A 72,089-nucleotide genomic window follows, 5' to 3' on the forward strand; every position below is an offset into this window, starting at 1 on the left:
TTTCTCCTTGAGGAATAGTCCTATACTGAGGGAATCTGTATTAATCTCTTGCCAGACTATACATTCATATTAGGCAATAGATAGATTGACCTTGCTAAGAAGGAGTCTATGCTTTTGGGCCCAAATATAGCATCTATATCTGCCACTGTGATTATTACATTTATGTGCCCATCGTTTCATTATGGCTAATAACAAAGGCTGGCAGATGGTAATTAGCCAAATCATTTTGTGTTCTTGTTTTTCTAGTATATATTCCATGGTAGATACTTTCTGGTGGGCATTAACATTAATTTATAATTGCTAGCACTTCTTGTCTAATCTCATAAGTCCATTTTAATGATTCTATTCCAGATCTCTAGTCATTCCTATTACAAAACCTGGCCAGAAGTCTATGCCATCAGCCACTGCCCAGAATTCTGTATATATTCTTACCTCAGCCCATTTCACCTTCCACAGAAGTGGATGATCAGTGCACTTCTTGAAACTTCACTTATTGAATGAACTCTTTGTTCGTTGCTAAGATTTTACCTCAGTGTCATCTCTCAAGGAAAATGCTGAATGTCCCTGTAATGTAGCTGGCATCCATTTTTCAGCTACATGCACCCACTGAGCTGACTTACTCATCAATATAGATCAAGATTTTTCTTTATCATTTAGCTAGTTAAATGAGAATATCCCCCATTCTTTGTAGTCATGTATGTCAGCTAAGGACCTTTTATATACCACGGAGTTTCTTGGAAGTCTGGGCTACTTGCTTGTATGGTTTATTCATGCCCTCTGGTCTTGTTTGGCCTTAGTTCTTAGTACTTAGTTCTTAATATGTGCCATCTCCATCTTATGGTGTGCTAATGCTGAGCTGGTCTATCTTTATGAATTGGTACATTCAATAGAAACTAGCTCATGATGAGCAGTTCCAAATGAATGGGTGCTTAGTAACCCAGAATCAAGCATTTGTCTCCGTAAGAGACCAGTAACATACTACAGGCTCTTGAAAGGTGAAATATTCTAGTATAGGTTACATATCTTTGTTCCAGAGCTCTAGTGGCTCATATTGTGATTCCGCCACTGGGTCTGGCCATACATTCAGTATTGGATCATTTCCCATCAATGTTGCCTCTAACTTAAGGTCTATCAATCCTGTAGCTTAAAGGGGTAAAGCTGTTTGCATTGTATCCTAATGTAGAGAAGAGCCCTTTCTTGTTTTTGACTGAACTGAAAACAAGCAGACTTCCATGCCACAAAGAATACGAGGCAGTTGCAGTATTCCTATTTGTAGCATATATTAACTCTAAGATACAAAGAGGTTTATCATGCACTGTGGTTCCTTTGCAGTAGGTGATGCAAAATGCAGCAGAGTGACGGGAGGGAATTTCTTCTATGTTCTGTCTGATGTACCCTTAAATATTTTACAAAAGGTCCAGATCCTTCAGTCTTCAGAAGGTTTATCTGGCACTGTATAGAGTGCATATAGCTTACAAAAGCCTCCAGTGGGCTATCTCATGTTTATATGGCTTGATCAACAAGATGTCATTGATATAGTGATTCAGTGTGATATTCTATGGGAGTTCCAGATGGTCTAGAGCACTTTGGACTGGGAAAAGGAGATTTAACGTAGGTTGCAATTGCCATCAAGATCTATCAGATTTTGGCATGAGATGTACTGGTGAATTGAACAGAATTACTTACATTGGGGCCACCAAGTTTTAATCCTTTAGAACCTCAAGGATCTCTCCATTCTTTACCTTTACTCACTTCCTTTTTTTATTTTTTATTTTTATTTATTTTTTGTCTTTTTGCTATTTCTTGGCCGCTCCCACGGCATATGGAGGTTCCCAGGCTAGGGGTCCAATCGGAGCCGTAGCCACCAGCCTATGCCAGAGCCATAGCAACGCAGGATCTGCGCCGCGTCTGCGACCTACACCATAGCTCACGGCAACGCCGGATTGTTAACCCACTGAGCAAGGGCAGAGATCGATCCCACAACGTCATGGTTCCTAGTCGGATTTGTTAACCACTGCGCTACGACGGGAACTCCTTTTACTCACTTTCTGTGCCCATTTCTTCATTAAATGCATTGTTATTTTGATTTACTCTCTTGCCTGAAAGTGAACAATTTCAGAGGTTTTCATTTAGTCTTTCCCTCTACTACAGCTCTACCTATAGATGAATTGTAACACTCAGGGGAAATAATTGCAAGTTTAGTTAATATTTCATTTATCACCTAGTCCTTACATACTCAAATATTGGGCCTTGATGGTACTTCAGGTTTCTAGGTATAAATATTAATTATAATGCTCTAAAAATAGCCTTCAAATGTGTGGGTGTTTACCTTTATATGATGTGCAGTCACATTGATACCGAGCCCAGGGTATCAGGCCAATAAATCTGAAGAAGAGTTGGGGCAAGAAATAACGTCTTTAATAGGAAAGCTAGCAGACCAAGAAGATGGCAGACTGGTGTCTCAAAAAACCTACTTGCCCCAGTTTGAATCTGGTCTCCTTTTATACAGAGGAAGAGGAGTGGGAGTGGCCAAGGTCATTCACCAAGAGTAGCTTGTTTGAGGGAAGGGCCCACTGGAATGCCAAAAAAATGGCTGAGTAAGACCACTAACAATCACTCACTAATGGTCACTGGCTTACAATCTGAGTAAATATCCATAGGCCTTTTGAGGGGAAAGAACTGGAGGAATCATTAAGGCATACATTGACTTAGTTCATGTCTGGGAACTAAGAAGGGTATTGTTAAGTTTTTATTAGGGAAACCACCTTCAGATTCCCGCTCTTCCATTTATGCTTTCTTATTGTTATAGATATTGAACAGTATCTTCATTCCCTGCTTGTTTTGCCCTAGCAGTGTTTTGCTCTATTAACTGACTTATCAACTCCTGTTGCAAGACATGTTATTATAATATTTTCTTAGCCTCTTTGCTGAAAACTCCATCTTATCCTTCCTTATTTTGTCCAGTCTTCCTGCTTGAGAAACAGTCACGGTATGGTAAATGATTTAAGTTTAGGAACAAAGACCTAAGGGCATGGGTTATTCGCAGTGTCAGCTGAGTGAGGACATAATACAATGGTCTAGGCGCACAGACCTGTGCACGCCATTTGCACAAGCATGATATGTCCTCTAAAGAATAAGAGAAAGCGGAACCTCACGGCCAAGTGGTTCATGAGTGGTCGTTAACAGAATATGCATTAGAAAAGAGAACCGAGGTGCAAATCTAGGCATATAGGGTTGCCGCAAATAGGCATTGGGAAGCACAGTGAGGATTCTCTGAAATGCTATGCATAGCTAGCTAACTCAAATGCTAATGATTCTTAAATGCCTAAAATTTAGAGTAAAAGTTTAACCATCTACCACCTAAGTGACTTTGTGACTTTTAAAATAATAAAAGAACTTATAGAAAAAAAAAACCCTATATCCTGCACCTACAACCCCCGTTTTGCTGGAAGTAATCCTCAAGAGCACAATAAAAGCAGTGTGGTTTCTTGAGGCCGGGCTCTTGGTCCCTGAGACCTTGAGTCCCCTGGTTCCCACCTTTACTTAAGATAAATGTCTCTGTGTCTTATTTTATGTTAACTTTTTTTCCTTAAGTTCCATAGCACCCGTTCTTCAGCCCCATCCTGCTGAGCTGGTCTTGGCAAACTCCCTCTTAGTAAACCATTCCTTTACCATTCTCTGACCTTGATGAATTTTTTCAGCAATTTGTGACTCTTTGATATCAGGTGGTTAAGCAACAACACCTGGCCTTTATTTCTCAAAGACCTGTTATTTCCTTTTTATTAACAAACACGCTCTGTGGTTACATCTTCTACTATCAGCTCCCTCTGTGGAGGAGAGCCTTCTCTTAGTGATGCTAGTGTCATTCTCATAACTGCAGTTATTAAGTCTTTGACTAAAAGTGAGTCCTCTGGGCCTTCTCATGGCACACGCTCTTTTGTGGCTCCTCTGGTCTTACATTACATAATACTTTTATGTGCATGCCCCTTTAGCCTTTTCATTCCTTTAACTATCATATGTCAAGATAACTCAGGCACTTCTACCTCACTAGGAGCCATCACTTTAAGGACCGCCCTAGCAGCTAGTTTGTATAAGCCCTAGGGTCCTTGTCAGGGAGTTAGGTCTTCTATTCCATAAATGTGCTCCTAAATCAATGAATTCATGCTTATTTAGTTTATATTCCAGGTCCCTTGAAAAACAGTAGTAGAGGCCAATGGTGCTACTTAACCACTGTAAAAATCAGCAAGGTCAGAGGAAAAGCCAAGAGGGCTTTACTGACAGAAAGTTGATGAGTTACTTAATAAAACATGGTTTTCTAGGGACAAAATCCAATATCAGGAGTACTCCCTTGGATCCTGTTGTTACATGCTAGCTAATTTTTGCAGCTCGTTTGGGTTGTAATCTCTTTCCTCCTATATCAAAGTTAGCATATTGCCAGCCTGGTTATGTTGAGATTTAACTATAATTATCAGCCTGGGGACAGTTCCTGAGGGGAATGCCTATTAGTCTGCAGTATCTCCTCAAGCAAGGGGAGTGCAAGTTTTTAATACATTAGATGGTCCACCTCTGTCAGTGCCAATGTTCAGAGAAGTCTGAGGAGCCCCAGTGATTAGGGGAACTCACCTTGATGTCTTCATTTCTTGTTTCCCTGTATTAGGTAAGAGATCTTCCTTGACTGGAAATTTAGTCATCTGTGGATCTCTACAGAGACAATTAAATATCTGAGTAAAATATCAGCATGGCTATCATAGTGGATTATATTATAATAAAAGGGGTTTTTGTTGGTTCAGGTGCATTAATGTTGAAGAAATATTATTTATAAGTTTATATCCCCACAAAAAATGATCCATGTTTCTAGGGTTTATGCAAAAAAATCAGAATTGGTAATCTTTGGTGAATTTAAATTTGCAAATTATTTGCTCCAATAGAATTTTTTTCCCTTTTCCACAGTGAAAGCCATGATTCCCCAAGGCATGTATTTAATCTATCTACTGAACTTTGATTAGACCAAAAATAGAATTTAGACTAAAAGTTTAATTCTTCAGAAAACCAGGTTAATAAATCAAGTGAAATAATACCTTCATGTTATAGTTTTATTTTTAAAGTAATAGTTTATTTTCATCTACCAGTGACATAAATTTATTTATTAGAAATGATTTAGGAGTTCCTGTCATGGCACAGTGGTTAATGAATCCAACTAGGAACCATTAGATTGCAGGTTCGATCCCTGGCCTTGCTCAGTGGGTTAAGGATCCGGTGTTGCTGTGAGCTGTGGTGTAGGTTGAAGACGTGGCTTGGATCCCGCGTTGCTGTGGCTCTGGCTAGTCCAGTGGCTACATCTCCGATTAGACCCCTAGCCTGGGAACCTCCATATGCTGTGGGTGTGGCCCTAAAAAAGGCAAAAAAAAAAAAAAAAAAAAAAAAAGAAATGGTTTATATGAACTAGTTAATTGGTAGAAATTCAGAGTATCTTGAGAATTGAAATGTGGAATGTTCATTGATATTTTGTATGGCAAACTTTCTGACAGATTAAAGTTTCTATAACATTCTTTCTTTGGAAGAAAATAAGCCCCCCCCCTTTTCTTTTAAAGCCACACCTGTGGCATATGGAAGTTCCCAGGCCAGGGTTTTGAATCAGAGTTGCAGCTAAGGCCCATGCCATAACTATGACAACACCAGATCAGAGCTGCATATGAAACCTAAGTCACAGCTGTGGCAAAGCCAGATCCTTAACCCAGTGAGCAAGGCCAGGAAACGAACCCATATCCTCACAGAGACATCAGGTCCTTAACCCATTGAGTCACAATTGCAGCAACACCAGATTCTTAGCATATTGCACTGGGCCAGTGATCAAACCCTCATGGCTGCAGGGGCCTGAGCCTCTGCATTCAGATTCCTAACCCACTGTGCCACAGTGGGAACTCCCTGAGATTTGTACTCTAACTAAGCTGCATTATGCCTTCTCTATTATAAATATAATTCAATTGTATAGATTCAAAAACTGAGTATTTCTTAGATAGGATGATGTAAAATAAAAAATGAGAAGCCGATTGAAAAAACAAATCAGAAAACCTTAATAAACTGGGATCCATTAATCCATCAATTTGATAGCTTTCTCTGAGAGCCTTGGATTTAATTCCCTTATTCTAGCACACTAGACATGGCTAATTAGATTTTAGTAGAGAAAACCTATACCATATTTATTATAAAATAAATATATATTCTATTATTTCTAAAAGAGTATTTATTAAAAAATGATCCTATATCTAGTACACAGTGTCATAGGGCATGGTAAAACCAGCATTTTTCAAATTAAACAATAACACTTTCGTCAAGTAATATGAAGTATAAGATAATTATCTTTTTATTCAATGACACATGAAATCAAACCTCCTCACCTCATCCCCATATAGTTAAGAACATTACTTTGTTTAAGATGGTTTTCTGTAATGTCAATCACATTCTGGCTAAAGTGAAAAGAACAAGGTTTAGATGGATGAAAAACAGGATTTTTATACATATTTATCTCTAGGATTGTTTTGTGTTAATGTATAATATTAATTTTTTCTTCTGCATTGAAATAGTTCTATAATTTAAGGTTAGGATAATAAGTTACAATCAAAATACAGATTGTGTTATATTTTTGAAATTTTAAGTTAATTTCCATGTTCTTAACACAGATGAAAACAGAATTTGGTTTGCCATTAGATTATTCACCTAATGCAATATCTGATCCATGCAAAAAAAAAAGATCCTGAGAAATAATAATTTTTGTCATAAAAATGGCAAATGCAGAATTCCCATTGTGACTCAGTGGGTTAAGGACCTGACATTGTCTCTGAGATGTGGGTTCAATCCCTGGCCTTGTTCAGTGGGTTAAGGATCCGGCATTGCCACAAACTGTGGGGTAGGTTGCAAATGCAGCTCGGATCCAGCATTGCTATGGCTGTGCAGTAGGCCGAATATGTAGCTCCAGTTGGACCCATGGTCTGGGAACTTCCATATGCTATAGGTATGGCCTTAAAAAGAAAAAGTAAATAAATAAATAAAAATGTCAAATGCATGTGGGAATACTTGACTTGTTTTTTTTTTTTTTTTTTGATCTTTTCTAGGGTCTCAGCCACAGCATATGGAGGCTCCCAGGCTAGGGGTCTAATCGGAGTTGTAGCCACTGGCCTACGTCACAGCCACAGCAACGCGGGGTCCGAGCCTCGTCTGCGACCTACACCACAGCTCACAGCAACGCCAGATCCTTAACCCACTGAACAAGGCCAGGGATCGAACCTGCAACCTCATGGTTCTTAGTCTGATTCCTTAACCACTGAGCCATGACGAGAACTCTGGGAATATTTGTCTTTTTAGAACCCTCTAAATTATTTGCAGAATCTCTCATTTACAGGCCATTTACATTTATATACATGTGTATATATATATATATTTTTTTTCTTCTGTTCAAGCAACAGTTTCAAGGTTGATGTGTTTCTTTAAAAGTGATAGAAAATTAAATGATAAACCAAAAATAGAAAATTATAGTTAAAGGAGAAAATAGCAGATGCACCAAACATGCATCTTAATGCCCTTTTCATGCATGAGCTTCATGTGTCTTAGTGTTTAACAGAAAACAAGGCACAAAAGGGAAACATAAGTAGTCATCTAGTTGTTATTGTAAAACGTGATCAATGTCAGTTCTTTAGGAGAATATCTATCACTAAAATTCTGAAAGATATCTCTCATCTGCAGCATTATCAAAAGGAAAAAATGCATAAGAATATTATATATCTTCAGTATCTCCAGAAAATTTAAGTCATTCTCACTTAGAATTTTTTGTCTTCTAGCAATATTCGGTCAAGGTGGTAGGGGATGACATAAATATGTAAATAAGTAAGGATATGCCTTCTATTAATCCTGATTAGTCTATTGTTGAAATTTAGGGAAACTCAAGGCCCATAAAACTTTTATTTCCATAAATATCAGTTACATAATTTTTATTGCATTAAGGACCAAGAATACTAGAACAAATTATTTATTTCAGGATACAAAGTCAGTGATGGACCATAGTGCCTGCTAGAAACATACACAGTGAGTTACACACCTTTCTTAAAATTGCAGACCTGTGGTTAACTTACTTAAGTCACTTTGAACATTTTTTAATTTGTCCTTAAATCACAAGTGCAGATATATGAAACGAGGTGATGGTTAATGAAGATACAGGTAAAGCATGAAGAATGAGAAGGATGGAAGGCATGGGGGATAAAAAAAAGGGAAAAAATAAAATAAAGGGAAAAAATAAAAAGGGAAAAAATAAAGGGTCAAAATAAGTGAGAGCCAAAAAAGGAGGAGATCTTAGTAGAAAAAGAGACAAACATGGTAAATTTTTTTTAGAGAACGGATTATGTGATACAGATTTTACTTATTACTGTTGCACTTACAGCATGTTGGGAAAACTGAGTAAATTTCATAACCTAAACCTTTCAAGGTATTTGATTCACTGAAACTGCAGAAAAAGATCCAAAATATCTTCAGCCATGACAATTATCTGAATTAAATATAAGTATGTTTAGTACATCTGATACATTAGAGATAAGATTAAAATTGTGAACTTGGGAGAAGAATATTCAAAATAAAAGCATAATGAAATAAAAATATAATAGTATAGTTCAAATTTCAGTTCAGTGATAGATTAGCTAGCAGAATAAACATAGCTAAAGAAATAAACTATGAAATAGATCAAATAAATTATATAGAATGCATTCTAGGTAGACAAATGGGAAATATGAAAGAAGTTTCAATAGTAAATATGAAGGATAATATGAAATAGTTGAACATATGTCTGATCAAGTTTAAACGCAAGTATAAAGAATGGGAAAGAAGAAATGCTTTAAAATGGTAATGGCTGAATTTTTTTTTTGGTTAAAAGACAATAATCCCAAAATCCAGAGGCAACCCACAGACCTACGGTATACCATTCTGGCATCTAATGACAAAAGAAAGTATATACATGCTCAGGACGGAAAGAGAGATTGATAATTTGCATAGTACTTTTCTGTTCCAGGTTCACTCCTTGTGAGATAACTCCTCTTTCCTGGACTCATCAGTATTTTCTATCATTGCTTCTTCTAATAAAAATTATTTACAGCTAATTATTAGTACATATTGTCTGGATGTATTCAGGGCCCATTATCTTCCAGTCTGTCCTCTTCTCATCTCCCTGGTTCTGCAAATACCAGATTCTTGGCTAAGTCCTCTGTGTGATCCTTGGCTAAACTATATATTCCACACATTCTTATTCAAGTTCTCTTCACTCTACTACACTGTTCTTTGAAGGTCAGCTCTATCTCCCAAATCTCAGCTATGTTTAATTATCCTCCCCAGAACCTCTGGATCCATTCATCCAACATAGGACTTGAGAAAAAGTGAAGTGACACAGTATCTGAACCAATCTCTGCCTACTTGTGCCCTGCTTCTGTTCTATAGTGACAAAATTATACATGTTTGTGTTGAAAGGCCAGTAAAAGAACAATCCCCCTCGTCCGGGCTCGGAAGAGGCGACACCCCAAATCACTCACGAGAAGCGGTCTTGATGCAAACAGCAAGAGGATTTTTATTCCAAGCGCGCTGGGGCCCACAGTCGTACGCCACGCAGGGGTAGAGGACTGCGGCCCCGAGTGCGGAATCGGGACAGCTTTTATGGGGTTCACAACAAAGCCTGTGCGTCACAAACCAATCATTTTAAAATATTGAGAGCCCGCGCTCCGTGGACCAATCATTTTAAAATATCGAGAGCCCGCACTCCGTGGACCAATCATTTTAAAATAGCTCCGGAGGTCCGCATCTGCGTGGGCTCCTGGGCAGAGTGACAGATTGCAGTTGAGATAGGTCACTAGGGCTGTCAGTGTGTAATCAATTCTTCTATGGTGCCAGTCAGTTTTACAGAATCCAGATAAGCGATTAGTCAGCTCATTTCCTGTTATCTTACTTAGGCCAGGATAGCAGGCCCTGGAACAATAGGAAGTGTGACCTTCTACCTATTTACTGGCAGCGAGCAGGGTCTGGAATTCGGGGGCATTTAGAGCTTTGTATTAACTTCCTGGGTTCTGGGAGGGTTAGGTTGCATTTTCATCCTTTCAGTGTGGGTTCCCAGAATTTCAACAGAAAATACAACCTGAGTCTGCTCTGCTTGGCCTTGCACTCATTCTACTTGGCTTCCATTTTCTCACACCTAGCCTTTCCCCATCTCTCAAGGTCTAGAGTGACAGAAAATCTTCAAACATGAGGTAGTGGGTTAAAGCTCTGTGATTTAGCCCTATTGTTAAAGGCTGCAAAGAGAAAACGAAGCTGAATTCCAAAAGAGGAAACATAAGAAGGAGTGTGACAAATAGTTTCCCTATGAAAAAAACAACTCTTAAGCATGCGCTTCTTTTTTTTAATTCTTATTTAAATGAATATTTTAAACAAAGCTTGCTTTTAATTGAAAGCCAATATAAGTAAATTCCAAATAATTAGTTTTAATAAACTGTATGTACAATAATTGTTTCCTTACAGCAATCATTAAACTATATAAATTAAGATGAATATTTTGAAAAGGAAAAAAGTAAAAGATACTTTATTCAAAAAATTTTACTGTGTAATCATTGTATTTGATTGGGTTCTTAGTAACTAAGCAGTGTTCATATATTTATGATGTTCTCACTAATTCATGAAATGGCATCTTATTTATTTGATATAAAATTTAATGATAATCCATTATTGATCTCAAAAAGGACAGGGCAGTAATATATTACGCTATCTCATGACTACAATATTTTAATAATAGATGCATAATTTACATATTATTAAATAAAATATGAAGTCTATTCATTACAAAGAATCAAGTTTCATTAAATTTTATTACATTATTTTTTCAGAAACCTAAGATATAATTAATAGAAAAACCTTGTTGACATAATGATTCAAAGATATTGGAAATTAACCCCTTGAAAACCTATGGGATTTATAATTATTTCAAATGCTATTAACCTTCTTCAGCAACAATTATTTTGTATATATTAAAATATCTTCACTTTTTAAACATGTTAAGGTCATTATTAGGCAAGAGACATTTTAATCCCAAATAAACTTGTCAATTGTATGAAAATTACCCATTTTTGTTATTAAAGCCATAATCCCAGAATCCGGACTTGGCTTTGAGGTAAATATGCATCATTTTCCCATTTAACATTTTATTTTATTTTATTTTATTTATTTTTTATTTTTTGGTCTTTTTGTCTTTTCTAGGACTGCTCCCACGGCATATGGAGGTTCTCAAACTAGGGGTCAAATCGGAGCTGTAGCCACTGGCCTACACCAGAGCCACAGCAATGCGGGATTCGAGCCACATCTGCAACCTACACCACAGCTCACGTCAGCGCTGGATCTTTAACCCACTGAGCAAGGCCAGGGATCGAACCCACAACCTCATGGTTCCTAGTAGGATTCGTTAACCACTGCGCCATGACGGGAACTCCTTAACATTTTACTTTAATGGAAAATCCCTGTGTTGTCTGAAATAGCATATACCACATTCCAAATAGTGTGAGGAGGATATAATACAAATCATAATATGTAACTTGTCACTGAAAACAATTAATAATATCTGATCAATTTCTTAGCAAATTTATGACAATGCTGGAGAGTCCTTTAATTTTAGATGTGAACCCCTTCCAACAACAGCAACAAATCTCGTTAATGTTTTATCAGTACTCAATAAATGGATATTTTATTTAAAAAAGCTTCTGCCTACTAAAAATTATGGTTAATTTTAATTGGGAATGGGGAATTATGAGTATGGATGTGGAAAGGGGAGAGGGGATTGGGTATAAGAATACAAAGGAGAAGAAAATACAGTTTTCTGGTGGATATTTATTTATATTAACACCCCTATAAATCAAATATATTGAATTTGTTTTCTTTATAGTAATGAGATGACAGACTGGAGTTCTATCAGAGTTTCAAAATAGTTTTGATTCAGTCTGAGGAGATTCTGTTTATAATATGGGAATGGTCTTTTTGTAATCTGAATAATTCCATTGGGTGTACTGTAAGACTAACATGTATATACAGTAGCCTCAGTTCTTCTCTATTCTTTTCACTCACCGAAACACTGAAAGCAAAGCATTCTACTTTAAAATAATTAAAAGTCAGTTTCTCAACATGTAAAACTAGAGGCCCATATCAATTACCTTGTAGATTTGAAAATTAGAAAAATTCAATGCATGATTTATGGCCATAAATTCTCACCAGAGTCTTTATGTGGTATTATTTAATACTTTGCTTATTTCTTTTTATTGAGATATAAAAATAGCCGTAATTACATATCTGCATTCTATTGGAAAATAGGCATAATTACATAACTATCTGCTATGGAAAATATTTAAATTTGACATCTGTGTAGCTATATTTTTAAATATGCAAACAAAAGAAATAGCTTGAAAATTAAAAGATTTTTTAGAAAAATTTTGTATTAAATCAAAAATGTAGGAGTTCCCGTCGTGGCGCAGTGGTTAAGGAATCTGACTAGGAACCATGAGGTTGCGGGTTCGATCCCTGCCCTTGCTCAGTGGGTTAACGATCCGGCGTTGCCGTGAGCTGTGGTGTAGGTCGCAGATGCGGCTCAGATCCCGCGTTGCTGTGGCTCTGGCATAGGCCAGTGGCTACAGCTCCAATTCGACCCCTAGCCTGGGAACCTCCGTATGCCGCAAGAGCGGCCCAAGAAATAGCAAAAAAAAAAAAAAAAAAAAAAGGCAAAAAAAAATGTAAACACTAAACAAAGAAATATTGCATGAAGACCCATGGGGGCAAAATGGTGATACTGAGGATGAAATGCCTATTTTCTCTAACACCATCATCTTTTCCCTTTCTGCTCACCTCTCCTTTCTCTCTCCCTGTGCAATTTGAGATTTATGTTAAACACATCTAATTTCCAATTTTTAGTTTAAAACATTATAAATCATTTCTATGTGTAGCCTCAAGGTGAAGTATATTTCATATGCAACTTGCTTGCGTTTGTGTGCATTTGGTGCTGAGATTTCCAATAGATAGGTAGATGATAGATAGGTTTGAGTGTATTACTCCGTGATTGGCGCTTTACATTCTCACAGTCTGGAAACTACAACTTAGAATTGAAACCTTGTTATCATTTGTGTTACATTTATGCAGTCATTGGTAGACTTCCCCTCCAGGAATATATCTGCTCTGACTGTATAACAGATACCTGAATCTAATATTTAATTCACAGTATTTAGATTCTTTCTACAGAAAATTCTGACTTAACAGATCTGAATTTCTATAAGTTTGTTTTTATTCTGTTCCTCAAGTCTAAGAAATTCTGAGAAAGGTTTTAGGTTTGGGAGCTCAAACAAATGTCAGCAAACCATAGTCATTGCTTCCTGCCCCTCTTCAAACTCTGTGAAACTAGTTCATCCTCACCTTGCTGACAAGAATAGACTATCAATAGATTACTTTGATTCTAAGAGTTCCCATCATGGCGCAGCGGAAGCGAATCCAACAAGGAACCGGAGGTTGTGGGTTCGATCCCTGGCCTTGCTCAGTAGGTTGAGGATCCGGTGTTGCCATGAGCTATGGTGTAGATCAAAGACGAGGCTTGGATTTGGTGTTGCTGTGGCTCTGGTGTAGGCCGGCAGCTATAGCTCCTATTAGACCCCTAGCCTGGGAATCTCCATATGCCGCAGGCACACCACTAAAAAGACCAAAAAAAAAAAAAAAAGATTACTTTGATTCTAAGCCACAAGACTGATTCTTGGTAAATGAATCAAAAATAACTATACCTTTTTTTACCTGACAAATATTGGCTGCAAATATGTGTGTGCTTTCTTCCTAGTTAGTTCTACACTAAGTAACTAGTCCTTTTTATTTCTTCAAATAACTAACTATAGGTAGATAAAGACATTGAGTCTGACATAACACACTGTCATATATAGGATAAAACTCCCATTTTGAAAAAACACCTTAATTTTAACCTACATAATTCATGTAGGTTAAATATCAATTTCATATTATTTCATAAGTATGATTTCATATGATTCTACTTATTTATTTTTTAATTGTTATTTCCCAAATACAATTTTTTTTCTACTGCACAGCATGGTGACCCAGTTACACATACATGCATATATTCTTTTTTCTCACATTATCATGCTCCATCATAAGGGACTAGACCTAGTCCCCAGTGCTACACAACAGAATCTCATTGATTCCAAAGGCAATAGTTTGCATCTAATAACCCCAAGCTCCCAATACACCTCATTCCCTCCCCCTCCCCCTTGGCAACCACAAGTTTATTCTCCAAATCCAGGATTTTTTTTTTTCTGTAGAAAGGTTCTTCTGTGCCATATATTAGATTCCATTTATAAGTGATATATGGTATTTGGCTTTCTCTTTCTGACTTACTTCACTCAGTATGAGAGTCTCTAGTTCCATCCATGTTGCTGCAAATCACATCATTTTGTTCTTTTTTATGGCTGAGTAGTATTCCCTTGTGTATATATACCACTTCTTCAAAATCCAATCATCTGTCAATGGACATTTGGGTTGTTTCCATGTCTTGGTTATTGTGAATAGTGCTGCAATGAACATGCATGTGCATGTGTCTTTTTTTAAGGAAAGTTGTGTCCAGATATATGCCCAAGAGTGGGGTTGCTGGATCATATGGTAATTCTATGTATAGATTTCTAAGATACCTCCATACTGTTCGCCATAGTGGCTATGCCAGCTTACATTCCCACCACCAGTGCAGGAGGGTTCCCTTTTCTCCACACCCTCTCCAGCATTTGTTATTTGTGGACTTATTAATGATGGCCTTTCTAACTGGTGTGAGGTGGTACCTCATTGTAGTTTTGATTTGCATTTCTCTAATAATCAAAGATGTTGAGCATTTTTTTATGTATTTGCTGGCCATCTGTATCTCTTCCTTGGAAAAATGTCTATTCAGGTCTAGCCAATTTGTCAATTGGGTTGTTGGCTTTGTTGGTGTCGAGCTGTATGAGTTGCTTGTATATTTTAGAGATTAAGCCCTTGTCAGTTGCATCATTTGAAACTATTTTCTCCCATTCTGTAAGTTGTCTTTTTGTTTTCTTTTTGGTTTCCTTTGCTGGGCAAAAGCTTGTCAGCTTGGTTACCTCCCATTGTTTATTTTTGCTTTTAGTTCTGTTGCTTTAGGAGACTGACCTGAGAAATTATTCATAAGGTTGATGTCAGAGAATGTTCTGCCTATGTTCTCTTCCAGGAGTTGGATGGTGTCTTACCTTATATTTAAGTCTTTCAGCCATTTTGAGTTTATTTTTGTGCATGGTGTGAGGGAGTGTTCTCGTTTCATTGATTTGCATGTGGCTGTCCAGGTTTCCCAGCAATTTTGCTGAATAGACTGTCTTTTTCCCTTTTTATGCTCCTGCCTCCTTTGTCCAAGATTAATTGACCATAGGTGTCAGGGTTTATTTCCGGATTCTCTATTCTGCTCCATTGGTCTGTCTGTCTGTTTTGGTACCAGCACCACACTGTCTTGATGACTGTGGCTTTGTAATATTGCTTGAAGTCTGGGAGAGTGATGCCTCCTGCTTGGTTTTTGTTCCTCAGAATTGCTTTGGCAATTCTGGTTTTTTTGTGGTTCCATATAAATTTTTGGATTGCTTGTTCTAGTTCTGTGAAAAATGTCCTGGGTAATTTGATAGGGATTGCATTGAATCTGTAGATTGCTTTGGGTAGTATGGCCATTTTTACAATATTGATTTTCCCAATCCAGGAACATGGAATATCTTTCCATGTCTTGACATCTTCTTTAATTTCCTTGATTAATGTTTTATAGTTCTTGGCATATAGGTCCTTTGCCTCCTTGGTCAGTTGTATTCCCAGGTATTTGCTTTTTGGGAGTGCAATTTTAAAAGGTATTGTGTTTTTTTGTATTCCTTTTCTAACACTTCATTGTTAGTATACAGAAATGCTACTGATTTCTGAATGTTAATCTTCTATCCTGCTACTTTGCTGAGTTTGTTGATCAGTTCAAGTAGTTTTGGGGTTGAGTCCTTAGGGTTTTCTATGTATAGTATCATGTCATCTGCATACAGTGACAGTTTTACCTGTTCTCTTCCTATTTGGATGCCTTTTATTTCTTTTGTTTGTCTTATTGCTGTGGCAAGGCCTTCCAGTACTATGTTGAATAACAGTGGTGAGAGTGGGCATCCTTGTCTCGTTCCAGACTTGAGTGAGAAGGCTTTCAGCTTTTCTCCATTGAGGATTATATTTGCTGTGGGTTTATCATAAATGGCTTTGATTATGTTCAGGTATGTTCCCTCTCTACCCACTTTGGTGAGAGTTTTGATCATGAATGGATGTTGTACTTTGTCAAAGGCTTTTTCTGCATCTATTGAAACTATAATTTGGTTTTTGACTTTTCTTTTGTTAATGTGGAGTATGACGTTGATTGATTTGCATATGTTGAACCATCCTTGTGCACCTGGGATGAATCCCACCTGGTTGTGGTGTATGATCATTTTGATATGTTTTTGGATTCGGCTGGCTAAAATTTTGCTGAGAATTTTTGCATCTATATTCATCAAAGATATTGGCCTCTAGTTTTCTTTTTTGGTGGTATCGTTGTCTGGTTTTGGAATAAGGTTTATGGTGCCATCATAAAATGTCTTTGGGAGTGTTCCTTCTTCTTCAACCTTTTGAAAAAGTTTAAGGAGAATGGGTGTTAGTTCTTCTTTGTATGTTTGGTAGAATTCTCTTGTGAAGCCATCTGGTACTGGACTTTTATTTGTAGGGAGTGTTTTTATTTCATATTCAATTTCATTTCTAGTGATTGTTCTGTTCAGTTATCTATTTCGTCTTAACTCAGTTTTGGGAGGGTGTAAGTGTGTAGAAAGTTGTCCATTTCTTCTACGTTGTCAAATTTGTTGGCATATATTTTCTCATAGTGTTCTCTTATGGTTTTCTGTATTCTGTAGTATCTATTGTGAATTCTCCTTTTTCATTTCTTATTTTGTTTATTTGGCTTTTTTCTCTCCTCTTCTTGGTGAGTCTAGCCAGAGGTTTGTCAATTTTGTTTACCTTTTCAAAGAACCAGCTGTTGCTTTTATTGATTTTTACTATTGTTTTTTAAATCTCTATTTTATTGATTTTCTCTTTGATCTTGATGATTTCCTTCCTTCTGCTGACTTTAGGTTTTGTTTGTTCTACTTTTTCTAATTCATTTAGGTGGTGGGTTAAGTTGTCAATTTGAAATTTGTCTTCTTTTTTTGAGGAAGGCCTATATTGCTATGAATTCCCTCTGAGCACTGCTTTTGCAGGATCCCTTAGATTTTGAGAGGTTGTGTCTTGATTATCATTTGTCTCGAGGTATTTTTTAATTTCCTTCTTGATCCCCCATTAACCCATGGGTTTTCTAGTAGCATGTTGTTTAGTCTCCATGCAGTAAGGTTTTTCTCATTTATTTTCCTGTGGTTGATTTCTAGTTTCATGGCATTGTGGTCAGAGAAGATACTTGAAATAATTTATATATATTTAAATTTGTTGAGGTTAGCTTTGTGCCCCAGTATGTGATCAATTCTTGAGAATGTTCCATGTGTACTTGAGAAGAATATATATTCTGATTTTGGGGGGTTTAAAGTCCTAAAAACATCAAGTCTAACTTCTCTATTGTGTCCTTTAAGATCTCTGTTGCATTATTAATTTTCTATCTAGAGGATCTGTCCATTGATGTGAGTAGAGTGTTAAAGTCTCCTACTATGATTGTATTCCCATCATTTTCTCCTTTTATGTCTCTTAGTATATGTTTTATGTATCTGGGTGCTACTATATTACGGACATATATATTGGTGATTGTAATATCCTCTTCTTAAATGGGTTCTTTAACCATTAAAACGTGTCCTTTGTCTTTCATTATGGACTTTGTTTTAAAGTCTATTTTGTCTGATATGAGTATTGCAACTCCTGCTTCCCTGTCTTGTCCATTGGCAAGGATTCTTTTCCCATCCCTCACTTTCAATCTATATGTGTCCTTTGCTCTAAGGTGAGTTTCTCGTAGGCGGCAGATTGAATGAAGGTTTTTGCTTTTTTACCCAATCTACCACTCAGTGTCTTTTGATTGGACCATTAAGTCCATTGACATTTAAGGTGATTATTGATAGATATGTATTTATTGCCATTTTAAACCTTGTTTTCCAGTTGATTCTTTCTTTCTCTTTTCTTCTTTTCTTTTTTTGGTTGGATGATTTCCATTTATTTTATGCTTGAGTACTTTTCTTTTTAGTTTTTGTGAATGTAACGTTTGGTTTTGACTTATGGTTGCCCTGTTTTTTAAGTATGTTAACACCTTCCTATATTTGCTTGCTTTTGCCTCATAGTCATATAGGCTCAAACACATCATTAAATAAAAAAGAATCTATATTTTCTTGCTTTCCTTCCCCACAATGTATGATTTTGCTGTCTTTTTTTTTTTTTTTTTTTAACATCTTCATGTTTAGATCTGTATGCTGGTTTATTTAAGTGAATGCTTTCCAATAGTGGTTTCTTCCATTTTAATTCTTCTTACTTTTTTTTTTTTTTAATTTAGAGAAGCCCTTTCAGTATTTGTTTTAGATTGGGTTTAGTATTGCTGTGCTCTCTTAGCTTTTGTTTGTTGGAGAAATTCTTATTTACCCTTCTGTTTTAAATGTTATTCTTCCTGGATAGAGTGTTCTAGGTTGCAACTATTTTTCCTTTCAGCACTTTAAATATATCTTGCCACTCCCTCTTCACCTGTAGTGTTTCTGTAGAGAAATCAGCTAATAGCCTTATGGGGGTACTCATAATTAATTAATGCTTTGCTTTTTCTCTTGCTGTGATCAGAATCCTTTATCTTTAACTTTTGCCATTTTTATTATAATATGTCTTGGTGTGGGCCTGTTTGGGTTCAACTTGTTTGGGGCCTTCTATGCTTCCTGTATCTTGATATCAGTATCCTTTAGAAAGTTTTCAGCCATAATTTCTTAAAATATATTTTCAATCCCCTTTTCTTTTTCTTCTCCTTCTGGAATTCCCATTGTGCATAGATTGGTCCACTTTATATTATCCCCAGGTCTCTTATATTGCTTTTTTTTAATTTGGTTTTCTGTCTGCTGTCCTGATTGGGTGATTTCCATTATTCTATCTTCCACATCACTAATTCATTCCTCTGCATTATTCATTCTGCTCTTTATTGCCTTTAGCTCAGTTTGTATCTCTGCAAATAAGTTTTCTAGTTTTTCTTGGCTCCTCCTTATAGTTTCTAGTTCCTTTTTAAAGGAATCTGCATTACTGTTCATATCCTCTCTTATTTCCTTCAGTATATCCACTATCTCCCTTTTGACCTCAATATCTGTCAGACTACAGAGGTGTGTTTCATTGTCGATCTGCTTTAGGTGAATTCTCCTGTTCCTTTAACTGCTAATGGTTTCTGAGCTTCTTCATCTTGCTTGTGTTGTTCTTTTTCTGTGAGTTGGGGAGGCCAAACTGTAGTATTGTAAGGCTACTTCTATGCAAGAATACCCCTTTGTATTTTTGGGGAGGTTACTATTTATTTTTTATGTGGGAGTTTGAACATTTGCTTTCTCTTTCTTCCATGTGAGAAGGCTGTTATTTCCAGTATGCTCACTGTGTTTACAGGGAGAAGGAGGCAATGGGTAAGGCCAGCAGTCAGTGCCTGGTCATTGGGCTCTCAGTAGCAGCAAGGACCTGCAGGAAGGTGACACAGGCTAGTCCTAGTTGCTGGGCCCTGGAAAGTGGTAATAAGCTCTAGGCAGATCTTCAAGGTGATCAGAGCATTTGGTAGAAGCAGCAGCGGGGTGCTTGAGTTCCCAGGGGAGTGAGAGCAACAACAGCTTGTGTTCGATTGAAATGCCCTCATCTGAGGTTACTAGAACCATGGGTGGTACCTGTTCAGGGACCCCTTTTGTGAGAAGGCCATATTCATCTCTAGAGTCAATGATTACTGTGGTGGTTTGCCCCCACCACCTGTAGACCATGCATGAAGCAACCCATCTCACTTAGCCCACAAAGGAGTGCTCTACAGGCTGCTCCGAGTTGCAGGATCCTGGGGAGTGACAGAGATAAGACATGTGGGTACTGCCGGGAACATTTGACAGTGGCAGCAGCAGGGTGGGTGTGTTCCCAGGGGTGTGAGAGAAACAACAGGTGGTATTCAGTCACAGTGCCCTCCTTTGTGGTGCCCTTGAGTTGAATGGGGCTGCAAGAGTTGTCTGTTCACAGACCCCTAGTGGTGGCAAGCCACTCCCACCTCTGGAGCCAGAGATAACTGCATTGGTTTGCCCCTGCTTCCTGTAGACCATGCAAGAAGCAACTTATCCTGCTTAGTCCCCACAGGAGGTGCTGCACAAGCTGCTCCTACTTGCAGGTTTCTAGAAATGGACAGTGGTCAAGCATCTGGGCACTGCTCAGAGTATTTGGCAGTTGCAGGAGCAGGGTGGGTGTGATCCCAGGGGAGCGAGAACAACTACAGGTGGTGTTCTGCCCCAATGTCCTTCTCTGTGGTGCCCTCTGACATGGTTGGGACTTCAAGTGATTTTTGTTCAGGTATCCCAGTGGCAGTGAGCCACGCCCACCTCTGGAATCAGGGATAACTGCAGTGGTTTGACTCTGCCACCTGTAGACCACTCAAGAAGCACACTGTCCCACTTAGCCCATATAGGAGGGGCTGTACCAGCTGTTCCCAGTTGTAGAGTCTTGGGAAAGGACAGTGACCAAGTGTCTGGGCGCTGCCCAGAGTGTTTTGCAGTGGTAGCTGCAGGGCAGGTGTGTTCCCAGGGGAGTGAAAGCAACAGTACATGGTGTTTTATACAGTGCCCTCTTTTTTTCTTTTTTGCCAACTCCTGAGGTGATTGGGGTTGCACGTGGAGCCCACTCACAGACCCCCATTGGTGGCAAACCATGCCTCCCTCTGGCCTCTGAGATGACTGCTGCAGTCTGTCCCTGCCACCTGTAGATGGTGTGAGAGGCACCGCATTGCACTTAGACCCCTGATGTCCTCAGCCCACACAAGAGGTGCCTGGCCACCTGTAGCCTGCATGAGAATTGCCCAATCTGCCCTAAACGAGCAAGAGGCTTCTTGCCTCTAGCAGCCTGCACCAGATCCACCCTGCCCTCTAAGTCTGTGGGCATGTGCCCTCTCTGGTGCAGGGAGTTTCCTATGGCGGTCCATCCCTCATCCTCTTGCCCTCCCCAACAATGGCTCCTTGCCTCTCCTGCGTGTCCAGACCTTTTCCCAGGTTCCCTCTGCCATGGCATTCCCCTCCCCCACCCATGGCACACTGCTCCTTAACCCCTCAGGCTTTCTCCACACTGCCAACCCCAGTCCTCTCCCCAGGACTGACCTCCAGCGCCTGAGTCTCAGTGCCCAGCCCCTGCCCGAGCATCTCAGGTGATGGTGTCCAGACTGGTGGTTCAGATGATCTGTGCGACTCTCACTCTGCTTTTCCGTTCTCACTCCAGCTGCTGTGCTTTTCTCAGTGACTGTGAAGTCCCTCTGCCTTGGCTGATCTTTCCAACAGTTAGGTGGCTTCCCGGGAGGTGGGTTCCTTTTCTCTTTCACAGCTCCCTCTTGGGAATGCTAATCATGTCCTGATTCCTTTTCTCTCTCTCTTTTTCTCTTGTTCTACCCAGTTATGTCAAGAATTTCTTGCCCTTTTTGGAGGTGTAAGTTCTTTGCCAGCATTCAGTTGATGTTCTGTGTGAGTCGTTTTACATGTAGATATGTTTTTTTGATGTGCTTGTGGGAGAAGGTTAGTGCAACCTCTTACTCCTCTGCCATCTTGCTCCGCCTCCCTATTCTACTTATTTATAACAAGAAATAATTCCTGGCAGTAGTGGTTTTCATTGATTTCAATGGCCAAAAGACAAATATGATCTACTGCTCTCTAAATTCCAGTTTGAAAATTTTAAAGGCACATGGGCACTAAAAAAACAAAAAGAAAAAAGAAAACAAAGAAATAAAAAAACTGGAAAAAATATGAGAATACAAGTAAATAATAATTAAAAAGGAAATTAGTAAGTATAATACTTAGGTCTCAAAGGATGTAAAATGTTTACTGGAATAATCTGTTTTTTCCCTATTTTAACTAATGCCTGTCATTTCCTTAATTCTTCTAAATTTTTAAGTCACAGTATCCTTCTTTATTGGCTCACCTTATTTTTTTTCTTCTCTTAGATTGTGGGAGTTCTAACATTAACCAATATGAAATCTCAAATGACTCTTCTTAATACTAGATTTAATAGATAATAATAGCTCATTAATAAGATTAATTTTGTTTTCTGTATTCAAATAAATTTTTTGAAGTCAAAATATTTTATTTAGAAAAATCTTATCACTTTTTATGAAGCTAATTTTAAGCAGATAAGTGAAATGTTTAAATGTATCGGAGAAAGTTGATGAAGATATGTTTGATTTTTTTCATAGAGCAATTTTTTTCCTTAATTAACTTAAAAGTATTCCTTTTGTTCCTTAGTTTAACATATCAAACCTTAAAATCTTTAAAATGTGCTTATATTTGAATTAATATATCTAGCTCCAAGACTTACAAAATTATTATTTTGGGTCTAATACATTTATTTCTTTTCTCTCACCCCATAAAATGTTGTTAATGGGCAAAGGTACTGTATTTATCTTTAACACATATTATAAAGGTTAGTTATTTGCTTCCTACCTGTTATATACGTATGTAACAATACAGAATGTGTGTCTATCAACAAATTTTGCTCTTTATATCCAACACTGCACATATCCTGGGGATGATTAGTATGCACTGACAAAGACTCAGTTTGTAATGAATGTACGTATTTCTAAATTTTCTTTTTTGCTTTTTTTTTTTTTTTCCTTTTTAGGGCTGCAGCTCTGGCATATGAAAGTTCTCAGGCCAAGGGCTGAATTGGAGCCATAGCTGCTGACCTACATCACAGACACAGCAACGCCAGATCCGAGATGCATCTGTGACCTATACTTTGGCTCGTTGCAACACCACATCCTTATCCCACTGAGAGAGGCCAAGGATCAAGTCCGCATCCTCATGGATACTAGCGAGGTTCATTAACTGCTGAGCCACAAAAGGAACTCCTAAATTAAATTTTCTGTTACACATGTAAGACTTTTTAAAAATCCTATCACACACATAACTGCATAAAAGTGGCTGTGTTATTATTCTATGTATTTAATTCTATTTCCTAGGCACAGATTAACTAGTAAGTTTAGAAAAAAAGTTTCCCTTTTCTCCCTGCCTACCTTGAGCTTAGTTATGGCCAAATGACTAAACTTTGGCCAGTGAATTATAAGAGCAGTGATGCATGCATCTTCCAAACCATTTCTAATAAATCTTGCCACATGACCTCAACCCTGTCTTTGTCATTCTCAATCCTTGCTGAATTGAGGGTTATTCTCAAGGAAACTTTAGTAGACAAATATAAAGGCATACTTTCTATCTCCTAAGTCACTGAATACCTAAAGGACTAAATACCTGAAGCACGGTGACCACTCTTTTACCACCAACTATCAGAATAGTGAAAAAGGAATTTATATTGCATTAAGCTGTTATTTTGGGGTTATCTTCTATAGAAACTTTTGTTACTATAACTAATATAAATTCTAAATTTTCATTAACATATTTGTATCTATAGTCCTTTGGTATCTTATTGTTTCAGTGAACATTATTTTATTAACTAATTAATCTAAAAATTATAGGAAGTTCTCGTTATGGCTCATAGATATGACTAGTATCTATGAGGATGCATATATATATGTAAAAATAGAGAAGCGACAAAGTTGACTGTGAATGTTATCATTGTTTAAGTGGTGGGTGTAGCACGATTTTTATTTTCCAGTACTTTGAAAAAATTGATTCTAATAGAGGAACATAAGAAAAACAAACCAATATTTACTGAAGACCTGCTATGTGGAACTACAGTGTGTCATTTGCTTTATTTGTTACTGTAAACTGATTACCTTATTTTTTCATAGGGGTCCACTTATGTATGATGAAGCTGAGGTTTAGAAACATAAAATAAATTTTAAATGGATGTGCTCAAAATAGAATTACATCAAAGTCCTAATTATATTATTTTTATAAATTCTAATAATATGAAAGTATTATAATACTGTTTTACTGTATTTTTTAAAATTTAAAATGGGTTGTGGTGCTTTTACTTTTAAAATTTTCTTTTCTTTTGTTTTCCTATTCCAGAACCACAAAGGAGTCATAGACATTTTCCTTTTTTATAGTATTTGTAAAGTACCTTTACTTTAAATATCTTGTTGCTTTCTGCAAAGCTTGACTGTTCTTAATTGCTGGCTGCCATCATTCAGCTGATAAACTGTTTCAGCATCATTTAGCTTGGTAAGCATTTTTTTTTCTTTTTGAGATTGCATAAAACATGGAATTTGTAAAGCTAATTTTGCAAAATGATATATTCATGGGAATTTTAATTTGCATTACTCGTATTTAATTTGCATCTAGCACAAGGACCTGGAAACATACATTTGATATATTCTATAGGTCAGGGGATACGTTTTCAGTGATCATTTTGTAAGTTTTAACTAATATGCACATAAATACAATATTCTATGCATGGAGTAATATATTAGGAGACATTAACTAAAAAGAATATTGATACTCAAGTTTCAATATCTGATTCCAGCTTAGCACTTAAATTTTAGTCAGCCACCTGTACCTGTAATTATTGTCTGCAAGTGAGAGAAAGGACACTAATAAATATTTATTTGACAGTAATTCTAAAATTCAGATAGGAGCCCTAAGGACATTCATATTTTAGTCTATCCTTATCTTCCTACTCCACCCTGTCCCCATTACCATTTAGAAATATTAGGTGATTCAATAAATAAGGTAAATGCTTAAAGGTTTGACACCAATCCATACTAATGACTTCAACTACATATTGGAATCCACTTGAATTGATGTTTCCTTAGTGTTGCCTTATCTCTAAGAAACTTACAGGCCTGGCTGCTGAATTTTCAAGTAGGTCATCTGCATCTGTTTTAGTTTCTCTGTCATAATTAGAAAACAAAGAGAGAAGAGCAGGCTCAGCAAATTGAATGAACTAATTAAAAAGCAAGTGTAGTGATGATCTTCCTCTGTACATGACCAAATTCCTTTAAGAAGTATGACTGTTTAAATGAAACCATGAAAATATCAGACAATAATAGACTGTTCAAAATTAACACATGATCATGAATTTTAGTTGTCTTTGAGTATGTTGGAGAAAGCTTTAAGACAATCTCATCCTCATGAAGTATTTGTTTCCTGTACATTTAGACATACCCAAAAGTTATTACAGTTTTCATAGACATAACAATTATCTAAGAATTTAGAAAAATTGATTCAAGACAACACACATCTTGAAAAAATGCTGTGCTTTAAAGTAAATCACTTGTCACAAATGTGGGCTCAGTCTATGAATAAATAGATAAGCAACTAAATTAGTAACTTTCATTCAATTAGATAATTCAAGAAATGTTTAATCAATAGAGAGTTTCATAGTGTATCTTTCAATATTTAGATATACATGTCATTTTATTTCAGGAAAGTTTTCTTTAGCTGAATACCTGATCTGAATTCTTGAGTTGGCTTTACTTTGCAAGGGTCCCAAAATATCCTTGCAAAGCATTGTCTTTAATTATGCTTTATCATTTCTTTTCAAATTATTTTTTATTTTAAATTTTAGTAACATGATATTCCTTTTATCTTCTTTAGTTTATTTACCATGATTTTGTGGTGTATATTTTGATCTTATTTTCCCTCTAATTTAACCTTCATTTCTAAAATAAGTTTTTTTTTAATACTTCCTGATTTTTGTCAGTTCTCAGATTTTTCAGTCTCTAATCTAGGTATCTCATTGGCAACAATTCCTGTTTCTTTTTAAAAGTCCTTGAGACCTATATAGTTTTACAAATTTATTTCATTTCAACCATTATTAGATAATGGTTTCATGTGATCTGTAGTCCCTATTTTCCTAATGATTTTATGTTGGGAAACAAAATTGGATTCAACTTTATTTTTTCTCAGAATAACCTTTTTGTTCCAGAGTTATTTTTTGTTCTTCGAAGAACCTTTTTTTTTTCTTTGAAGAACCTTTTTATTCTTCAAGGTTTCTTCAAATAACTTTTTTTGTCATTTAAAGTTATTTAAATAACTCTAGTTCTTTGTCAAGAGGGTAGTAAAGCCGGGGCACTTCCCAAGTTTCACAATTCAGTGTTTCCTCATCTGTTATCATCATGAAGCTCTCAAAATGTGACCTGTGTAGACACTTCAAGATCTATTAGCTTTACATCCATTTAGAATATTTTTGTTGATTTATATATGCTTTCTTACTTCCAAATCTTTCTCAGTTTCTATAGGTATCACCTTTCAAGTGCTTGCACATTTATAGGTTGTATTTTACTGTTACTGTACTTTCTGCTTTTAACTTTCTTTCTACCCTTTCTCCATCAGAGTATTTGATGGATATTTCTGAGATCCTTTACCTCCCTGACCACCACAACCCTATTTGATCACTTGCTGACTATACACACATTTTTTGTTTGTTTTTCCTTTACTTTGTTTTTCCTTTACTCGAGGACTATAACTTCTTTTCTTTGTACTTAAAATAATTCACATATTCTAATTCCTCAGGGAATTCCTCTCCTTATATATGAGTTACTTGTTGGAAAGTTCATTATTCTAAAGTCTTAACACTTGGTAGCATCTTTTCACCAGCTCCTGCACAAAGCTGCTGACGCTGCCCAGGTTCTGCTTTTGGGAAATGATAGTTTGAGCAAATACTGCTAAATATAGGTAGTATTTTTGCATTGAGTAATTGTATTTATTACAATTACTTGAGTTCTTGTCTCATAACCTCAACTGTCTCTGTAAATCAGAAAGCAATATAAGATAGATGGGAAGGGTTAGGAGTTTCAGACTGAAAGACAATATTCGATTTAGTCACTGTAGAAAGATTGATTAGAGAGATAATAAGACTGCCTAGTCTTTCTGATAGCCTCTTATTTACTGTTTGTTTTTCGCAAATTTATGCTAGAAATAATTTGTCTTTTGGTAGGATTTTTTTCTAGAATACTAGTTTGCTTAGGTGTCAATGTAGAGAATATCCAGAATTAAATTAATTCAATATTGAGGGTTTTTTCAACAGAATTTGAAAAAAAAAAATTAGGCCAGCAAAGAATCTTTGTGAATTAGCAATCTAATATGAATAAAGAAAATTAAAAATAAGAGGGTAATTTAAAAGTGTGAATAGAGTGGGAAACAGTAAAGAAACAGATTGCATATCTTGACAAGATTGAAAAGAGGTCATAGAAAAATGAGCAAGCTGAAAGTAGCCAATGATTGATTCAGAGTGGGATTACTGAATCAGTGATTTGGAATTAGATTGATTTAATTTGTTGACAGGGTTCCAGATGTGACAGTGGAATTGACTGATGGAAGTGTAATAAACTAGAGGGCAATAGTTATGAACAGGCTAAGGACTTCACCAAACAGAGAAATAAATGGAATATTCAGCTGCTCGTAGACATTGCACAGAAGCAGCAGGTCTTGGAATTTAAGGAGAAAAAGTCACATGCCAACATTTGATGAACTGTTTGTAGCAGGAGGGCAACCATAAGAATGTGAAAAGGAAAAGGCACGTGTCTTAGTCCATTTAGGCTGCTTTAACAAAATATCACAAACTGGTGACCTTATGTACAATAGAAATTTATTTCTCACAGTTTTGGAAGCTGGAAGCCTAAGAAAAGGGTAACAGCATGATTTGGTTCTGGTGAAGGCCCGCTTTTGGATTGTAGACTTCTAATTTTGTCCTCCACCTGGTGAAAATGGCTAGGCAGTGGTGTGGGTAAATTTTTATAAAAACATTAATCCCACTCATGAGGGATCCACCCTCATGACCTAATCCCCTCCTAAAGGCCCTATTAATACCTATCAATTTGGTGCTTAGGATTGCAACATGTGAATTTGGAAGAAACACAAACATTTAGACCATAGCAGCAATATTTCTTTAACAATTTAGAATTAGGAATAATTTCTGCATACTGTTCATAGAGATAATGGAGAACACTGACAACAAGACCTCAGAATCTGCAAAAATCAATCACTTATTACTGAAGAGCCAGCATTCAAGTGACATTCTCAATAGTGAGTTATTCAAAGAAAGAATGGAAGCACAGGGAATTGTGTCCAGTCTCTTGGGTTAAATATGATGGAAGATAGCATTAAAAAAATAAAGAATGTTATGTTTATGTATGGCTGGGTCACTGCTGTACAGCAGAAATTTAAGGAATATTGCAAATCAACTATAATATTTTGAAAAAAGAAAGCATGGAAGTGAGAACTTTTAGATAAGATATTAAAGTATTAGAGGATTTCTTAATTTGCATGCACAATTGGAGAGAGTTCAACAGAAAATTTTGGGATTCATGTAATGAGGAATTTCAGTACACAGAGTTATATAAGATAGATGGTCTGGGCCATGTATACTTTAATATTAACTGAAAAAGGCAGAGATAAATGGTGTGGGGGATTTAATTTCTTCTAGGAGAGTGAACCCTGGGCTATGTATCCAGACTTCTGCCCCAGTCTAGAGTGATGAGTAATGGTGGTGTCTGAAATATATACAACATTTTATTAATGCAGAGACTATGGGAATTTAGACAAATTACTTAAAAGATGAGTTTTAGTTTCCTCATTTAAAAAGGTTAGGTGACAGGAGTTCCCATTGGGGCTCAGCGGAAACGAATCCAACTAGTATCCATGAGGATGCAGGTTTTATCCCTGGCCTCACTTAGTGGGTCAGGTATTGGGTGTGGCTGTGAGCTGTGGTGTAGGTCGCAGATACAACTCAGATCCCACGTTGCTGTGGCTGTGGCTGTAGGCTAGCAGCTGTATAGCTCCAGTTCACTCCTAGCCTGGGAACTTCACATGCCACAGGTATGGCCCTAAAAAGACAAAAAAAAAAAAAAAAAAAAAAAAAAAAGCATGTTGACTATAATATAAATCATAAATTACATTAAATCTTCGTAATAAATATTTATAATATTATTCCCTGGCACTTAGTATATGCATAATATTTTATAATTATACCATTGGTTCTTTTTTATTTTATATCTATCATTTAAGACCTAACTCAAATTATGTGGAAATAGTTTTTTATGTGAAATGGCATGGTGTTTTATTTTTTATGCAGCTATTTATTTTCAAGATTGTACCCTTTAGGGACTATAAATCTTGTTAATTATGTATTTTAAAGGGGAAGTTTATATTATAGCCTGAAAGGCTGATCAAGGTGGCCTTTCTGGATCATGAACTTAAGATATTTATTAAAGTATATACTCAGAAATTGATAATTTCTCCTCAAGGTATTCAGCATATGTATTGTGAAAACATTTGTGAGAGTAACTTTTTAGGTCATGATAAAATCAAACAATTCAAGGAAATTGTACTGACTCTACTAATAAATATTAAACAGTATAATCATGAGACTGCATATAAAAAATAACAAATTTATTTTCTAACTCAGATTTATTAACCCCTTTGGCAGCCTAGTTAGGAATTTTCCAAGCAGAAATGCTAATATAAAATGTATTAGCTTTCATACAGAAAGCCACTCAGGGCCCTCTTGTAATGCCAGCATCAATTTTTAACAATATATTGGCAGAATTTTTCACTATTGTAGGATGTGAACAAATGATCACAAATATTCTTCCAACTTTAGCATACCTAGAGAAGTTTCAATGTAATAATTCAGAGATAATACTGATGCATATCTTACTTCACATTTCTTTGCACGATAACACCATTTATTCTGTTAAACCAATTACATAGCTTTGGGACAAAGGTACTATATGAGTGAAGGATACTGTGGGAATACTGTCAGTATGAGAAACTGACCTTAATTTTATAATAACTCATTTATTAGGGTGGAAGGGAGGGCCAGAACAAATAGTGCAGAAAATTCAGCAGAAAAAATTGTGTATGCTGTAGCACAAATTTTCTCTTTAAGATTACCAATTTTTCTCCCATGTTCACTGAGGCATTTTTCCCTCCAGAAAAAAATATAGTTATTTTATGCCTCAGTCATCAGCAGATTTTTAAAATTAAATTAATATCTAATTGTTTGAAATATAACTGTTGAGTTCCCAGTTTATTTTATATCTTTGATATGTTTTCTTCAGGAAATCTCCATTGCCTAAGCTTTGTATTTGCTGCCTTTAGGTTACAGGAATCTTTCCTGGTTTTTTTTTTGTTTTTTGTTTTTGTTTTTTGCCCACCATAAGTTTTATTTCTTTAGGGTTTTATCCCAACCAGTCATTTAAAAACCAAGTAACTCAGATCTGGGGAGTAGGGCTGGGGAACCGCACCTCCCTCTTACTCACCATGGACAGCAATAGAAAAGAGAGAGGGGTCAGGAAAGGGGGTCAAAGCAAGACAGCAGCAGCAGTATTGAGGGCAGCTACGCCACAAAGCCCAAAGCCAGCTTGCTCCTCTCCCAGTCCCTGGTAGAGCCTTGTGGCTTGGGGGGAACTTTCTATATTTCATTGGACCACACACACACACACACACACACACACACACACACACACACTCTTTTGAACTCTAAGTTCATATTTATGCAGAATGGTTAGGAGATTTTGTGCCTGTTTAGATGGAGCGTGATGGATAATAATGTGAAAAAAAGAATGTACACGTGTATGTGTGACTGGGTCACTTTGCTGTACAGTAGAAAATCGACAGAACACTGTAAACCAGCTATAATGGAAAAAATAAAAATCATTTAAAAATCTATTGACAGATGTTTAAAATAAACTAAATTGTCAACATTACATAGCACCTGAAAAGGCTAAGATCATACAACAGAGGCACGTAATGTTGTAAGAATTCTAGATGAGAAATCAGAACAGAGATATTGATCTTGTTTTGCCAATTAACTATGTGATCCTGAACTTTTGTTGTTTGTCTTGTTTTTTTGGGACCTCCATTTTCAAATAAACAAAACGAGAAAGTTGGAATAAATAATCTCCAAGACTGACTCAATCCCTGAAATATTTTAATCTTTATTGAGAAGTTGGCTTGGCATATTGCATAGACTCATTGCTTGTAATTATAACTTCCTCTGATTATAAAAGACTTGGACTACAAAATAAAAATCACTGTAAAATATAAATGCCTAAATATAAGCACATAGCATTATATACTTCTTCAGGGAGGGAATGTGTAGTGTACAGAAATAAGAGTTATTTAAAATGTAAGTTGTTATATGTTAAAATTTTTATTCCCAAGAGATCTTGAAAGAGCCCACATGGACTTAGTCTAATAAAATTCTTTTTAAATTCTAGCCTCTAATTCTATAACATTAGAGATTCAACATCTATTTCAAACTAAAATACTTAAATGGACAGAATAAGAAAGAAAGATCTGTACTCTTTACCACATAGAGGACTTATTTTTTAAGTGTTTGCTTTACCTTAAAAGAGTAAGAATCTTTTACCTGTTTATTTCTATCAATTTAGCCTATAAATGAATTATCAGAATGGCTTTTGAAGTGTCAGACTAGACATTTTAATACATCTGTAACTGCATCTATTATTTGTTTCTCTATATTTTGTTTTTCTTGTGTATTCCAGCTTTTGCCAGAGGCATAACATAAACATGAAGTTAAACATTATTTTAAATATATACAACATGACTTGGATGTTGTTTGAATGACCAGAAAACTGGCTTGATTCTAAGTTTATAGAGATTAACCCAGTGAATGAAAATCTTGGCAACGTTATCCATTAATTACTCTGTCTGCAGGGTTCAATTGCCTTAAGTATTGTGTAGTTCTCTTAAAAAAACGAAACAACCAAAACAAAGGATTCAGTTGTACAACAGAAAGAACTTTATATCTGTATAATGTGAAGAGTGAAAAGTATCTCTGGCTATTCTTTCTTCTAAACAACCCTAGCTAGGAAATTAATAACTTAACAAATATACAAAAGTACTAAAACCTTCTAGAAAAAAAAGATCAAAATTATTTGAAATTATTAGTTTATATCAGTGATAGAGGATCTGAAAGACAATCTACAAAACATACTTGAAAATTGTTATTTACTGGAGTTCAGTGTCCAGTTTTGCCTTTTCTTGATTATTCAGACTTTGAAGAACCTATACAGGATATGAAAGTAATGTCATATGCAAATGAGGAAATAAGACTCTTTGAGAAATGTATTTTTTATTAATTAATTTGTTTTATATAATATATGGGAAAAAAGCAAAGTTGGTTTAAAATATGGCTTACTTGTCTTTTTGGTGAATAATTAAATAGATTTCTCAAAAGTAAAAATTATAAGTCCTAATAGAAAAATCTCAGATTTGTATCATTCCATGAGTCCTACTCCTCTGCCCATCAAGATTTAAGAATAAGGGAAAGTCTTGGCTTTCTGAATTGAGTGTGAACAGCACCAGAGATCTCATAGCTCAACACGTATTCCATTACCATAGGTGTTTCATGCTTCAAATGAGGTGGTTATTATCTTTAACAAGTGAGAAAGCTACTGAGTCCAATTTCCCAAAATTTCTCAAAATACCCTTGGTATTCTTGATGGAATATGTTTGAGGGGTCTGATGGAGGCAGTCCTAAAAGTTATTGGGGACAGCAATAACAGTAGCAAAACAGGACCACGTAATTTAAGAATAGCTCATTTACCAAAAATAAGCTATGTATTATTTTCAGTTATGACGAGTAACATCCTTATATTGCTGCCATTTCGTTTGGGGTAGATTGGGGGACACCCTTACAGTGAGGCACTGGGATTATTGGAAAATGGAATTCTCTGCCTCCATCTATGCTATCTTTATACTGGAATAGCATAGCTATTTCACTTTTATGTTCAGATCTAATTAAGAATTTATTGATTATATACATTATATATATATATATATATATGTAGTTATACTATATAAATGTATATAACTACCTGCATTCTTCCATGGAGAATTCTCTGTCTTTTGGTTATTATACAGAATTTTAGTACCTGAAGTATGGACACATTTTAGTACATACCTAAAATATCTAGGATTTCTTTCTCAGTAATTCCATTATTGCAGTCATTGAATAAATCATAGAAAAAAATAAAATTCTGAAAGATTTTGAGCTTTAACACTGCTTGAATGTGGATGTGTTAAATATACCATTTCTATAAAATGCTCTCTCTGTGAAAGTGTTCTACAAAATATCTTTTGCAGTGGATGCAAATGAGATGAGTTTATAGAAATCCTTTGATTTAGATAGGGGAAAGATATCTTCTGGGGTTCATGTTTTAATTTCACATTTAATCATCTCTAATATGTATTAAAATTCAGTAATTCTAACTTTTAGAATATTTCTTATGAAAACTATTTTGGAATTCCTCAGTGATTAAGCTCATCATGTTGTTGATTTTAAGAGTGAGAAATGATAAACAAATTAAAATGTACAGCAATAATTACAGTTTAGATCTATCCATTAATGAAATACTATAAAACTATTAAGTGTTAAAAAGAAACTAGAAATACAATCTATTAAGTGATCTTATTTATTGACAAATAATATAATCTTATTGATACAAATATATCAATATGTATATATGATGGTTGAAAGTATGTGGTATACCTATTTTAGGATGGTTGTGGAAGATTAAATACAGCCAGAAATTCTTTATTTCTCCCATTAAAAGGTGGCATTTATTTCTTCTTGAATCTGGGCATACACTGGGCCAATTTTTTTTTTTTTTTTGTCTTTGTCTTTTGCCTTTTCTAGGGCCACTCCAGTCAGTGGCATATGGAGGTTTCCAGGCTAGAGGTTGAATCGGAGCTATAGCCACCAGCCTACACTACAGCCACAGCGACTCGGGATCTGAGCCATGTCTGCAACCTACACCACAGCTCATGGCCACGCCAGATCGTTAACCCACTGAGCAAGGCCAGGGATCCCAACCTCATGGTTCCTAGTCAGATTCATTAACCACTGAGCCAAGACGGGAACTCCCCACACTGGGACTACTTTGATCATAAAATATGTGATAACTGATTACATGCCAGTTACCCACCCCAAACTCTGTTACAGTTTTCACTTATTTTCCTTATGGTGCTTGAATGCTTTCTCTAGGGGAAGCCAGGTGCTTGACTTGTTAAGCAATGATAGGTAACGGCAGCAATGGTAGCCTGTTGTTATTGTCTTCTTTTTAAACCAGTTCTTTCTAAATTCCAACTAGTAAATTATGTTATTTACTTCTAATAAAATATCAGTTATTTAAAATATCCCTTTAGTTGATGATTGCAATATATTGCCTCATTTGGTTTAATGGCCAGGCAACCTGAATTTTGTTCCTACCAGTTCATTATTAGAAAAATAACTGTTATGTTGTCACTTAAATCTCCTAACCCAAGTCTCCACAATTATGCAAAAATGATATTTATATCATTTTCCAAAGAAAATGTATTGAATGCCCATCTTTACAAGTTTTAAAGAATAGATTTATGAAGATTATACAAAATAGTAAAAGCAAACATGTATACACTGCTAACTTAGAAGATAAAAGGTTGTACCTTGTAAATACACACAAAACTGCAGAAGAATGGTACTAGAAGACCTTCATTCCCAGAGGAGAAAGTTTCATGTAAATGTGTCTTTCAGTGACACTGGCCCAGTGGAAACACAGATCAGTATGTTGAGGATTCAGAGGGAAGTCTATAAAGGGAAAAGCAAAGAGTGAGAATGCTATGGATATTTTGTGAGAGTATATGGAAATAGTAAGTAGAACATAGGAAATGTTGATGGCTATGCCAGTATAACATAAATCTTCAAACTCGGTTTATTAAGCCCCTATTTTATGTATGAAATCTTCACCAAGCACAGCTAATTGGAGCCAACTAGTTTATTAATCCTGTAAAGAGTCCTGCTTGGAGGTCTCTCATCAAATGAGAAAGAAAAGCAATCACTGAGTGATTTTGTTCAGAACTCCAAGCAAGTGAGCATTCCACTAGCTATAAAAAACATTAACTTATTTTTAGGCATATAAACTTACTTGTCACTGTTATCTTTAAAAGAAGAAAAGTTTATCTGTACATATTAGAGTCAACATAAAAATAATTATTTGAAATCAAACTATAAGTTCTACAAAAAATATAAATGTTAAAGTTGCATCATATTTTCTCTCTTGCTTTATAAGATAAAAGGTACAAAAATTAATATCTATAATTTATTCTTAAGCAACTAATGTTCATCAGAATATATAGCTTTTCATAAATTATTCAATATTGACTAATATTTATTGGAACCCATCATAAGTGTATTGCAGTTATTAATGACTAAACATGCAAAGTACAAACCAGTCCAATGTGTTTAGAATTAAGTGGATATGTGATATAAATGTTATAAAGGATACTAAATGAGATCTCTGTTTACATATATGTGAAAGAAAGCCATCTATTTCTAATAAACCTTTACAATTACAAGGGAGAAGGAAGTATTATACATTAACTTCTAAATAGATTGGTAAATCAGGGAAGATGAGGATTTATAACTTTATGTTATCCATATCATATTTGATTATGTTCTGCCCAGGGAAGAAAAACCTTTAATATTAATATTCTGTGACTTTTGTTGTTGTTGTTTTGTCTTATTATTTATTATATTGCTTTATTCTGTCAGATAGAGAATATCATTGAAACACTGGGACTGATGTATTTTCATAACTACAAGGCATGGTTCATTATAGATAGGTTATTAAGATAACAGAAAACAAGAACCTTCTAAGAAGGAAAGTATAGTTAATTAGATTTTTAAAGCTGCATACAGTATTTCAGTGCAATAGAACAGCAAAAAACCAAATGGTGATTAGAAACAGTCACTTGGACCCCAGGAAGAGGAGAATTTTAAAGTACCCATAATACATGAAATAGTCTTTTCCGAAGTGTGAGAAGTACAATTTTTTATGCTTATAACTTTCACCACTGTTTGGTATGAAAACTTCATTCAAATATTGGGAATACTCCAAGGACAAAAGGGGGGAAGACAAAAGGTTTAGAACAAATTTGTGAAAATGGAGATTTGTAGAGTCAATAGCTGAAGACTTGAATTTGGGCACATCACAATCAGTAGAATTTGTTCTAAATTTCTAGTATGTAAATAGCTATGTAAACCCAACATATCTTACAAGGCATCATCCATGATTTTTGGGTTTCCTATCCTTTGTCAGCTGTTAGTTAGAAGAGGAAGGTTTCTGTGTGAACAACTTGAACAAAAAGAATCATATAATTTATCATTATTTCCTGGTATCACATATAACCCATTTTATGTTTATTACCTAGTAATTAATTGATGATGATAAATGATAAAGTTAATCACAAGAACTGCATTTGATTGATCACATATTGTTTGCAGGAATTTTGAAAGCACTATCTTTTTTAATTCTAAGAATACACCTCCAAGAAGATATTATAATTCTCTTTTTGTAGATGAGAACAGTGAGGCAAAGAGGAGATGAGTAGCACACCCAAAGTCAAGTAATCATTGTGTTAGAATTTCAAGAGTTAAAAAGAAATCTGTCTCTAAACTCAAGTTCCAGGAGTTCCCGTCGTGGCACAGTGGTTAATGAATCCGACTAGGAACCATGAGGTTGTGGGTTCAATCCCTGGCCTTGCTCAGTGGGTTAAGGATCCAGCACTGCCGTGAGCTGTGGTGTGGGTCGCAGACATGGCTCGGATCCCTCGTTGCTGTGGCTCTGGCGTAGGCCGGCAGCTACAGCTCCGATTCGACCCCTAGCCTGGGAACCTCCATATGCCCCGAGAGCGGCCCTAGAAAAAAGCAAAAAGACAAAAAAACAAAAACAAAAACAAAAAAACAAAACTCAAGTTCCATACTGTCCCAAATACCATAACTTGATTATTTTTAATGTGGATATGTGGATGAATGAATGCTATGAGTTCTGAAGATTTATCTAGCCTCACGTGTATGTGTGTGTGGGGGTGTGTGTATATTTACCTACACACACCCAAACAGAAACACACACACACACACACACATACTTTGTTACAGTTACCACTTAGTAAGTGCCCCATTATGAAGCATAGCAATGCACTTACACATTTAGTAGAGAGGTATTAGTCCTTTTCCAGATATTTTCATGCTGCAATATTTGGATGTGTTCATATTCACCTGATCACTTATGTCTGTTATACTCAATCCCCCCAAAACTCATTAGCTTATTCCACACAGATTCTCATTATCAGAGTATCGTCAGTCATTTTGGTAACTATTAAAGTTTGAGTTACTACATGACCTCTGACACATCTTGTCTCTTACAGTGTACATCTCTTCTGCCCTCATCTCGGAAGTGCAGTAGTTTATATTTTAGTTTGCTCATAGCTCTTGAAGGACATTTTAAAATAATGTTTGTTTTAATTTATTTTGTTTAATTTAATTTCCAGTTTTAAAGTTTTATTGAAGTGTAGTTTATTTACAATGTTGTAATAATTTCTGGTGTACAACAAAGTGATTCAGCTATAATATACAGACATGCATTCTTTTTCAGATTCTTTCCCCATAATACCATCACAGACTAGTTGGTAGCATTCCCTGTGCTATACAGCAGGTTCCCATTGGGCAGTCATTCCATATATTTCAGTTTTCATATGCAAGCCCCAAACCCTTAGTACATCCCTCCCCTCACCACTTATTCCCTTTGGTAACCATAAGTTTGTCTTCAAAGTCTGTGAGTCTGTTTCTGTTCTGCATATAAGTTCATTTGCTTCCTTTTTTTTTTTTAGGACCATACCCATGGCACATGAAAGTTCTCAGGCCAGGGGTCGCATCAGAGCTGGAGCTGCTGGCCTATGCTACAGCTGCAGCAGCACTAGGTCTGAACCATGTCTGTGACCTCACCATAGTTCATAGCAATGCTGGATCTTTAACCCACTGAGCAAGGCAAGGAATCAAACCCACATACTCATGGATACTAGTCAGGTTTGCTACTGCTGAGCTGCAGTGGAAACTCCTATATCCTTTTTCTTTACATTCCACAAATAAGTGATAACATATGATGTTTTTCTTTCACTGTCTGACTAACTTCACTTAGTATGACGTCTATAGATCCATCCACATTGGGGCAAATGGCATTATTTCATTCTTCTTTTATGGCTGAGTAGATTTCCATTGCATATATGTACCACATTGTCTTTATCCATTCCTCTGACAATGGACATTTACATTGCTTCCATATCTTGGGTATTGTAAATAGTGCTGCAGTGAACATTGGAGTGCGTGCATTTTAATGCAATTTTGTTTTAATTTTAACTAAAAAATAATACCACAATGAATCCTTTGCTATCCCAGACTATCTCACACATGTATCCTTTTATCCCTCATTTCATTTTAGAAATGTCATCACTCATACCATCTTGGAAATAATCCCTTCTATCAATCCTCCCCAAGATGATGGCTAGAAGATTAGTGCTACTCAAACTCAGCATTGTTGCGTTAGGTCAGAGCTGATCATTTTAGGACCAAATTCGCACCCCAACTGAATTGAGTGGAATCTCTTGTATAGAATGTGGAAGTGGATTCAGGGGTTATTGTTTCTCTTTGGCTAGCTACTTAAATATAGGACTGTAAGGCTTGGCCGTATTAGTAGATGTTTTATGATGCTAGGTGGAAGATTCAAAACATTTGAATAAATGTAGTACAAGTTTTGAAAAAAGCAGAGAAAAACAGGTGAAAGTGGGGAGAAAGAGAAATAGAGAATAGCATGGCATTCAAATCATTGGTTCCATTTCACTACTGCACTTTGTCTATTCTGGGCCCTTTTTTTTCCATTTTAGCCTCATAACTAGTCCTTTAACTAACTTAATTCAAATGTATTCTTATGCTTCCAACCAATAAATGACACTGAATATGAGAGAAAATACCTGGAACAGGAAATAGAGCATTATCTAGTTGTTAAAATTATATATTAAATACAGACTTTGGATTGAAATTTTACAAAATAATGTAAATGTTTCAACATGTATTTAGGAATATCATGTAAAAAATTCTGTATTAAGATGTACCTTGTAGTTTCCATAAAGGTCATAACTACCTATGCAAATTAAGTACAACACTGGGTAAAATACAGCTGTTAAATTTAAAAATACACAAAAGGTCTCTGTCCTGTAAATAACACAAGAAATTGGCATAGTTAATAATTAAATTTCTGCTGCTGAAGATCTCAGAATAAGATTGGAAGAAAGTTTCAGCTTCATTAAACTTCTATTATTTTTATGTTGTACTCTTTACGTTTGCTTTCAAATTTACAGAGGAACTTTCAGAAAGCCTCCAGAAGACATTTACCATTATAATCAGTTTATAGAAAGCATTAGATCACAATACAAACTAGGATTATTGCTTTATAGTTAAAAATTTGGTGATGGAAAAAGAAACATAAAATTTATAAGTACCATTCAGCATAACCAGTGTGTAGTCAGAAGTTATTTTTTAACATTTACAACTTTAAAGGACTCAAAAGAGAAAATATATCTCGTCATAATTTGCTGAACTAAAGTACAGCAAGATGACCCTTGTTTCAAAGGCATTTCTCTGATCAAATTTAATTACTTACCCTTCTTTATCTGTAGATGAAGTTATCATAAATTCAATCTTTAAGGAAGTATTTTTAGTTCTCAACAAGCTAAACTCTAATAAAGTATTTCTCTTTCTAAATTTCCCTTTATGTTCCCACACAGTTACTTTATTATTCCAGGTTATGCCCTCTGCTTTTGACATTTCCCTAATAGTGGGTTCTTTTTTTAATAATACTTTTCTGATATTTTATTGTCTTTTTATAGCCTCATGTTGTCTTTTTCCTCTGCCAACCCCAAAACCTTTGCCTCCTATCTTTTTCTAATGAAAGTAAATGGCAACCCCATTCTTCTGTTGCTCAGAATAAAAATTTGAGTGTCATTCTTCTTAATCTTTCTCTCCCTTCCTACTTCTCTTTCTCTTCCTTATTCAAGCAAACTTTTTGAAGCTTCCTTTGAAATGTAGACAAAATGCAATTGTCTCTTAAAAGTATGATTGTTTCCAAAACAGCCCCCTTATAATTTTTTCTCTATACAGTAGCCCTTAAAATAAAAATTAAAGCTCCTATTTTCAGTTCAAAATATAAAAAACTTGGAAATAATAATTTCTGCCCTTATAGCAAAGACATAAAAAAGATGAATATAATGAAAATTAAACCAGTGACTTACATTGGACCCATCAGAAAACTGACCTCTTGGGCAAACCACTACTGCAAAATCTTATAATACAAATGGATCCAGAAAGTCATAGTCAAAATCTACCTAACTGAAGCAAAATCCAATTAAATGGTAAAATTAATAAATTTCTGGAGGCTGAGTGTGGACAGACTTGAGAATGAGAAACTCCAAGAGTCCACAATCTTGGGGGATCCCTGCAAGTTTATGTGCTTTACTTTCAGGAATCCCACCAGTTTCTGACAATGAAAAGTTGAAAAATGTCCCTTTCTGGCTCTGGCAGGAGCAGAAGAATAACAGATGTGAAATACTCCCAGAGTATTCTCAATAGCAAAGCTTATTCTACAGAAAGAACTTACCAGGGCCATCTCTCTTCTGGTAGGAGGACCTTCTATAACTGTAACTCCCCCCAGCATTTTTTTTTTCATGTAAATGGGAACATATAGCTAAAAAAAAATAAATAAATAAATGAGTGACAGAGTTGGGGAGGAATTATTAAAAGACAGTCCCGCAGAATTATTAAAAGACAGTTCCATAAAAGACAGATCTAATCATGAGATTATAGAGTACATCCTTTTCCCTGCACCTTACCAACACATCAGCAGAGCTCCAGTATAATAGCAGAATACAACTGAATGAGATGCATAACACAGATGCTCTGAGTTGGAGTACTAAGTGAAGTTTAAGTAAAACAGAAAAAAAAGGACCTTAGAAGAATTTGGATCCTCTAGCTTTTCTAGATTTGGCAAATATTAAAGAGTAACTCATAGAGAATTTAACATAAACCTTCACACTAAAAATCTTTTTTATTTCAAAAGAAGAAACTAGAGTGAAATATTTGATGTTAAAAGATATGGGAATTCTATACCCAGAGAAATTATCCTTCAGATGTTAAAAGGATAAATAAAGAGCATCTTAAACAAACAAAAACTGACTTTACTATCAGCATATGTTAAAAGAAGTTCTTTAAGGATAACAAATATTGTATGGGTTAGAATCTCAGGTCTACAAAAAGAAAAAGCATCAGAGATCTATAACTCAAGGTAAATTATGTTAACTGTCTTATTTATAATTGGTCTAATATATAATTGTTCAAATTAACAGTAGTAAAAGTGCATCTTGTGATGACAGTGTATGACAAAATAAGATGAATGATATCAATGCCCACAAAAAATGGGAGGGAGGATTGGGAGAACTCTCTTATGAGATACATGTGAAGTACTATAGTTTTTTTTTTTTTAATTATAGTTCACTAACAATGCTTCTTAAATAAAATGGAAAACCTAGAAGGAACGGACAAATTCTTAGAAAAATACAATCTTCCAAGACTAAACCAAAATGAAATAGAAAAGATGATGAACCAATCACATGTACTGAAATTGAAACTATGATTTAAAAACTTTCAACAAAGAAAAGTCCAGGACCAGATGGCTTCACAGGCGAATTCTATCAAACATTTAGAGAAGCGCTAACACCTATCCTTCTGAAACTATTCCAAAAAATTGCAGAGGAAGGGATGCTCCCAAACTCATTCTGTGAGGCCACTATCACCCTGATACCAAAACCAGACAAAGATACCACAAAAAAAAGAAAATTATAGGCCAATTTCTCTTATGAATATAGATGCAAATACCCTCAACAAAATACTAGCAAACTGAACCCAACAATACATTAAAAGGATTGTACATCATGATCAAGTGGGATTTATCCCAGGGATGCAAGGGTTCTTCAATATCCACAAATCAATCAGTGTGATTCACCACATTAACCAACTGAAGAATAAAAACCATATGATCCTCTCAATAGACTCAGGAAAAGCCTTTGACAAAAATCCAACACCCATTTCTGATAAAAACCCTTCAGAAATTGGGCATGGAGGGAACCTACCTCAGCATAATAAAGTCCATATATGACAAACCCAGAGCTAACATCATTCTGTAGCAAAAAGCTGAAAGAATTCCTGCTGAGATCAGGGACAAAACAAGGATGTCTGCACTCGCCACTACTATTCAACATAGTTTTGGAAGTCCTAGCCACATCAATCAGAGAAGTAAAAGAAATAAAAGGAATCCAAATTGGAAAGGGAGAAGTAAAACTATAAGTATTTCCAGATGACATAATATTATACCTAGATAATCCTAAAGATTCTATCAGAAAACTGTTAGAGCTCATCAATGAATTTAACAAAGTCGCAGGATACAATTAATACACAGAAATTGATGGCATTTCTATATACTAACAATGACAGATCGGAAAGAGAAATTAGGGAAGCAATCCCATTTACCATCGCATACAAAAGAATAAAATAGCTAGGAGTAAACGTATCAAAAGAGACAGAAGACCTGTACTCTGAAAACTGTAAGACACTGATGAAAGATATCAAAGATGACACAAATAGATGGAAAGACATACCATGCCCTTGGATTGGAAGAGTCAATGTTATCATAATAACTCTACTAACCAAGGCAATCTACAGATTCAATGCAATCTCTATCAAATTACCAAGGACTTTTTTTTACAGAACTCAAAAAAAATATTTTAAAGTTTGTTTGGAAGCACAAAAGACCCAGAATAGCCAAAGATACCCTGAAAAAGAAAAATGGAGCTGGAGGAATCAGGCTCCCTGACTTCAGCCTGTACTACAAAGCAACAGTCATCAAAACCATATGGCTGGCACAAAGACAGAAATATAGATCAGTGGAACAGGATAGAAACCCCAGAATTAAACCAAAGCACCTGCAGTCAACTAATCTATGACAAGGAGGCAAGAATATACAATGGAGAAAAGACAGCCTTTTAAATAAGTGGTGCTGGGAAGACTGGTCAGCCACATGTAAAAGAATGAAATTGGAATACTTCCTAACACCATACACAAAAATAAAATGGATTAAAGACCTAGATACATGACCAGATACTATAAAACTCTTAGACAAAAACATAGGCCAAACACTCTCCAGCATAAATAACAACGTCTTCCCAGATTCACCTCTTGGAGTAATGACAGTAAAACCAAAAATAAACAAATGGGACTTAATTAAACTTTAAAGTTTCTGCACAGCAAAGGAAACCATAAAATGAAAAGACAACCCACAGAATGGGAGAAAATATTTGCAAATGAAGTGACTGACAAGGGATTAACCTCCAAAATTTATAAACACCTCCTATAGCTCAATAACAAAAAATCAAACAACCCCATCGAAAAATGGGCAGACGATCTCAACAGACCAGTTCTCTAAAGAAAACATACAGATAGCCAAAAAACACATGAAAAGATGTTCAACATCACTCATTATTAGATAAATGCAAATCAAAACCACTATGAGTTATCACCTTACACCAGCCAGAATGGCCATCATCAAAAAGTCTACAAACAATAAGTGCTGGAGAGGGTGTGGAGAAAAGGAACCCTGTTACACTGTTAATGGGATTGTAAATTTGTGCAACCACTGGGTAACACAGTATGGAGATTCCTCAGAAAACTAAACATAGAACTACCATTTGATCCAGCAGTCCCACTCCTGGGCATCTACCCAGAGAAAATCTTGACTCGAAAAGGCACATGTACTTCAATGTTCATTGCAGCATTGTATGCAATATCCAAGATACACAGATGTGGAAACAACCTGAATGTCCATCAACAGAGGAGTGGATTAAGAAGATGTGGTTCATATACACAATGGAATATTACTCAGCCATTAAAAGGAAAGAAATAATGGCATTTTCAGCATCACGAATGGACCTAGAAATTATCATGCTAAGTGAAGTCAGTCAGACAATGAGACACCAATATCAAATGCTATTACTGACATGTGGAATCTGAAAAAAGGACAGACTGAACTTCTTTGCAGAACAGATAGTGACTCACAGAGTTTGAAAAACTTATGGTTTCCAAATGAAACAGGTTGAGGGGTGGGGGATGCCCTGAGGTTTTGGGATGGAAATGCTGTAAAATTTGGTTGTGATGGTTGTTGTACACCTAAAAATGTAATAAAATTCATTAAGTATTTTAAAAAGCTATGTAGAGAAATGAAAATAATAAACATAATTCAGGAATGCAGTTAAATAGAAGAGTCCAAAAATGAATGAAATCAATGAAAAAAATGTTGGTTCTTTAGAGGAAAAAGTAATAGGAGGCATACAAAAGAGGTTATCATTGCAAATCTTAAATACATGAAAATTGAAAGTGCGTATTGTTTTTGAAAATTTATTTCAACAAATATGACACAGATCAAATGAGCAAATTATTTAAAAAATATAATTTCTACCCATTCTGACACAAGGTGAAATAAAAATTTATGGCCTAACATCTATCTAATACATTTTAATCATTATGATAAAGCCTCACCTTAGAAAGAAAACTCAAACATAGGTAACTGTTCTGCAGAATTCAATCAAACCTTAATGAAAGAAATAAACCAATCTCCCACATACTCTTTCAGAATAGAGGACACTTTCCAACTTCATGTATGATGCCAGCAACCTGATAAAACTTACAAAATAGGAGGGTTACAGATCAATGATCTTTCTGAAGATCCAAGCCAAAATATTGGCTAATCCATTCCATAATTTTATAGAAATAACACATGATCAAACAGTGTTCATGTCCTCAATGAAAGGTTGATTTATATTTGAAAATGCATCAATGTAACTCGCTAAATTAAGTTTGACTAAAACTCATATAATCATTTTAAGAGATACAGAAGCATTTGAAAACTTCAGTCCTCCAAAGGAAAAGTATTCAGCCAAATAAGAATGACTTGAAGAGACTTGTAGCTTTCAAGGAAGCAATTGCTTCTCATTGTAGCCAACAATAGATCAGTTTGAGAAGACTTTTGAACACCAACTGATTGAAACAGTTTTTAGGAAGTATCAACTTTATGAAACACATTTTAATAATTGTCTCAGAGTAAAGTTCCAGATGAGGATATGGAGCCAAGTAAATGGAACAACACAACAACAACAAAAAAAATGGCTTAGAAGGAGAGAATGAAGGTGCATCCTTTAGAGTGAATCATCATTAAGTCTCAAAAAATCTCAAAAAACAAACCCACAAGCTTCCATTGAAAGACTGTGGCTGTTTAAGACTTAAATTGATCTTGAGCCTCTTGCCATTTATAAGTAAAGAATGGGCTGATAAAGATACTTATCCTTCAGTAGAGCATATACTCTAAAGAGTATATTAGATGAATCTAAAATAAGGATATCGAAACAAGGCAGAATCTCTTACAGGAATGAACCAGATGCCAGGGAGTTCACTGGACAAGGAAAAAACAAAAACAAAAAAAAACAAGGATAGAAATCAGAGCTTAATCAAGGAAAATCCCCTGGTCCTAGGTTGTAAGACCCTACAATTTTTTCTGCCCAGTGAAACTGAAAAATTGCCTTGGGCCAGTGACTGCTGTGAGTCTCCCATTCTTTCCCTTTTTCTAAAAGAGGTTTATCACAATTATCCTTTCTCCATTCTTGCATCATTGCATATTGACTCCATGATAAGTAGATAACTTGCTTGCATTTTTTTTTTTTTGGCCACCCTGAGGCCTTTGGAAGTTCTTGGGCCATGGATCAGATGCAAGCCAGTTTTGACCTACACCACAGCTGCAGCAACACTGAATCTTTTAACCCACTGTGCCTAGCAGGGATAGAGCTTGTGTCCCAGTGCTCAGAGTCACTGCTGATCCTGTTGAGTGACAGCAGAAACTCCAGATCACTTGCTTTTGTTTTTATTTTATGTCTCTGGATTAAAAAGAACCAAACTGCGATTTGATATAGAGATTAACATCCATTTCTTAGACATTTAGGATTTTGAAACAATGCCAAGTCTGAAATAGACTTTTGGATTTTCTCCACCAAAAAGAGGCTTACTGTATTTACCAACCAGAAATGAGTGAGCTAAATATTTAGTTATAAAAGAGTTAGATGGAAGTCTGTTCATAAAAATTCTGATTTTCATCTTCAGGGCACACGGGCAAGATTTCGGTTCCTCTTTGAACTAAATTCAGTGGTCCCCTGACTTGGTTTAAATAATAAAATGTCGCCAAAGGCTTTGGAAGACAGTCTCCTATTTGCCACTCTCCATCTTGTTAATGTGGTAATACTTTCATCATTCTGCCCTACACTGGACAAAGTTTCTTCTCTGACCTATGCTGTACATGTGGTGTGAGCAATAAATAGGTATTTGTTTTTTCAGTTTAGTTACTGGGAATTTGAGGGTTTTGTTAGTGCGGAATAATTTAGCCTGTCCCGATAAGCATTCAGTACCTGAAGAAAAAAATTAAAGAGACTATTCCAAAATGAAATCTATATTAAAGACACTAATGCTGAAGTTAAAATGAGAAAGACGATAACATAAAATAACATTTTTGTTCCAGAGAGAATTTCTTTAACTAAGCTACAGATGCATGAACTGCAAAGAAAGTTATTGAAATATTTCATTATATCACACTCTTAAAATGTCATTAAAAACATAATTTTAAGATTGCAAGAATATTTTTACATCTAAAATAGACAAGAAATTAGTATGTAGATGTCATAGGCAGGAAAATTAGTAAAGAAATAATAAAAGGATATGAAGAAAGAGTTTCTCTTGTGGTTCAGTGGTCACAGATCTGACTAATATCCATGAGGATGCAGGTTCCATCCCTAGCCCTGCTCAGTGGGTTAAGGATCTGGCATTGCCATGAGCTGTGCTGTAGGTCTCAGATGTGACTCAGATCTGGCATTGCTGTGGCTGTAGCATAGGCCAGCAGATGTAGCTCCGATTCAACGCCTAGCCTGGGAACTTCCATATGCTGCAGGTGTGCCCCCCCACCACAAAAAAAAAAAGATACAAAGGAACAGAAGAGGAAACACAATAACTTAATGAAAAACTAGCAAAAAAGTGATATTCAAACTCATTAGTAACTGGAAAAATGCAAATTACACAAACAATACAAAAAAAAGTGTTGTTTACTTACCCAACTAGTAGTGTAGAAATGAAGAACATTATGTTCATGACCTGCAGCTAGAATAGTGCTTGAAACATAGCAGGCATATAAATATTTGCTGAAAAAATGAAACTGAATAATGCCAAATTTTGCAAGTGATATAGTGATTCAGAAATATGTATGCACTATTGGTAAGAGTTGTTGCAGTCAGTCTGAAGACAAAACTTTGAGCATTTAACCAAATAAAATATGTTGTAGTTTATTATCCAAAATTCCTCTTTCCGAATAAGTCATATATATGTTTAGAGGAGACCATGTGTGAGGCTGTTCATCTTAGGACATTTGTGATTTTGAGGATTCTGAGACAATCTAGAAATATTAAATATCTATCTTGATTGCTCAACACATTTTTGTTTTTCTTATTTACTTTTCTTCTGCTAATCACTGTAAAAGGAATAATCCTGTAGACACCTTTGGTAGTCAGCTGTAGTAATTTTTCATTTTCCTTCAAAACAGTAGTTGCATTTAACTTTATATATGCTTTTGTATTTAAAACCAGTTTCTCCTATCTAATATATATGGATTGTGGCAGAGATTAGAGAAAAATATTATAATAGTATTTTGTATAATAACATAAATCAACTATACTTCAATTAAAAAGAGATTAAGTATATTACTGCTTGCTTCTTTTCTCTTTTTATCACACATTTATTTACTATACTATTACATATTATTTGTGGTATTGGATATGGAAATATTCTATCTTTCAGTCTTCTCAACTGTTAACCAAAAATAACAAATTTCTGTCCTTTCTTACTTCCTTATACTCTTCTTGTTTCATTTCCTCACTTTTTCTCCTGCCTTTCTTGCTCATCATATTCTTTAAAAGTACCCCTTTCTTAAGGATATAGAAGTCTCTTAAAATTACAAGAAGTTATTTAATGCTTTTATTGAAGTTAAAAAAAATGCAAACCACTTACATAAGCTATTGGAACACTAGCAAAGTGGACTTCTGCTGAAGTGCAAGAAATTAACACAATTTGTTTATAGGGCCTTCCCAGCGTGTCACATACATTGTCACTTCAGTAAATAGATACTTCACAATAAATCAATTGTAAACTTGAATTAGATTGGTAAACTCTATTCGTATGAATGTATACATTAAATAGAAGTTGCCCTATGCATAAGATAACAACATAAATTTTTCCAAAGAGGAATAGAGAAGAAAGACCTTGCAAACATATAGTTAATATAAAGGTCATTTTTTTCTCCCATTAAAAAAAAAATAAACTGTACAAATCATCCAGCACCTAGTGCAATATAATGTAATTTTAAAATAGCCCAGGGGAGTAAATTAGGTGTCAGGGCTTTCTAAAAGTAGCTAATCAAATTAGTTTTGAAAAATAATATAGGAAAGACAATTATATTTTTAATATCTTCACAAGGTGAAAAATCAAAATATAAAATTTAAATAATAACTATTAAAATCCAAGAAATACTTTTTGCTGTGTAACAGGAAATTATCACACACATAAAGACAGCAGATTGAGTGGAAATTAATTTAATTTATTGTAGTAGCCAATCTTATCCATGTGACCCTAAAAAATAGACTTTATTAATTGTACATATTTAGAAACCAAGAGAAACAAATCCAACCAAAGATTTTATTCATGGACGGTTTTGTCTTATTTGTATGTATCAAATCACAGAGGCTTTATTTGTGTAATTACTGAGTTGTCATTTGAAGATAATAAAGATTTCTTTTCCGAAATCTACCAGTTAGATCACAAAATTGATTGTTATAATGATAGTACAATTTTGAACATTTCAAACACTTAGTATGTTCCAAACATTTTATTTTTTTTCTTTAAGGCATATGGAAGTTCCCAGGCTAAGGGTCTAATTGGAGTTCCACTAGCTGGCCTGCACTGGCACAGCATGGAACAGCAGATCCAAACTGCATCTGCAAACTAAACCACAGCTCGTGGCAATGCCAGATCCTTAACCCACTGAGCGGGACCAGGGATCTAGCCTGCACCCTCATGGATACTAGTTGGGTTCATTACCACTGAACCACAATGGGAACTCCTTCAAATGTATTTTACAGTTTATGTTTATTATTTTTGCTCATAGCAACCCTTAAATAGGGTTATATTTAACCCCATTTTACAGGTTAGAGAAGAGGGCTGCAGACCTTGCCTTGCTCATTGTTATTGAAGTAGCGTACAAACAGTCAAGATTTGAATTCTGGCCATTTAAAAATACTGCGCTGTACTGTAACATAGACCAATATATGTTGTAAACAAATTTGGAAACAAGTTTGGTTATTCGCTACCATGAAAACAAAAACAAATAACAGAGTTATGTGTACACATACATAGAAATTTTATTCATAATAACCAAATATTGGAAAACGCATGTCTTCAACAGAAAAATGGCATATCTATAAAGTTAATACTACCCAGCGAGATAGGAACAAACAATTTTTATGTTAAGTATCATTTTACTAAATAAAAGAAATCAGAGAAAAGATTATCATGTTATTGTATTTTCATAAAATTCTAGAATGTGCACTCAATTCATTGTTTGGACAAATCTGATCAGGGATAAGAAAGAAAAGTGGATTTAGATGTGTGAAAGAATATTCAAGATTAAACAATAAAAACTGTGCAAAACTGGTTTTGCAAAAGCAAAATATGAGAAATTTTCAGGAAGGTATGAATTATTGTTCCAAATGTTCAAAGAACAAGTAAGACATAAAGATTGAAATAATTCACTGAAATAGGCAAATTTCAGGGCTGAAATATATCATATTAAAAGAGGGGATAGAGTTCCCATCATGGCTGGAGTTTTCATTGTGGCTCAGGTGAAACGAATCCAAGTAGCATCCATGAGGACACAAGTTCGATCCCTGGCCTCTCTCAGTAGATTAAGGATCCAGCATTGCTATGAGCTGTGGTGTAGGTCACAGACGCAGCTTGGATCTGGTGTTGCTGTGGCTGTGGTTTAGGTCAGTGGCTACAGCTCCAATTTAATCTCTAGCCTGGAAACCACCATATGCAGCAGGTTGGCCCTAAAAAGACAAAAAAAAATTAAGAATTAAAAAAAAAATAAGATAAAAGAGGGGGGATACTAACTAGAAAGTTTGAGGTCAAGATTCACCATCTGAATTTGTCTTGTTTGATGTTGAGATATGAAAAAGAAAATGGGGGGGGGAATAGAACATAGAAGGTGGCAGAGTAGAAACCCCAAACCTTATTTGTCTAGTAGCTTAATTTTAAGTTCATAAACATGAAATATTTATTCAGTACTAGGCATTTTATTTTCACTGAGGACACAAATAAACTGACTGCATTTTTCATTCTATTCATTAGGAACTGCTTGAATGTAATTTGAGTTAGTTTATCCTGTTTCAGGAATAAAAGTTCTATATTCAGGGATGGGAGAATGACAAAACAACAAAAATAAGAGCTGGAAATTAGTAGTAGGTTAAAAACAAGTCTCAATGATTTTTCTGCATCCATGGAGATGATCATGTGGTTTTTGACTTTTGTTAATGTGGTATATGACCTTGATTGATTTGCATATGTTCAACCATCCTTATGAACTTGGGATGAAACCCACTTGGTCGTGGTGTATGATCTTTTTTATGATCATCTCAATAGATGCAGAAAAAGCATTTGACAAAATCCAACATCCACTTATGATCAAAACTCTTACCAAAGTGGGTATAGAGGGAACATATCTTAACATAATAGAAGCCATTTGTGACCCACAGCCAATAAAGTACTCAACAGAGAAAGACTGAAAGCCTTTCTGCTAAAATCTGGAACAAGACAAGGACACTCACTCTCACCAATTTTATTAAACATAGTATTGGAGATTCTAGACACAGCAATCAGACAATCAAAAGAAATAAAATGTATCCAAACTAGAAAAGAAGAGGTAAAATTTTCACTCTATGCAGATGACATGATATTATATACAGAAAACCCTAAGGACTCCACACAGATATTACTCAAATTGATCAACAAATTCAGCAAGCTAGCAGGATACAAGATTAACATTCAGGAATCATTTGCATTTCTGTATACTAACAATGAAATATTAGAAAAGGAACATTAAAAAATACCTTTTAAAATCATACCCCCAAAAATTAAATAGCTAGGAATAAACTTGACCAAGGAGGTGAAAGACTTATATGCTGAGAACTATAAAACATTAAACAAAGAAATTAAAGAGGATTCAAAGAAATGGAAAGATATTCCATGCTCCTGGATTGAAATAATTAATGTCATAAAAATGGCCATACTGCCCAAAGCAATCTACAGATTCAGTGTGATCCCTATCAAATTACCCATTACATTTTTCACAGAACTAGAACAGAGAATCCAAAAATTTATATGGAACCATAAAAGCCCCATAATTGCCAAAGCAATCTTGAGGAAAAAAAAAAAAAACACTCAGGAGACATAACTCTCCCAGACTTCAGACAAAACTACAAAGCTACAGCAATCACGACAGTGTGGTACTGACACAAAAACAGGCATATGGACCAATGTAGCAGAAAGAAAGCCCATGAATAAACCCATGGTCAATTAATCTTCAATAAAAGAGGCAAGAATATAAAATTGGAAAAAGACGGTTCCTTCAGCAAGTGGTACTTGGGAAAACTGGACACCTGCAAGCAAATCAATGAAACTAGAACATACTCTCATGCCATGCACAAAAATAAACTCAAAATGGCTTAAAGGCTTAAGACAAGACATCATAAAACTCCTAGAACAGAACATAGGCAAAACATTCTCTAACATCAACTGTACAAATGTTTTCTTAGGTCAGTCTCCCAAGGCAATAGAAATAAAAACAAAAATAAATCAAAATGGCCTAATCAAACTTAAAAGCTTTTTCACATCAAAGGAAGCCATAAGGGGAAAAAAAAACATGAAAAGATAACCTACAGAATGGGAGAAAATAGTTGCAAATGATGCAACTGACAAGGGCTTAATCTCAAAAATATACGAACAACTCACGCATACAACTCAACAGAAAAAAATAAACAACCCAATTGAAAAATGGGCAGAAGACCTAAATAGGCATTTCTCCAAAGAAGACATACAGATGGCAAACAGGCACATGAAAAAATACTCAACATCCCTAATTATTAGAGAAATACAAATCAAAAGCACAATGAGGTCAGAATGGCTCATTAAGAAGACTGTAAATAACAAATGCTAGAGAGGGTGTGGAAAAAAGGGAACTGTTGGTGGGATTGTAAATTGATACAGTCACTATGGTAAACAGTGTGGAGGTACCTCAGGAAATTAAATATAGAACTATCATGTCATACAGCAATCCCACTCCTGGTCATATATCCAGACAAAACTTTCATTCAAAAACATACATGCATCCCTGTGTTCACTGCAGCACTATTCACAATAGCCAAGTCATATAAACAACCTAAATGTCCATTGACAAATGAAAGGATTAAGATACGGTATATATACACAGTAGAATACTACTCAGCCATAAAAAGAACAAGATAATACCATTTGCAGCATTACAGGTGGAACTAGAGATTCTCATACTAAGTGAAGTGAGTCAGAAAGAGAAAGACAAATACCATATGATATCACTTATATCTGGAATCTGAAATATGACCCAGATGAACCTATCTAGAGAACAGAAACAGACTCACAGATATGGACAGCATACTTGTGGCTGCTAAGGGGGAGAGGGAAGAGGAGGGAGTGGGATGGCCTGGGAGTTTGGGGTTAATAGATACAAACTGTTACATAGAGAATGGATGGGCAGTTAAGGTCCTGCTGTATAGCACAGGGAAGTCTACTCACTCGTGATGGAACATGATTAAAGATGATATGAGAAAGAGTGTATATATATATAAATGTATGACTGGGTCACTTTGCTGTACAGCAGAATTTGACAGAGCAAGTAAATCAACTATAATAAAAAGTTAAAAAAAACAAGTCTCAGAAAACAGAATTTATACTATTATTCTTGTTGATAAGAAAGTAAAAACATATTCTAACTCATTATACTATCCTAGCCTTTACTTCTTTATCAACTTTACATTAAATTCCAGACATCAAAAATATATCATAAAAATGATGAAAAGAACTGTATACAGAGCCTCTAACATTTGGTAAGAGTTTTTATTTTATTTGCATCAATTAATTGTTCTGTATCTCAAAATTTTTAAATATTTATAAAGCTCTTTTTTGTACTGTTTCATTTGATCCTAATGACAACTACATAATTAGAATACCATTTTTGGGGGGATTTTGTTTTAGGTGAAGTAATTGAAGTTTCAGGGGCCCCAGGGAGGTGATTAAGATCTGGAGTTCAGTGTTTCACGATTGCATAAGAACAATAAGGCTACAAACATTACTCAGATAGGCTCCCAATTTATTCAAGTTTAAGTGAAAAAAGAATGTAAGCAAAAACTATATTAGTATTCATCTCATCATGAATTTCCCAATAATACTCGTATAAGTTTGATGATTCTTTGAAAATGGACACTTAAAGCAGGTAACACTAAAGCTATGCTTTGAAGAAGACTGTTGAAGAAATTATATATGGAGGTGGGCATGAATCATACTAATCATGTAGAAAAGTGCTTTCTGAGCCTTTTAAATACTCTGTTCAATTAGTTTATTAGAGGCATTTGCCAAATTATTATGTGCCTTGCTCTTATGTCTGCATTTCTGCTTGTGCACTCCAAGTTATGACTTGATGTTAAAGATGTTTCAGTAGATATATAATCTAAGAAAAGATATGGATTTAATTTTAGAATCAGTCTTGAGTATAATCTATTTTTCTTCAAATATATTCCAACCTGTTAATTTAAGATGATGTTGAAAGAATACTGAAATTATATTTAAGTTTTCCCTTTCTGGATGCCACTTATACCTCTTCTTCTTTTTTTTTTTTTTTATTTTCTTTTCCCACTGTACAGCAAGGGGGTCAGGTTATGCTTACATGTATACATTACAATTACAGTTTTTCCCCACCCTTTCTTCTGTTGCAACATGAGTATCTAGACATAGTTCTCAATGCTATTCAGCAGGATCTCCTTGTAAATCTATTCTAAGTTGTGTCTGATAAGCCCAAGCTCCCAATCCCATACAGTCAACCACAAGTTTCTTCTCCAAGTCCATGATTTTCTTTTCTGAGGAGATGTTCATTTGTGCTGGATATTAGATTCCAGCTCCTGATCCCATACAGGCAACCACAAGTTTCTTCTCCAAGTCCATGATTTTCTTTTCTGAGGAGATGTTCATTTGTGCTGGATATTAGATTCCAGTTATAAGTGATATCATATGGTATTTGTCTTTGTCTTTCTGGCTCATTTCACTCAGGATGAGATTCTCTAGTTCCATCCATGTTGCTGCAAATGGCATTATGTCATTCTTTTTTATGGCTGAGTAGTATTCCATTGTGTATATATACCACTTCTTCCGAATCCAATCATCTGTTGATGGACATTTGGGTTGTTTCCATGTCCTGGCTATTGTGAATAGTGCTGCAATGAACATGCGGGTGCATGTGTCTCTTTTAAGTAGAGTTTTGTCCGGATAGATGCCCAAGAGTGGGATTGCGGGGTCATATGGAAGTTCTATGTATAGATTTCTAAGGTATCTCCAAACTGTTCTCCATAGTGGCTGTACCAGTTGACATTCCCACCAGCAGTGCAGGAGGGTTCCCTTTTCTCCACAGCCCCTCCAGCACTTGTTATTTGTGGATTTATTAATGATGGCCCTTCTGACTGGTGTGAGGTGGTATCTCATGGTAGTTTTGATTTGCATTTCTCTTATCATCAGCGATGTTGAGCATTTTTTCATGTGTTTGCTGGCCATCTGTACATCTTCTTTGGAGAAATGTCTATTCAGGTCTTTTGCCCATTTTCCATTGATTGATTGGTTTTTTTGCTGTTGAGTTGTATAAGTTGCTTATATATTCTAGAGATTAAGCCCTTGTCAGTTGCATAATTTGAAACTCTTTTCTCCCATTCTGTAAGTTGTCTTTTTGTTTTCTTTTGGGTTTCCTTTGCTGTGCAAAAGCTTTTCAGTTTGATGAGGTCCCATGGGTTTATTTTTGCTCTAATTTCTATTGCTTTGGGAGACTGCCCTGAGAAAATATTCATGAGGTTGATGTCAGAGAGTGTTTTGCCTATGTTTTCTTCTAGGAGTTTGATGGTGTCCTGTCGTATATTGAAGTCTTTCAGCCATTTGGAGTTTATTTTTGTGCATAGTGTGAGGGTGTGTTCTAGCTTCATTGCTTTGCATGTTGCTGTCCAGGTTTCCCAGCAATGCTTGCTGAATAGACTTTCTTTTTCCCATTTTATGTTCTTGCCTCCCTTGTCAAAGATTAATTGACCATAGGTGTCCGGGTTTATTTCCGGGTTCTCTATTCTGTTCCATTGGTCTGTCTGTCTGTTTTGGTACCAATACCACACTGTTTTGATGACTGTGGCTTATGTAAGCTTGGGTAAGGCACATGAATGTTTGATTATTTTAACTGCAATTTTGAGAATACAGTAGCTGTTTTGAATACTTCACTGGGCTATACTACAAACCAGGTGAGAGAATGGATGTATAATTAATGCAACATAGGATGAAAACAACATGGTAAAACGGTAAAGAATGCAGCCTGAAGAAGCAAATTCTGTGTTTAAATACTGATTTTCCTACTTTTCATCAGTGTTTGCTTACCAAGTAATAGCCTCTCTCTGCCTCCATTTCCTTATCTGTAAAATGAGACCCGACTTCATATGGCTGTGAGAATAAAAGGAAATAATCTATCCAGTGCTCTTAGAACTGTGTCTAGAATATGATATGAATTATTGGAATGTTTGATGATGATGACATTGATGGTGGTAATGATGATTACAACAGTATGCCAGACACCAAGATACAATGGTAAAGAATTCACAAACATTCTTTTGACTAGAAAATCTGGAAAGACACACAGGCTTGTAATTATAATGCTACAACTCTGATAATAAAACCTGTGGTATTCTGAAATTTAACTCAAAAAGGCTACTAATAAATTTAAGCTTCCTTGAATGATTTGCATGCTAAATCAAAATGTGAGCATGTTGAGCCACTTCTAGGTGCTCTCTTTGACAGTATCCCTAGGAGACTATGGGATGTGATGCGAAGGTCCAAGATCTCTCTCATCTGACTTTGTGTTGAGACTTTCTCATCTGTAAAATGATCTTGCCAAATAATATGCTTTCTTAGGTCTATTAAAGGCGGAAATGTAATGCTCTAGTGACTCTTTTATGTATAATTTTACAATTGAGAACATGGTCTTTGTGATTTTAAAGTTATGACCCAGTGTGGTAACAGTGAATGTGAATTAATGATTGAACTACTTAAATACTGAACATTAACATAAATATAACAAACATATATTTAAAGATACTCATATGACAAAAAATAGTGCCTAATTATTTGGCACTATTGAGAACTCTAATTTATTCATCATGCGTGGGTTGATTGGTTTTCTGAAAGAGTCCCAAATCATTCCTCATTCTGGTGTATTTGTTATTAGTGCCCATTTCACTTTCGAAATTGTTTCAGTTCACATGTAAAATATGCAGTCACCTATTTTGTCATTTAAATGAAACATATAAAGAAATCTAAATTAAGTCAAAGTAGGTACCTATGTCTTGGTATGGTGCATTTTTAGAGCTAAAAATTGAAGTCCATGAAACTGGACCTAGTAAAGGAGAATGCAGTTTATTCCATAAAATGAAAGTGAATGTAATTTTGAGGGAACTGAAGCTATACATTGCTCTTAAAACAGTGCCTATGATACAGTAACATTATTCGAATGTTTTACGATATAAATGACAGTGGTAACAATAATGTCCCAGAAACTAGGATACAGTGATTAAGAATTCACAACATTTCTTTCAGTAGCTAACAATGGGTGTGAATTTAAGAAGATTTAATCTTTGAAATACTGCACACTGGTATATATTTTTTGAAGAGATACTCATATAATATAAATAAAGAGAATAAAGAGAGTGTCTGCAAATTGTTCTAGTTAGATATTTCACATAGTAATCATAATTCAGCAAGACCTTTCATCTCTCTCATAGTGGTACCTGGGTCTCGAAGTCAGACTTTTTTGTTTGAATCTTGGCCCAATCTTGGGACCTTATTTGTAGTTTTCGCTTTTTTTTTGTCTTTTGTCTTTTTAGGACTGCATCTAAGGCACACAGAGGTTCCCAGACCAGGGGTCGAATTGGAGCTACAGCTGCTGTCCTACACCACAGCCACAGCAATGCCAGATCTGAGCCGCATCTGCAACCTACACCACAGCTCATGGCAATGCCGGATCCTTAACCCATTGAGCAAGGCCAGAGATTGAACCTACGTCCTCATGGATGCTAGTCAGATACGTTTCCACTGAGCCAAGATGGGAACTCCTATGTTTTTCACTTTTGTGTCTTAGTCAAATTAACTAACCTCTTGAGACTTCAATTTGATAATCTGTAAACAGAGATAAAATTTCACCTCAAGGGATGGTTATGAAGATAAAATGGTATAAAGCAAGTATTTAGAGGACTGACATAAGGTTTCGGAAGTCATTACCTATTGTGGCTCCCAGTTCTGTGTTGATGACAATTATTGTAGGATAGTTGTCAGGAAAGCCAAAAGAAGTACCATTGAAAAAATTATACAAAATCAAAATGAGCACTTATTTCTTTTAAAATAATTATTCTTTATTCTTAAAGTAATTAGTAGCATGTTTTATAAAAAAAAAGAATTCCAAAATGAAAATCTTGGAATTATCTCTATATACAGATTTCAAGAGGCAAGCAAGTTCTCAAGGACCATTACTGAATGTTACATCAAAACATGAAAAGGAATATTAGCCAAAACAACATTTAATGCAACATTTTAAAAGAAAGAAATCATGTATAGATTCTAGTATTAAAAGAAAAAAGTTAACCACATCTTTTCTTGGGTATGTGTGACTCTCAATTTGAATTTTTAAAAATTCTGCTAAATACTCCAGTTTTGTTCAACAAACCCGCAAATGTACAACACTCAAAAAACCCAACCACACTCTCAAAGCTGTGCAGTGCTCCAGTGGTATATATTCTTGCAGTATGCAAAACATTTCCACAAAGGTGTCCTTGGTCCCTCACAAAAACCCTGTGGTTTAAACGAAAGTATGTCTCTCAATCTCTTTTTGCACTCCTACATTTTCTCCAAGTAGATAAATAATGCGACAATTAGCGTCACTCCAACATCAGAAAAATAAACACATGGATCCTCTTAGTGTTACCTCTAAAGAAAAACTGAATTATAATGTTGTGGGTCAAATATTATAGACTTTTTCCTCTTTCTACAGAAAGATTTTATTTGGCTTCACCAAATACTTAGAGTACGACTCAGCTTCAGCATCTGTAAAATATGAATAAAAATAATTACCTCTCAATTGTTGCAAAAATTCAATAGCATGCTTAAAAGTTTTCACATAATAATCTGCAGATATTAAATGCCTCTACATCTTGGAGCTTTTTTCTCTTCTAAAAAATTCTAAGATATTTCATCTGTACAGTAGGAAAGAGTTGATGACCAGAAAAATGAAATTAATATATACCATGGATTACCAGAAGGTGTTATTGAATCTTTATTGTAAATAAAATTCAAATGATACTACCTCAGTATTATTAATACTAGTGGTAATAAACATAAGATTATCATCAGAAATAATAATAAATATAATAATCATGACTGAAGTATTTGTAGTGCTACTTTTGTCTGATATTAATTATTTCTATCTTCACTGTAACCCTGTGAGATAAGCACTGTTATCATATTTTAAATATGAGAAAAACTAAGGGTTGACTTGTCTAAGATCAAACTTCTGGTTACTAGTGAGGCTGAGTTGCTATATCTCTTAAAGTCTCTTTTTAATCTACTTCTTTCTCTTTCCCCTCCCTCTATTACAATTCATTTGTTGAGGACATAGATTTACCTGTCCTGAGAATTTTCCAGTCTCTGGATAATGCTGATTGCATCCCCCTATTATGATTTAACATATTCTTCTGCCTTCTTTACATCCTTCAAATTCTTAATTAGATTAGAGGGATTTTCCTTTTTGGACTAGTATGTCATAAGGTGAGCTGTGTTCCTCCACAGAAAAAGTCATAAAGCACTAGTGCATCTTATGAATACACATTGATGATCAGTGATTATTAGATATAGAAAAATAGATATTTTAATCCTGTCGTTTTTAATTTATTAAGTTGACTATTTCAATAAAATGAATTTGCTGTATGTCTTGAGTAAACACACAATTCTTTATCACTTTAAAAAATTATCTTACTGAAGTATAAATTGATTAACAATGTGTTAATTTCTGCTATACAGAGAAGTGGTTCACTTATACATTCTTTTTTTTTTTTTTTTTTTCCTATTTCTTTGGGCTGCTCCCGCGGCATATGGAGGTTCCCAGGCTAGGGGTCGAATCGGAGCTCTAGCCACTGGCCTACGCCAGAGCCACAGAAACGCGGGATCCGAGCCACGTCTGCAACCTACACCACAGCTCACGGCAACGCCAGATCGTTAACCCACTGAGCAAGGGCAGGGACCGAACCCACAACCCCATGGTTCCTAGTCGGATTCGTTAACCACTGTGCCACGACGGGAACTCCAGTATACATTCTTTTTAATATTATTTTCCATCATGGTTTATCACACAATATTGAATGTAGTTCTCTGTGCTGTGCAATAGGACCTTGTTACCTATCCATTCTGTATGTAATAGTTTACATCTGCTAATCCCAAACTCCCAATCCATCCCTCGCCTACTTCACTCCCCCTAGGCAATCACAAGTCTGTTCTCTATGTCTCTGAGTCTGTTTCTATTTCATAGTTATGTTCATTTGTGGCATAATCTAAATTTCACATACAAGTGGTATTATATGGCATTCTTACTTAACTTCACTTAGTGTAATAAGGTCTAGGTCCATCCATCTTGCTATACATGGCATTATTTCATTCCTTTTATGGCTGAGCAGTATTCCATTGTGTGTATGTATATTGCATCTTTTTTTTTTTTTAATTTAGTCATCTGTCAGTAGACATTTAGGTTTTTTTCCATGCCTTGACTATTGTAAATAGTCTGCAGTGAACATAAGGGGGCATGTATCTTTTTGAATGACAGTTTTGTCTAGATATATGCTCATGGGTGGGATTGATGGATCATATGGCAACTCTATTTTCAGTTTTTTGAGGAACCTCCATACTGTTTTCCATGGTGGCTGTGACAGTTCACATTGCCATCTACAGTGTAGGAGGCTTCTCTTTTCTCACACCCTCTCTAGCATTTGTTACTTATAGATATATAAAAATAAAAATATTTTAAAAATTTAATATATATATTTTTCTTGTAATTTTCCAGTTATTCAAACTGTTTATGTTTTATCTTTCTATTGCCTAGATAAATCCTCCAAATTCAGCAGGTGGCTTTCTATCTCCTCGAAACTAGCCTCTAAATAAGTCAGATTTGCTGTCATAAATTCTAAATCTGCTATTAAACCTGTAAGCTGCTGAAGGTGCACCTGTAACTTTATTAGGCCTGTCTTCCTTTTCCTTAGTGTACTGAAAGCATAAACACGCTGCTATCCACCAGCTTTCCAGCACCAGTACAATTCCCTGGTTCTTCTGTGAAGTGCTGCCCATGTATTTTCTTACCTGCTAAGTAATCCTAATCCAGCAGAGTACTTTGGAAAAATGGAATATTTTGGGGTCAGTTTTTCCAGTTGTTGAAAAGTTTCTGAACTGTACCTGTTAAGAATTAGAGAAATATTGTTATAACCTAATTCAGTATTTTTATATGATTTCTTTAATCCTAATATAATATTTTTTACAAATTTATAAAGTAATAAGACATTTTAACTCATACGAGTATGCTTATTAATAAAACAAAATATTCCCAGTTCTCCTTTGTCTTCTTTAGTTTCACCATACTTAGATTCCAAGGCAGTATTGCTTATATCACTTAGAATATGCTCATTTTTATATTCTGCCTGTTCAAAGATTTTGAGTGAGAGAATTATTCTAACAATAAAGGCTCTTCTTTGTAAATTATAATTGTCTTCCTCTCTGGAGGACTTTGTGATTTAGAATCTTTCTAAACTCTAGTACCTTTGTTCTGCTCAAAATATTACTGTAGAATTTCCAAATATCTCAAGGATGATGGGAGCCTTTTAAATCTGAATCTCGACACATTCACCAGCTTACAGGTTTAATAGCAGAATAACTGAAAAATTACAAGAAAAATAAGAGGAATGAACCTGAAACCTTCAAAGCTGAATCAGATGCAGAACTCTCTCAGAAGGTCCTAGAAATGGAACACAGCTAGCAAATGAAGCTGAAGGGGCAATAGAAGTTTTTTAAAAATACTTTCTAGCAGGCCATGGTATAGTTCCTTTCCACAGCTTACCTGTAGAAAGCTGAGAGATAAGGTGGTTGGAGAGAAGGCCCACTGGCAGCAGGGACTCTCACAGGGGGTGCAGAGATGGTGCAGTGCCACACTCCCCAGGATGGGACATGGATTAAAGTCCTCATAAATCGTGTTCAGTTGTTAGAACTCAAAAAATCAAAGGGGATGCACCAAATATGGACGTATTTATTTTACCATAATTGTTGACTCATCCTATAGTTCTAGGCTATAGTTGAAGATATTTAGAAAACACAGACTATGTTAAAAAAAAGTAAAAAGGTGAAAGAAATATACACATAATCCTGTAGCACAGAATATTTTACTATTTTAGTGTAGTTCTTACTAGTTTGTGTATGTGAGAGAATCTATTTGAGAGATTCTATTTATGTAATTGGTATAAAAATATGTACATATCTTGCTCTGTAGCTAACTTCCCTTAGTATTGTAAGGGGACCTTTCCTCCTATATTATTAAAATTTTTTAAAATGCTAAAAAAAAAACTCATTATATCATTTCCATCGCTTTATGAAAATTTTTATTTTTCATTTTGTAATCATTTATTTTTGTATAATTTTGATTTCCCCTCTTAATAAATATATTAAAATAATCACATAGGTTCAGCTTTTTTATTTAAATTATTCTTTATTTGGTGTTGAACATGTTTCTAATTTTTGAAATATTTAAATAATTTCAATTTAAATGTTTATTATTATTTATTTTATTAATTCCAAATAACATTGGAAGTGTAGCACTACTATTAATTTGGTATATTAAGAAATATATAAAACTTGTTTTATTATTTTCTTTTAGCATTCAAATCAATAAATAATACATATACTTTCTAACTTGAAACAGACATAAGAAAGTTCAAGTAATCCACTATAATAATTTTAAAAATAGACCTCATGGCGAGTTTCAACATAAACAATTGGGATAAATATAAGGATGAAGAAACTACAATAAACATGCATATGTTAAATTTCAGGATTCAAAGTAGAAATCCCTACATATACTTAAATTATACACACCTAAATCTATCACGAAAATAATAAAAATAATGAATTTCATAGTAAGGCACTGGGCAAATATTATTCAAAAAAAAAGCAAGTGTAATAAAAAATAACATAAGTTTAAGATTTACAGTATATCTCATATGCAGAGAATGTAACTTTCTTTCCATATATATAATAAAGTTAACTTATGTAACATATATATAATAAAGTTAGTTAACAACCTTCCATTTCTACTTGTGGTAGAAAAATTAATCTTCAACTTTTTATTTTTTAAACTATCTAATTTTGGTTAATTTTCTTTCAAGTTTAGGGCTCAATTCTCTAATCTTATACCAACCCAATTATTTGCAATAGTTTATGTACTGTCCTAAGCAAGGTCTGGAGGATCACTTATCCACGTGCTTTATACTCTTTCCTCTGGCCTCCAGCTTATGTCACTGTTCCTGCCTGATCTCACACATTTATGACCTGAAATAATGTCCATAGTCACTAATATGGCTTCCATGCATGAAGTTTACTCACTGCAAACTGTCTTTAGTCTTTTCCAATTAATCAAGCCTCCTAGAATTTCTACTACCATTGTAGTATTTTGACTACTGAAATTTAGTCCTAACATTCACATGCAGAGAAAGCCCATAGCAATCACTATTCATTATTTCAGGAAATATGTCCAATGTGGTCATCTCCTAAGAGATTCAAGATCCTTTCTACACATTATAAAAATAAAACAAAATTCTCCTCTGATTTCAGATTTTCCTACAACATCTCTGAGCTTCTATTAGATTATTGTAACAATTTCTGCTGTTGGGTGTAAACTCTAGGAGCAATGGTTCTGGTCCTCTTTAAGGGATCTATCAGGTTTAAAACTGAAATCATGACTCAGATTATCTTCTGCCATGTGTTTTCTTCAAAAGCTCATTTATATTTGGGTGGAAAAAGGCTTTTTCTGTCATCACGTACTTGTCCCTATTTTGTGGATCCAGGAATAAACACTGTGGTCCATGGGCCTAAATCGCTAGCTTCTTGGAATCTAAAATTTATCTCTTTCTCCTCAAATTATTGATCTTGCAAATGGAAACCGTGCTCTCATGGCTATTGTTTCTGCAAAATGCTTATTAAACTATGATTAAATATTTAATTTTATATTAACAAAGAAGGTGTTGTAAAAGTTTAAGGAAAGAAGGAGAAGTCATTTCTGTTAAAAATATATGACATATGAAATAGGGTATGTCACTTTCTTCTGCAGTCCACTGGCCACAACCTGGTACTCTGTATGGTTCCAAAAAGGCACAGAAAATACATTCTGACTATATTCCACAATTTCATCCAATTCCTGCTTATAATTCACATTCAGGAATCTCTAGAGAGTGTACAATCTTCTCTGTCAGATGGCAACATGGATCCTTGGAGTAGGCCAACATAAAACTAGAATGTTTTCTACACACCACGTCTCCTAAACATTCAGTAAGGGAGCAGGGAGAGATAGCCACAGAAAAATGAAAATAATGGGAGAGTAAAGCTGCATCAAAGCAGTAATAGGCTACTAGCAATTCTTAAATCTGTCATGTACAAGTTTCATTCTAGGCTCTGATTCTACCCTCTGGAAGGAACTGCTGTCTGTTTCTCTGTTCTTAATTCTTCTCTTTTGGAGGCTGCTACTCAGAAACTATCTTCTCTAACTATATCTGAAATGAACATTGGCCAGTAGCCTCTTTGATTACTGGGCAGCCTTCCCAGGCTACTGAACAATTGCTTTAAGATGAACTGAAGAGACAGAATGTTTGTTTTAGACCAAGGTTATACTCTTGGTAATATGATTCTCTCCAAATTTGTCTTTAAAAAATGAGTTAATCTGATTTTTCCTGCAGGGCATTAGTAAGTTTTAGTAAGCTTCTACCACTAAAAAACTTCTTCAACCTTATATCTTACCGTTTTAGTTCTAGAAATGTCAAAATTTCCAAACATTTTTATGCCCCGCATTGTCTTACTTTATTACTTTTCCTTTGATAAGTGACCTTTTTTTTTTCCCGAATTTGTGTATTTTTTGTAATGCCTTATGAATGGCAGTCTGTAGTAACTAGAGTGCAATACTTGATGTTGAATAGTTTTCAAACATTTAAAGAATTTTGGATAACTTTCTGTTGATTTCCAGTGTAATTACATTCTTCTCAGAAAAAAAAAAATCTTCATTTCAAGGCTCTTAAATCCCTATTAAATTACCCATGACATTAACATTGATCACAAAACTAGAACAATTCAAAAATTTATATGAAACCATAAAAGACCCAGAATTATCAAAGTAATCCTGAGGGGAAAAACAAGCAAAACAAACAAAAACAAGCAGAAGGCATAACTGTCCCAGACTTTGGACATTATTTCAAAGCTGCAGTGATCAAGACAGTGTGATACTGGTACCAAAACAGACAGACAGACCAAAGGAACAGAATAGAGAACCCAGAAATAAACCCTGACACCTAAGGTCAATTAATCTTGGACAAAGGAGGCAAGAATATAAAATGGGAAAAAGACAATCTCTTCAGCAAATGGTGCTAGGAAAACTGGACAGCTGCTTGTAAATCAGTGAAATTAGAACAATCCCTCATACTGTGCACAAAAATAAACTTAAAATGGTTTAAAGACTTAAGCATAAGAAAATCAATACACTAAAAATTACAATCAATGCAATAAATTTTGATACACTAGAAATAAAGTAAATAAAAATGAGAGCAGTATTTATCTTAATATGTGTGGTATTTTAAAACTAAAATTGGTTTCTATGTACTTACAGGGAAAATTTTTCCATACATATTGTTAATTTAAGCAAAGAAAAATGAAAATAATATTTTAACGCAAAATAATCTAAATGGCTTTAAATTTTCATTTTATTATAATTCTTTTTATTTAAAACATACTAGTCAAAAAATCTATGTATGTACTTAAATTATGAACAACATTTAACTGTGTTTCCACTTAGGGAAAAGAGTGGAATTTGGAACAGGAAGTAGATCAAAGATACATTTGCCTCTTCTATAAGTGTTTTTTAATGTTTTGAGAATATAATTGTGAAATCAAAATTATCTTAAGGCGTATTTTAGTATAGCAGCTTCAGTAAAATTTCAAGAAAATCTCTATGAGGAGATTTTTCACAATAGTTTTGAAAACATTCTAATCATTTAATAACTGGGTATTTTTGCTGGCCAAATGTATTATCAATCACCTGCATTATAATACATTTCTCTACCAGCCAATAAAGTCCCAATACTGTTCCTTTCTTCTTGTGTCCAATTTTTGTTCTTTACACATAATATTTTAGTTACTCTTGATTCTTCCTCTGGCTTTCATGGTATCCAAGCTACTAATGGTTGAATGACATAAATTTGTAACAGTTTCAAATTTGTTTTTTTTATTTTTAGTGTAATCCAATTTAGCAATAATCTCTATGGATAGGAATAACTCAAGCTAAAATTTTATGGTCCTTTTGTGCCGAAATCCCACTTCACACTCAAGGATAGATGCTATTTTTCTTCTGGTTGTATAATTAAATAATAAGTTGTAAACAGAGATACACTAATATAATAATCTAAATTACTTTGTCCCTAGAGGGCATTCCTAAAATATGATCAATAAATAAATTCACTAGTAAAATATTTATCAACTGTTGAATACCTATTAAGTTCTTTAAGTTAAATCATTACATAGAGTGTATTTTTTTTGTTAATGCCGCACTTACCAACGTACTTTTTCCTTTTTCCCTTTTTTAATTTATTTTGTATCATCGTTTTTTCTCCCAACCCAGTTTTTTTTTTTTTTTCACTGTACAGCATGGGGACCTAGTTACACATACATGTATACATAATTTTTTCTCCTTTTGTCGTGCTCCGTTGTTAAGTATCTCTCAGTGCTACACAGTAGGATCTCACTGTTAATCCATTCCAAAAGCAATAGTTTGCATCTGTTAACCACAAGCTCCCAATCCTTCCCACTCCCTTCCCCTCGCCCCAGGCAACCACAGTCTATTCTCCCAAGTGCATGATTTTCTTTTCTATGGAAAGGTTCATTTGTGCCATCTATTAGATGCCAGATATAAGTGAATTAATATGGTATTTGTCTTTGTCTTTCTGACTTACTTCACTCAGTATGAGAGTCTCTAGTTCCATCCATGTTGCTGCAAATCACATTATTTTGTTCTTTTTTATGGCTGAGTAGTATTCCCTTGTGTATATATACCACTTCTTCCAAATCCAATCACATGTCAATGGACATTTGGGTTGTTTCCATGTCTTGGTTATTGTGAATAGTGCTGCAATGAACATGCATGTGCATGTGTCTTTTTTAAGGAAAGTTGTGTCCGGATATGTGCCCAAGAGTGGGGTTGCTGGATCATATGGTAACTCTATGTATAGATTTCTAAGATACCTCCGTACTGTTCGCCAAAGTGGCTGTGCCAGCTTACATTCCCACCACCAGTGCAGGAGGGTTCCCTTTTCTCCACACCCTCTCCAGCATTTGTTATTTGTGGACTTATTAATGATGGCCTTTCTAACTGGTGTGAGGTGGTACCTCATTGTAGTTTTGATTTGCATTTCTCTAATAATCAAAGATGTTGAGCATTTTTTTATGTATTTGCTGGCCATCTGTATCTCTTCCTTGGAAAAATGTCTATTCAGGTCTAGCCAATTTGTCAATTGGGTTGTTGGCTTTGTTGGTGTCGAGCTGTATGAGTTGCTTGTATATTTTAGAGATTAAGTCCTTGTCAGTTGCATCATTTGAAACTATTTTCTCCCATTCTGTAAGTTGTCTTTTTGTTTTCTTTTTGGTTTCCTTTGCTGGGCAAAAGCTTGTCAGCTTGGTTACCTCCCATTGGTTTATTTTTGCTTTTAGTTCTGTTGCTTTAGGAGACTGACCTGAGAAATTATTCATAAGGTTGATGTCAGAGAATGTTCTGCCTATGTTCTCTTCCAGGAGTTGGATGGTGTCTTACCTTATATTTAAGTCTTTCAGCCATTTTGAGTTTATTTTTGTGCATGGTGTGAGGGAGTGTTCTCGTTTCATTGATTTGCATGTGGCTGTCCAGGTTTCCCAGCAATTTTGCTGAATAGACTGTCTTTTTCCCTTTTTATGCTCCTGCCTCCTTTGTCCAAGATTAATTGACCATAGGTGTCAGGGTTTATTTCTGGCTTCTCTAGTCTGCTCCATTGGTCTGTCTGTCTGTTTTGGTACCAGCACCACACTGTCTCGATGACTGTGGCTTTGTAATATTGCTTGAAGTCTGGGAGAGTGATGCCTCCTGCTTGGTTTTTGTTCCTCAGAATTGCTTTGGCAATTCTGGTTTTTTTGTGGTTCCATATAAATTTTTGGATTGCTTGTTCTAGTTCTGTGAAAAATGTCCTGGGTAATTTGATAGGGATTGCATTGAATCTGTAGATTGCTTTGGGTAGTATGGCCATTTTTACAATATTGATTTTCCCAATCCAGGAACATGGAATATCTTTCCATGTCTTGACATCTTCTTTAATTTCCTTGATTAATGTTTTATAGTTCTTGGCATATAGGTCCTTTGCCTCCTTGGTCAGTTGTATTCCCAGGTATTTGCTTTTTGGGGGTGCAATTTTAAAAGGTATTGTGTTTTTGTATTCCTTTTCTAACACTTCATTGTTAGTATACAGAAATGCTACTGATTTCTGAATGTTAATCTTCTATCCTGCTACTTTGCTGAGTTTGTTGATCAGTTCAAGTAGTTTTGGGGTTGAGTCCTTAGGTTTTTCTATGTATAGTATCATGTCATCTGCATACAGTGACAGTTTTACCTGTTCTCTTCCTATTTGGATGCCTTTTATTTCTTTTGTTTGTCTTATTGCTGTGGCAAGGCCTTCCAGTACTATGTTGAATAACAGTGGTGAGAGTGGGCATCCTTGTCTCGTTCCAGATTTGAGTGAGAAGGCTTTCAGCTTTTCTCCATTGAGGATTATATTTGCTGTGGGTTTATCATAAATGGCTTTGATTATGTTCAGGTATGTTCCCTCTCTACCCACTTTGGTGAGAGTTTTCATCATGAATGGATGTTGTACTTTGTCAAAGGCTTTTTCTGCATCTATTGAAACTATAATTTGGTTTTTGACTTTTCTTTTGTTAATGTGGAGTATGACATTGATTGATTTGCGTATGTTGAACCAACCTTGTGCACCTGGGATGAATCCCACCCGGTTGTGGTGTGTGATCATTTTGATATGTTTTTGGATTCGGCTGGCTAAAATTTTGCTGAGAATTTTTGCATCTATATGCATCAAAGATAATGGCTGATAGTTTTCTTTTTGGGGGTTATCTTTGTCTGGTTTTGGAATGAGGGTGATGGTGGCATCATAAAATGTCTTTGGGAGTGTTCCTTCTTCTTCAACCTTTTGAAAAAGTTTAAGGAGAATGGGTATTAGTTCTTCTTTGTATGTTTGGTGGAATTCTCCTGTACATCTGGTCCTGGACTTTTATTTGTAGGAAGTGTTTTTATGGCGTATTCAATTTCATTTCTAGCGATTGGTCTGTTCAGTTGATCTATTTCTATTTGATTCAGTTTTGTCAGGCTATAAGACTAGCAAGTTGTCCATTTCTTCCACATTATTGGAATGGTTTAACATACTTAAAAAACAGGGCAAGCACAAATCAAAACCAAACATTTTATTCACTAAAAATCAAAAGCAAAGTACTCAAGCAGAAAATAAATGGAAACCATCCAACCAAAAAAATAAAGGAGCTATGGAGAATCATGGAATCAACTGGAAAACGAGGTTTAAAATGTCAATAAATGTATATCTATCAATTATCACCTTAAATGTCAATGTATTTAATGCTCCAGTCAAGAGACATAGAGTTGCTGGTTGGGCAAAAAAGCAAAACCCTTCAATCTGCTGCCTACAAGAAACTCACCTTAGGACAAAGGACACATATAGATTGAAAGTGAGGGGGTGGTAAAAGATATTTCATGCCAATGGACAAGATAGGAAAGCAGGAGTTTCAATACTAATATCAGACAAAATAGACTTTAAAATGATGGCCATTGAGAAAGACAAAGAAGGACACTATTTAATGGTTAAATGATCCATTCAAGAATAGGATATTACAATGTCAACATATATTCCCCAAATATAGGAGCACCCAGATACATACACGAAATATTAACAGAAATAAAAGGAGAAATTGATTGGAATACAATCATAGTAGGAGATTTTAACACCCCACTCACATCAATGGACAGATCCTCTAGATAAAATCAATAAAGCAACAGAGAACCTAAGAGAAACAATAGAAATGTTAGACTTAATTGACATTTTCAGGGCATTACATCCAAAAAAATCAGAATACACATTCTTCTCAAGTGCACATGGAACATTCTCAAGAATTGATCATATATTGTGGCACAAAGCTAACCTCAACAAATTTAAGTGTATAGAAGTTATTTCAAGTATCTTCTCTGACCCAATGGCATGAAACTAGAAATCAACCAGGAAAAGAAATGAGAAAAAAACCTACTACATGAAGACTAAACAACGTGCTACTAAAAAACCAATGGGTCAATGAGGAAATCAAGAAAGAAGTTAAAAAATACCTTGAGGCAAATGGTAATGAAGACACAACCTCTCAAAATCTATGGGCCACCACAAAAGCAGTGCTCAGAGGGAAGTTCATACCAATACAGGCCTTCCTCAAAAAAGAAGAAAGGTCTCAAATTTACAACTTATCCCACTACCTAAATGAATTAGAAAAAAAAAAAAAAAAAAAAAAAAAGCCCTAAGGTCAGCAGAAGGAAGGAAATCATAAAGATCAAAGAGGAAATCAATAAAATAGAGATTCAAAAAATAATAGAAAAAATCAATAAAAGCAACAGCTGGTTCTTTGAAAGGATAAACAATTGACAAACCTCTGGCTAGACTCACTAAGAAAAGAAGAGAAAGAACCCAAATAAGAAATGAAAAGGAGAAATCACAACGGATACTGCAGAAATACAGAAAACCATGCGAGAATACAATGAACAATTATATGTCAATGAATTTGACAATCTGGAAGAAACAATGTACTTTTTTTCTGACTTATTTTTCTTTATACACTTTCACAATATTTTAAAATTGATATATTCATGTAATGTATGATTGAATATTTTAATTTTTCACAAAGGGAATTTAATGATTATATAGGATAAGCAACTTACCCGTGATCAAATTGTCAGATGATGATATGCATATATTCAAATTGAGTCCACATGCCTGATTCTGATAAAATAGCTCTATTTTATGTCCTTTTTTTCATTTTTTAAAAATAATTTGGCTGGATGTAAGTTCTTGTTAAAATCAAAATATCTTGTTTAAATAAGAATTACTTTATAATCTACATAAATCAGTCATGGTCAGGGAATTACACTTGAAATTCATCTTGAAATTCCATGCATTGAAAAGACTAATTTATGAATCAATTAAACTTAAAAAATGAATCTTCCCCAAAAGAGCAGTACAGCAAAACATTTGCACTTTCACAGGCCAGTTTCTCAAAAGTCTATGAAGTCTGTCACTCCTCCAAATTTTAAAGGCTTTAGAAAGGAAGCCTGAATAAAAAATAAAATCTAATGAAAGTTGTTAGTGGTTTAGAGCAACAAATAAACTCATGGTCTTGAGAAATATATTTTACCACAACTCCAGGGAGACTACACTTCTTCCAGTAAGTGACTCAGTATTGTTCTCATAGCTAATGGGAAAGAATTTAGAAGCTTATCTAATGCTACAATATGTTACCTACCCTTCAGATCTTCATCTGAATTTATAAATGAGCAAATCCACATCATTAAAAACTCCCCAGAAACCTGAAGGATTAAATAGATTAAATAATGCTATTTTTGGCTTAGATTCTAGTCTTTGTTTTCTGCAACAAGTCATAAATATCTCTGCCTTTCAATGTAATAGTGTTTTCTGTTGATGCATTAGTAGATACAATTAATTTTCAGTGTTATAGGAAACTAGCATCCACATATAGATTTATATATATATATATATATTTACATTTACCTTTATATATTTAAAAAAATGATACGATGCTAAAAGCCTACAATCCTTTAGTTATTTTTTTCATACCTCAAATAGCATAAAAGTCATAAGGAGTCATTTTGCCAATGCACCATCTTTTACTTTTGAGACGCTGATTTTAATTAATGCTTTTCCTAGGTTTTCCAATAACTATATGTATTTTGGTGGTTTATAACATGAAGTGAGTTCAAAACGAAGGACTGTATTCTTGGAAATAATGTACCTGCGTGTGTATCAAAATGTAGTTTCATTCAAGTGATTTTACTCTGTGCTATT

The sequence above is a fragment of the Sus scrofa genome, chromosome 13 (genome assembly GCF_000003025.6).
Source record: "Sus scrofa isolate TJ Tabasco breed Duroc chromosome 13, Sscrofa11.1, whole genome shotgun sequence".
Classification (NCBI taxonomy): domain Eukaryota; kingdom Metazoa; phylum Chordata; class Mammalia; order Artiodactyla; family Suidae; genus Sus; species Sus scrofa.